This window comes from Antechinus flavipes, chromosome 3 (genome assembly GCF_016432865.1).
Source record: "Antechinus flavipes isolate AdamAnt ecotype Samford, QLD, Australia chromosome 3, AdamAnt_v2, whole genome shotgun sequence".
NCBI classification, from domain to species: domain Eukaryota; kingdom Metazoa; phylum Chordata; class Mammalia; order Dasyuromorphia; family Dasyuridae; genus Antechinus; species Antechinus flavipes.
In genome coordinates, this window is record NC_067400.1 from 20774078 (window position 1) to 20846166 (window position 72089).

A 72089-nucleotide genomic window follows, 5' to 3' on the forward strand; every position below is an offset into this window, starting at 1 on the left:
GAAGTTAAGATCCAAAGCAAAATAGGGTAGATTATGTTGCTTTTAAGCAGCAACTATTGTAGTTCATCCTCCATTCCCAAAGAGGACCAATGAAATCTAGAGGAAGATGTCTTGCCTTGTGAGTAAACTGGATTTAAATGAGGCAAGGCTGTGTAAAGTTATCAGTCCCACTCTCTCCTTCAGTCATTCAAAGTCTGGTGGCAAGAAGCAAGTCAGGAAGATAGTTAATAGTCCTGGATGAGTGGGAGACCTTGATAGCTTAAAGCTAAAATCTTTCCAGGTTTCAGTTTGCCTGAATCAATACCCATTCAGCAATTAAGGTAAAATTTAAAGCAATAGATGGTCTAATTTGCTCTTTCAAAAGAATCAGTGAGGTTGGGGTGGAGAAAGATGAAATCTTCAGGGTTTTGGAATAGAAACGGTTTCTTTTTACACTCTGAGCCATTCAAACCCAAACTAGGTATCCTAGCCAATTTGTGAGACAGAGGCTTTTGGGGTTAAAGTCAAGTATTTCCATTTAAATACCAATGGGCTTGATCAAAACCTGTTTATTTCAGAGCTTCATTTCAAGAAATCATAAATGGAAAACTCCAAAAGACAGAAGAGTTAGCAACAGAAAAGCTTTAAAGAAGGATGGATTTATGGGAAAGATAAGAAGTTCAATTTGGACCTATTGATTTTGAGATTTCTATTGGGTATACTTTTAATCCCCTTTACCTATGTTATTTCGAAAGAGTTAACTTGGTAAGATAGCTTGTAAACCATGAAGAATTATAGCTTTATTCTTAACTCTTTCCTAAATCTGACATATTTTGCATAAACTAATTAGATATATAATTTTTTTTCTTTCTAGCTCAATTGAAATGATTAAATTATTTTATCTTTCTCAATGTTAGATCTTTCTCTAAGTAGGGCTTCTTAAACTTTTTTCTACTTGTGACCCACTTTCACTTGAGAAATTTGTCCATGACCCCAGATTTGTAGGTATATAAAATAGGTATACAAATATATCATTCACTGATAATAAATCATAATTTTGTTACCTTCACATTCAGTTATAAGACCCCTTATGGAACTGTGACCTTCACTTTAAGAAATTGGGGTTTATATCATTGAGCTCTCCACCTTTACTTCCTTGCCATAGGACTAAAAAATTGAGTTAAAAAAAAGAGCCCAGGAAAAACCTTGACCATTTTTACATACCATTGGGCCATAAACTCCAGATGCTTTATCTCAGTCCTTGATAGGATAATTCCTCCTGCTTTTGAGTATTGCCCCTCACTTCGCTCTCTTCTGTCCATGACCTTCTTATCTTGACCCTTATCTTGTCAGGATTAAGTCACGATCCTCCTGGAATTATGGTTTATTCATTCTCCCAGTGACTCCCCCCCCCCCTTTTCTGCTTTTATTTCCCCTATCAAACCCTAGTTAGCTAAAACTCTATATAAGTTCCCTGTCTCAGTTTATCTGGGCCAAATGCTTTGGACAAGAGTTCCATTCAGTCAGCTAGCTTAAACTGCATGTTAATGATTAAAAACCAATTTCTCTCTGCCTCAATTTCTCTGGTATTACATAATTGAAGGCTCCATTGAGATGTGAGAAATTTGAGAGCAAGATTAGAGATTGGAGCACTGCAGGCTTTAGTGGGGAGCTTTGAGATGGCCGGTCCTGGGCTCTTTCAGGTGGGGGGGCAGCTCCTGGTTCTTTCCAGAGCCCCAAGTAGAGATCAGATACAGGCTCACAGTAGACTCACCACCAACGACCTCTATTTGGCCTAAGTAGAGAATCTGGTTTGAAATCCCTACAGGGTAAGTTTTCTGTCTGGTTTGATTGCTAGCAAATCTGGGTCCCCAGAAACAGTTGGTCTGATAAGCCATACAACTCTGGGAAGTGACAAGGGGATGCTGTGTGGCACTACTTGGTCTTGGGGGCCTTCGGCATGAAACTGGGTGCTTTTTAGGCACAACTTGGTCTTGGGTGTTTTGGGGTGCAAATATGGGTGCTTTAAAGACACAATTTGGTCTTAGCTGCCTTTGGGCGCAAATTTGGGTGCGTTTTAGGCCCAAGTTGGTTTGGGCTGCCTTTGGGCACAACTTGGTCTTGGCTGCCTTCGAGTGCAAATCTGGGTGCTTTTTAGGCACAACTTGGTTTTGGCAGCCTTCAGGTGCAAATCTGGATGCTTTTGGGGCACAACTTCGTCTTGGCTGACTTCAGGTGCAAATCTGGGGGCTTTTTTGAGCATAACATGGTTCTGGCCATCTTTTGTGTGTAAAATGCAAGAAAATATATCTGGGTACTTTCTGTGAAGACAGGGAATATGCCTGGTCTGATCCCTCCAGTTTTACTCTGGAGTCTGGAAACCTGATTAATCTTTGAAAATGCTCGGTTTGGATATTTCTGTTTCTGGGAGGAAGAGATTGTCCACCTGAAAAGTCCTCAGATATTAAAACAAAAACAAAAAACTCTGGCAAGGAATAGCCTCCTTTCCATTACCTAGTCAGATTTCTAAGCTTCATCAGATTTCTGAGGGATAGTTTTGTGTGAATTGAAAAATAACCAAATAGTAATTCAGTTTGTCTGCAACATATAATTAGAATTTAGGGAATTTATTTAAGTGGAGTTCATCTTATTGGTTCATCTATTGAATGTTGGGGGCTTAGCATTTATAAATTGGAATTATGATTCTGAAATTCTAGGAAATGATTATTATTGCCTGGTACATGCTAAATCTGTTTATTCTGGGTATAAGATCTTGGGAATTTTTTTGAATATTGAAACATTACTACTGGAAATTTGCAGCAATATTTGATTTGATTTGATTTAAAAATAGCTTGTTAAAACAAAGTTCTGGTAAATTACCTGAAGAGGTTACATATTGTATTCCCTATGAGCTAAGTTTTAAATTTTATCAGCATTTTTGAACATCTGCATAAACAGTGTGAAGTTATTTAGCACCTAATTATATTGTGGATCTTAAAAGTTTTGAAGAAAAAGAAAACAAAGGAAAGGAGAAAAGAGGTGATTTTACATACATGGGATAAGAAAGATTGATTTGCAGAAACAATTGACAGTTTGAATGAAATGTTTATAATATCACATGGAAAAGTATCAATTTTAAAAAATAATTTTAATTGATGTGTATATTAAAATTTGAAATGACTGTGAATTACATGAGGCTCTTATTCATTTTTGGATAGGTTATATTATATTTATGTGGCTATGATATGGAAATTGTGGAATTAATAATTGTCTAGAGGATATTATCAAAGTTGTTAAGGGTTATTGGTTTTGAAACATGCTGGAGGGAAAGAAGGGAAGAGAGAGTATCAGGAAGTTATCTGGAAGAGAGAGAGATGGGATTGTTACGGGGATAGTGTTGGTAATAGGGAGGGATAGAGAGAGAAGGAAAGCATGTTGGAGAAGGGAAGAGAAGTAAGTTGAAAGAAAAAAAAAGGCAATTTCTTTAATGGAAGGAACTTGCCATTTCTTTGGAGAAAGAAATCACTCTGGCTGGCTAAATCCTGAGAAGGACTTGGCACACTAAAAATTAATTATAAGGAGAAATGGTGTGGAGGAAGGAGAAAGGGAAAGATCTTTAGGCTTAGAAGGTGTAGATTTAACTCGTCCTCCTTCCCCCTGGCTGTAGCTGCTTCTAAGAAGTAAATTCAAACTGCAGTTCATTCTCTGCTGGTTGAAACATTAATTGTTTTTATTATTTAAAGGAAAAGCTAATATTTATATGATGTTAATTATAGAATGTTTTTTTTTTCCAAGTTTATAGCCGCTTTAAAGCAAGGTTATTTTTGATGTTGGGTATCATAGATTCTATTGCTTAACAAAGCAAGAAGTGATTATTTCTACCAAGGTATCCATCTGTCTTCAGCAAATTACTTAATGTATATTTAAGCTATAATGGTCTCCTTGTTTAATGAATACAATAACAAATGTGATCTATTGCTTTCTTGAAGTACCTGGAACAGGATTTTAACCTGATCTGATAGTGTATGCACAATTGTTTGTGGTATATTTTTGTTTTATATAGACCTTGTTGTACCTGTTATTTGTATTTCCAAAAGCTTATAGGAAATTCTCAATTGGAGAAAAATGAATTAATGTTTTTTTAGAATGAAGAATTTATTAATGTTAATTCTGAGAATGTTTCTTTATGTGAGATTAAGATATCCTATAAGAGTATTAATTGATTGTATTGAGTCATTTTAAAGTGTACCCATTATTTAATAGGACAGTGAGAAAAAAAGGTTTTACTTTTGTCCCTTTGAATATATTTCCTCTCTAGATGATATGCAACTTAGAATTTTTCTATGTATTAGGCATTTTAAAAGCAAAATGACTTATGTAATGTTGACCTTAAAGACCATCTACTTAGATATGAAAGATAAACTGCGAACTTTCTATGGTGATTCGCTTACTATTATCACTATAAGGTCATAATCAATACCTATTTAGGATATCTGATCCTTGAAGAGCCTTGAGAGCATCTGAAGCTTTGGTTAATGAGATTTGCTATTGAAGATAAAATCTCTTGTGACTGTAACTGATATTATTTGGGAGTTTTACATTCAAGTATGACTGTCTGATAGATCATCAAGCTGGTTCTCCACCTTCTGAAATGAAATGGGACAATTACCTGAAGTAAAACTGAGTTAAGGCTGTTTTATCCTGTGTCATGTATATGCTTTCAGACTATTCTAAAAATCAGTTTTGACTGATTATATTATATTATATTATACTCATGTCTGCCTTTATCCTCCTGTAGAGGATTTCTATGATCAGGACAAATGTGAGACCTCATTGCTATTTTGTTTATTGGGATTAACAGTGGACACATCTTTAACATTTGTCTGTCCTGTGAGACAAACATGTTTCCTTACACAGGAAGATGTTGGCCAATTAATACTGACCTCTCCACATCTTGTAGCAGTCTGTGTGGACTAGTCTTTCTTTCTCAGACTATTCTAACTTTTATTTGTTAGATTTGTTTTTTATTCTAGATTTTGGTCGTTACACCTGTATTGACCAACTTCAGGGACCTGGATCAACCCATTGGATGCTTCAATCAGTTCCAACACCCCACCCCCCAAAAAATTAGGATAAATCAGCTCTCCACCCATTCTTAGCAGGAAGCAGTCAGAAAATTAGACCCTTGCCCCTGCCCCTAATGGACTTTGAGCCCCACTGATTTGGGAGGAACTCGAACTGGTTGATGAATGACTGCCAAATTCTGACTGGGTCCTCTGTTACAACGTATTTAGGATTTAGAATGAAAAATATTGGATTAAAATTTGCATAAATGTTGCCGACAAGGGATGCACTACTAACAATTCAGTTTAGTGCTTGTCAAATTATAGTATGTATCTGCATTATCTAATTGAACACAATGTTCCCTTCAGAACATGTAATTATCTGAGGGATCTTTATATAAGTTCCAGAGTACAAATTCCTTGCTATACTAGTATGTTAGGAGCTTTAATTCACTTTCAGGACTTATATGTGAAATGGCTACTTGACAATTGAAGCTCTGTCTGCTCCCCCTTGGATAATTTCTTTGACAAAATAAAAAAGGGGATAAAAAATAAGGGATAGGAAAGTTGGTCCCTTGAAAGAAGCACTTGAAAGAATGGGAAAACACCTCCATCAGACAATTCACCTAGGGATTAGATTGAAGGGACAGCAGCAAGGAGAGAGGTGAGAAGTGGATTTAATGAATTTCTCTGGCCATCATAGTAATTCTTCCCACAACTCGATCCTGCCTGACCCTGACTACCACTAGTTCCTGTTCACTTTAGAAGTCTTCCCCACAGTCCTTTTTGTCCTTACTCCTTGCTTGGCTTATTACCAAGTGTACAATTATTTTAAAACCCCAGCTGGGCTATGCTGGTTCTGCTTTAACTCTGAACCCCCTTATTTTAATGGACTTGTCTTAAGAGATCCAATTTCTGGGACCACTTTCCAATCTACCTGTTCTTGGGAAGAACCAAGAATCACCCTTGGAAATCTCCAAGGCCTCCATGAGTGTTTCTGACCCATTTCTTCAGTCCTGAAGCCCCAGTCCCTTAATTAATATTTCAGTATCCTCAAAGGGCGCTGCAGTTTAGTGTCAGGCTCCTGAAGTGTAAATACTCTCATACCTTTTCTGTCTATTGGTGTTCCCTCAGCTCTCTATTCTTCAAAACGGGGACAGGTGGAGCCATTTCAGGTCTCACCTTCCTCCCTTGGAATGTCCCCAACAGCGAGGTAGTGCAGCTCCTTCCCTTCCTAGTAGGGTAAGGATTGGCTAGCATACCTGTCTTGAGCAAGGCTGCTTTCTCTATAAGCAGACACTGCGTTAAATGTATAATTGACCTAACTCACCTTCAATTGTCCATCTCAAACTGGACTCCCTGGCTGAGATGGTGCTCCAGAACTGCAGAGGACCTGACGTACTATTCTTGCAATGGGGTGGCCTCTGTGCTGACCTAAACAAAAGATGTTAACAACTTTGGGGTTTTCAACTTTTGTCATAAGTCCTTGCATCTTTTCTAATTTTATTTAAACTTGTCCACTTCAAGGTAAGGTTGGTCAAAATGATAGTGTGCAGTCCCTCCAAGATGATTCAAAGATTTGAATTCTCCCTAGAGAGAGTGGGATATGTTGAGCCCTTAATAAAAAAAAAAAAAAAAAAAATCATAGCCAACCCCTCTCCACCTTCCTTGCCATTAAGACTGGAAAATTAAATTTAAAAAAGAGCCCAGGACAAATCTTGAAGTTCTAACCATTTTTACATACCATTGTGTAAATGACTCCAGATGCTTTATCTCAATTCTTGCTAGGATAATTCTTCCTGCTTTTAAGTGTTGCCCTTTACCTTGCTATCTCCTGTCCACAACCTGACCTTCTTATCTTGACCCTTATCCTGTCAGGATTAAGTTAAGATCCTTTGCTAGATTTATGGCTTGTCCATCCTCCTAATAACTTTGCCCCCTTTATCTGCTTTTGTTTCCCTTTTCCAACACTCTTTAGCTAAAACCTTTTATAAATTCCCTGCCTTGGTTTATCTGGGCTAAATGCATTGGACAAGAGTTCTATTCAGTCAGCTAACCTAAACTCTCACATTAAAGATTAAAAACTAATTTCTGTCTGCCTCACTTCCTCTGACATTACAACATAACTATACTGATCAAGCATTTTCATTTTTGGTGGATTGAAGAACTCTGCTCTATTCAATGACAAATTTGATTTGAGTGATTATGAAACATGCTACAACTTCCAGAATGAGGAGTGATTTCAAGGTGGCTTATATTTTTTGGACACAATATGGAAATTTATTGTGATTGATTACTATGCATGTTTGTTAGGAGGTCTTTTTATTTATTTAAAATTGGAGAGGGGTGAAATGAAGAGAAAACAAGTGCTAGTGTTTCTTGAGAAGTTTCAGTAGTTTTCTCTTGCCTTTGGAGTAAAACATAATATCTTTTTTCATCTAAAGCTCTTTTTAATCTCACTTCAACTTGTTTCCAGGCTGATTAAAATTACCACTAGAATGGTGCTATGTTGAGCCATCATGATGTTCTTATAAATTATTTCCCACTAAGATGAAATTCAACTATCTGTATTTCATATCACTCAATATTATCATGTGCTCAAAGCTATAATTTTGATACTTATAAAGATTTCTTGAGGGTAAAAACCATTGATTTTCAGTTAGAACAAAATTTAATACTTCTTTTTCAGTTCAAAGTTTAAATAATCAGAATTCCCCTCCACCCCATTTCAAATTTGGATTAGTTTGAATCACTCTTATTTCCTGAGTTAAAAATGTCATATTTCACTTTCAGATCTTGAAGAAAATAATTTTATTACCTTTCTAAAAAGACAATGACAGCTTTTTTTAAACCATAAGTCTGATTTGTAAGTTTCTTGCCTTTATAGATTTATAGTTTCCAGAGAGAAAGCAAAGTAGGATTATTGCATTTTCCTCTAGTAACTTGTATCTGAAATACTGAACTGAGTTCTGGACAATGAATTTTAGAAAGGATAGTTGAGCTTGGTACAGATTCAGAGGAGAGCCCAGATGGTGACAGGCCCATTATCTAGGTCATACACAGAAGATTTGAAGGAATCAAAACCAAATTCTATCGAGAGAAGAGATTTAATAGAGACACAGTTAATGCTTTTAGATCTTTAAACAGTTATCATTTGAAAGATAATTAATGGTACAGAAAGCAATGTTGGCCAGTGATAGAACTCTGGAAATGTAGGTAAGAAGAAGTTCTGAGTTCAAAACCTACTTCAGAACTTAGGTGAATCTTGAGGAATCACTTTCTCTCAATTTCCTCATCTGTGAAATGGGTAAAATAAAACATAACTCAGAGTTATTATGAAGATAAAGTTAGATAAAATTTTTAAGTTAAATGTTAAATGATGAAATACAATATAAATGCTAAGGGGGGTGGTGGGGATAATGATGGAAAGAACTGTTGGACTAAGATTTGGGTATGCCTGGGTTTGGTTACTAAATCTACCACAAATTAACCATGTGACCTCAAAAGACTGATGTAGCATCCCAATGCCACAGTTAGTTTTTTCAGCTTTTTCTCTTTAAAAATTTTATTAATATGTTCTAACTTATATTTTATGTCACAGTAACTTCATGAGATATCTTAAAACAATGTAAAAGAACTAAATAGAAATATTAATCTAGTTGAAGAAATATGAAGAAGTATAAATGAAGTACCCCATATGAGAATGGTTCACATTGTGAAGAACTCACATGAGAGATATTCATCACAGCCACAAAGGATGCTATTTATTAGGTGAAACAGTTCACCAACTTAATCAAATATGATTAAATAAGCTGGAATCACATGTGATTAAGCAAACAGTTTCTAGCATCTAGTAGTAGAGTTGTGAAGTCTCAAGAAAGAAAGGGAGGGAAGCAAGAGAACCCTCTAGGGAGTTAAGAAGGAACTGGGGAAGAGTTGGGAAGGAGTTAGGGAGGGGCCATGTGGAGTACAAACTTCCAAGCAGATGTGACAGAGACCAAGTACAAGGTTAAGTTTGCTTTAATATATGCTAATCAAAACAGTCTCTGGAATTGGTCCAACTCTGCGACAATGGAAACTGGATGCGTGAATTAAAGTTCTGATGATGGAAATTAAAGTTCCTGTTCTATATCATAATGACTTCATCTAAATGAACATAACACTAGATATCTGCAGTACTTCTTGATCTCTATTTATTGAAAAATAATAGAAACTTTTTTTGTCTCTCACCCCTCAATCAATTGGAGGGTGGGAAATCTTCTTATATAGATACAGAGATTGATAAAGATAGAGTTATTATGCCCTAACACATTTTAATACTATATGGTATATGCTTTATTAAATTAAGTATATTATATTATATCACACAATACTAAATTTCCCCTACCATATGATATCACATCACATGGTATCATGTATCAAATATATCACATCAGATTGCCTTGCCTCATAATAAATTGTTTTATATTTATATATACCTACAACATTATATTGCATCATTTAACATAATATATTTTATCAGATTATATAGTATTGTTTCATCTCATACTATATTGGGGTAGATTATGTTATAACACAAATGACAGATAAATTATATTCCTTATCAACATAACACAAATAAAGTAAAAATCAAATCCCATACTGTACGTTTTATTATGTAATATTATTAAATTAATATTATCTATATTTTTATTAAATTATATGTAATTTTGAAATAATTTATTATGAAAGCAACTCTATTATAAAATAATTTTATTGTATTATATTGTAAAGATAAATTGTTATGTTTATAAAATAGCATATTATTTTGATATAATATTATACTACACCATATCATATCACAGTTGATCATATAATTTATAACATTATATGGAATATATTATTATTTTAATCCTGTTACAATCAGGAACATTAATTGGAATTGTCAATTCAAATAAAATGATTCTTCATAAAATATAAACTACCCAAATTAAGTAAAACAAGAAATTTAAAAATGAAACTACTCAATCTCAGAAAATGGAAAATGAATATTCAGTAAATGAGCTATCAAAAGTTTCAGGAAGAAGGAAATCAGAGATTTAAAATTTATTTCTACCAGACATTTAAATATAGATTAATGTCTTTACTACAAAAATAATTTTAATGAAGAATTTTTTTAAAATATGAATTTATGTTGATGAAAGAATTAAGTTGCGAATGCCTAACCACAGAGCATGATGCATCTTGGATAATACAGACCTCCTTAGTACCCCCCAATTGTCCCTCCCATATGACTGAAAGGCTAGAGGGCATCTTTTCAATGCAGGTATGATTTTTGTGTGTATTGGTTTTATTGATGTAAATTATTTCCAGTTGAATAAACTCTCTCTTCCTAATACGGATCTGTAATTTCCAGTCAACTTCTAGTCTTAAAGAGTTGCCTTAAGGCACAGAAACAGTATATGCCAGACAGAATATTTGAATCCAGATCTCCCTAAACCTGAGGTCAGCTCTTTAACAACAACCTACATATTGCCTCTCTGAAATGATAAATAGAGCTCATCAACATCATGAGTCTAATTATTTATTATGTTTCTATGAAAAACATATCTCTGAATCTGGTAATATTATATATATATATATGTATGTATATATGTATATCAGCATATTAACTTTGCATAAAATGTTTTGAGTAAAATACATTTTGTAACTTTTTAAAAAGACTACAAATAATTTAAAGAAATTAACCAAATCATTTCCATGTTAAATTTATGAATTCCTCATGGCACAAGATACATCTGCATACATTCCTTATTCTAATTTCAGCAAAATGAACCAAATTAAAATTTTAAATGACCTCTAAAATATTTGTCTACATCTACTCATCTATCTGTCAATGTATTTTAAATTTCCATCATTAATTACTTTAGTAACTAGGAAAAATATTTGGTAACTTCAGAAAGGTGATATCAGAAAGATAGTTGTAATTATATTTAGGAAAACTGCTTAAGTCATTCCTTTTCCTTTTTTATAACAAGGACAAGATACTAGAAATGCATAGGATAAGTAATTAAAATATACTAATTTAATAATTTTGTAAGTATTTAAAAAAATCACATTCTACCATTAAAAAATGTCCATACATGATAGGAACAGGTAGATATACAATGACAAGCAATAATGTGAAGAGATGGATTTCTTTTCTTTCTTCAAATACCTGAATTTACTGCTCACATCTAGCTTCTGCCTAGAGGAACAATAGGTATAATTTATCTTGGGCTCTTTTCTCTTTTCTCTTTCATTGCTCCAAACGGTGTTTTGTTTCACCCCAAGGACTTGTTGTTCCCATGTTTTCTAATAAACAATTGAAAGGTATTTGTCTCATGTTTCATCATTCACTCACCCCAAAGGGCCAATAATGCACTATGATAAATTTATTTAATTCAGGAAACATTGATTTAACTATTACTATATTTCAGACACTGTGATAAGTTATGGAAACTGACAAAAATGAAATAGTCCTTACCCTCAAGGAACTTAGACTCTTTTGACAACTGTAATACACACAGCAATGACTAAATATCAAGTAGAAACAGTTATTTCTCATAGGAAAGATCACGAACAGCATCAGGGGTCATCAGTAAAAGGCTCCCATAAGATGATGTATCTGAAGTATACTTTGATGTATCTGAGCTGGGTGTACTTTGAGGCATAAAATGAGTAGGAGAGAAACAATTTATGAATTAATGTAATAGCTCAGGATATAAATTATAAAATTTTAATGTTCAAAAGAAGCAATGTGGAAAATTTCCAGGTAATCTGTATTTGATGGCACTGGCTATCTACAGGCATTTCAATAGCTATTTTTATCCAATCTATTTATGATTTTGATGTACAACAGATCAGGCCAGCTAAGAGAAAATAATTTGAACAAGGGATATCTGGAATCTTTCAAATCCTATCACCTACAAAACTACATACTCAGGGTAATATTTGTGGTTGAATATGTCAAAAATCCAAGATGATTCCACCTTTGTATTCTTTAGGGGGATATATTATTTCATCTCTGAAAATCTGAGTAAACACCATTATATAAACGATAGGAGAGAGTGAAATTATGGGTAGAAGACCATTCATCTCATTAACATGGTGATGCTCTGGAAGTCTCAATAACTTCTCTACAATTTTGATGTGGATATTGAATAAAATGGTAAAGGAGCCCTTTGGGGAAATTTTGCATAAGGGATGAAAAAGTTGTTTGTAATTTAAGCAGTTTGTTGACATAAAAATTTTAAACAGTAAAATGTCCACATTAGTCATGTTGCACAGTGAGGAAGGGATATTCTATAAAGGAATGAATTGATTTTTATGACATTAAATGGCATTTATACAGCAGAATCACATCTATTCAACTTAGCATGTAGCCAAAAATGTGTATTTCAAACTGCGTTATTTAGTTAGGTCAAGAGCAGCTTGTTCATAATTTTTTTCTCATTTTATTCTATATTCAGTAGACAAATCCTATGATATCCATCCCTTCTTCCCTCTCCCTCATCTTCTCCCTCTCCTTCTCCTTCTCCCCCTTTCTCTCCCTCCTTCCCTCCCTCCTACCCTCTCTGTCCATCCCTTCCTCTCCCTCCCTCCTTCTTTCTCTCTCTCTCTCTCTCTCTCTCTCTCTCTCTCTCTCTCTCTCTCTCTCACACACACACACACACACACACACACACACACACTCTTTAGAAAAACCCTAATAGATTCACTATGCTCATTTCAGAGAATAAAATCTATTTCTGTTTTTCATCATACTTCATGACATGGAATAACATTTGCTTTTGAAATCTCTATTAGGTCTAATGAATGAAATAGAGAGACACACAATGAATTCCAAATTAGGAGGACTTGTCAGCCAGGCTGTTTTCTGACAGGTAAAAACAAAACAAATTGAGCAAGAAGGTCACTAATGTGAATAAACAGAGCAAGAAGTCATCATCTTGATGAAGTGATTTTCTAAAGTTGAACTGGAGTACAATATTCAAAATATAGAAACATTTCTTTCTTTCTGGCTCTGCTTTTATTCTGGAAACACATTTTAAAAGAAACTTTTATGTGAACTGATTCTACAAGTTGTGAGCTGTGATACTTCTACACATACATTTTTTGTGTGTGTTACAGAATTCCAAATCACAACATTTGCCTTCCCAGATAAATTTGATTTATAACTAAGTTTAAAAAATAGACCTCATTTGCTGGTGCCACAAAAGTCTAAATATTTTTCTTAAGATCACTGCTTTCAGAAATACCAATTTTAAAATACTGTATATTTCATAGTTTTCATGATAAGAGATATTACTTTATGACTGATTCAGAAGAATAATTTTTATTTTACTCCTAACTGCATTTCATAGTGTGTGAATTATGAATTTGAAAATGGAATCACACTACCAGCAATAGATAGTATTGTTGAATACACTAATAAGGAACAATCCCATGTTCCAGGAATAACTTTTAAATCCTAAACTAAAATTATTGGTACGGTAGTAATCGCAAATTTGGTTTCTTTTAATACTTTTTTAATCCTGTAAAGAATGTTTTTATAAACATCCTTTTTATTAATTGTTAATCATAACATGAAAAAATGTTGTGTAGTTGCTGTATCCGAAAAGTATTCCAAACTCTACACCCACAGATCATGAAAAATTCTTATAGAATTTTATATTAAGTATACATGTTGGATTAAAGAAATTTTATAATGGTGATGGAGTGCCATGAAATTAATACTTGCAATCCAGATTGCTGTAGTTTACACTTTTCTGTGTGTTTCAAAACAGGTGTGTACCATTTGTACTGAGCACACCACAGAATGAGAATTATCCAAAGTCCATTGATTTTAATATGTGTTTTGGTTTGTAAACAAAATTATAGTAATTTCTTGCACATTTTTGGAAAATAATTGTATAAGAACTTATGTATCTGCTTCTAGATACACTGTGTAAATAAAAGTTTCATTCACAAAATAAAAAAAAAAAAATAGACCTCATGCATATAGTTTATAATAAGCTTTAAAAAATCTTAAATTTCCTTCCCTAATCTATTTTTTAAAAAGTGTCATGTCCATATTTGTCACAAAAAACATCATATAAAAACCATACATATATTTTAAATATGGAATCATCATATGGTAACAGTGCCATAGAATAGCATTGTGGTCCTCTTTTGGAAATGAGAACTTTTATTTTTTTAAATCAAACATATATTTTTGGCTTATTAAACTTTCTTCTTTTGATAGACTATGTAGAGTTCTTTCCTATATGTGCTTTAAATATGCTTGTGGGGGGAGGGAAGGTGTAATGGTGTATGTGTATGCAATGATCTTTCCCACATGAGTTATTCTGTATCACCATGAGGATAGTTAATAAACCTGTGATTTCCTTAGTAAGGACCTTATTAGTCCTTTTTGTTTGTTTGTTTCTATTATAGCTTTTTGTTGATAGAACATATGCATGGGTAATTTTTCAACATTGACACTTGCAATCACTTCTGCTCCAACTTTTTCCTTCCTTCCCTCCATCCCCTCCTTAGATGGCAGGCAGTCTTATACATGCTAAACATATTAAAGTATATCTTACATGCAATATATGTGTACATATCTGTACAGTTCTGTTGCACAAGAAAAATTGGATTTAAAAAGCTAAAATAACCTGGGAAGAAAAACAAAAATGCAAACAGTCCACACATGTTTCCTAGTGTTCTTTCACTGGGTGTAGCTGGTTCTGTTCATTACTGATCAATTGGATCTGAATTGGATCCTCTCGTTGCCAAAGATATCTACTTCCATCAGAATTGATCATCATACAGTATTGTTGTTACCGTGTATAATGATCTCCTGGTTCTGCTCATTTCACTCAGCATCAGTTCATCTAAGTCTCTCCAGGCCTCTCTGTATTCATCCTGCTGGTCATTTCTTTCAGAACAATGATATTCCATAACATTCATATACTACAATTTATTCAGCCATTCTCCAATTGATGGGCATCATTTTCCAGTTTCTAGGCACTACAAACAGGGCTGCCACAAACATTTTGGCACATACAGGTTTCTTTCCCTTCTTTAATATCTCTTTGGGATATAAGCCCAGTAGTAACACTGCTGGATAAGGACCTTATCATTAAGGAAATTCTACTTTTATCATTCTACACCTTCTCTGAGATGAATAGTCTTAAGAGAGTTTCCTGTCACATTGAGGGTTACAGGATCATAGAACCAGCATATATCAGGTAGATATTAAACCTAGGTCTTCCTCACTTTGAATCCAGTTTCGTATTCATTTTTGTCATTTTACAAAATGGTTTACAATAGCATAGCATTATAAATAAGGAATATTCTGTCAAGACATTGTTCTTAGAATTTACATCTGATGGTTTCAAATAAAGATAGATGAAATTATTCTACCTCATTTTCTTTACATGATGACATTGATGGAGAAATCTAAAAGAACTTACAATAGTGAGCACAATCTGTAGTCATGCACAAAAACTAATCAGACACATTATTCTGCATTTTTATTAAAAGATGAAATCTGCTTGTGCTCATTGTATCACCAACCCTATTATTCAAGAGTATGGTTCACTTGTTTAAATCAGAAACAAAATAGATAGAAAGTATATTCCATTCAAACAGTAGACTGGGGGTTATGTTGGTTATTTCTCAAATCCTCCCAGATCAGTTCACTCTTTTATTTTATTTTACGAGGTTTTCCCATAACTGTATGCTTTTTTATATGCTTCACAAATGTTTATTTATTAATGGATTTATGTGTTGAAAGTCAAAAATGTTTGTGGCAGTTCTTTTCGTAATGGCTAGAAACTGGAAATTGAAGGGATGATCACCAATTGGAGAATGGCTGAATAAATTGGGGTATATGAATGTTATGGAATATTATTGTTCTCTAAGAAATGACCAGCAGGATGAATACAGAAAGGTCTGGAGAGACTTACATGAACTGATGCTAAGTGAAATGAGCAGAACCAGGACATCATTATACACAGCAAAAACAATACCACATGATGATCAGTTCTGTTGGATGTGGCTCTCTTCAACAATGAGAGGATCCAAATCAGTTCCAATTGATCTGTAATGAACAGAACCAGCTACACCTAGAGAAAGAACACTGGGAAATGAGTATGGACCACAACATAACATTTCCACTCTTTCTGTTATTGTTTGCTTGCATTTTTGTCTTTTCTTTTCAGGTTATTTTTACCTTCTTTCTAAATCCAATCTTTCTTGTGCAACAAGATAACTGTATAAATATGTATACATATATTGTATTTAACATATATTTTAACATATTTAACATGTATGGGACTACCTACCATCTAGAAGTGGGGGTGGAGGGAAGGAGGGGAAAACTTGAAACAGAAGTTTTTGCAAGGGCCATTGATGAAAAATTACCCATGCATATGTTTTGTATATAAAAAGCTATAATAAAAAAATGAATAGAATACAGTAAGTGGTCAATTCAAACAATTATCAAAACCAAAATAGCTAACACATATTCAAGAATCCAATCCTAATGAAGCATGATTTGGCTCCAGTAGGGAGGATAGAATGATTTGTGTATCAATAATCAATAACCATCTATTCAGGAAAGCTGTATTACTCTTGAGAGGAAAAATAGTAAGCAAGTGTACTTTTTTTTAAAATTTCAGTCACTTATTAAAGATTGGCTTTTACACTGTTTCTTTGTGATTAATTGTTATCTTCTTCCTCTTCCTCCTCCTTTTGTTTCTTTTTTCTCTCTTTTTTCTTCTTTCTTCTAGTTCTTCTTCTCTTAGTTCTTCTTCTAGCTCCTCTCACTCTCCCTCTCTTTTTCCCCCTCCCCCTCTTTCTCCTTCTCCTTCTTCTTTGAGTTCTTCTAGTTCTTCTTTGAGTTCTTCTTAGAGTTATTCTAGTTCTTCTTCAAGTTCTTCTTCTTCTTTGAGTTCTTCTTCTTCTTCGAGTCCTTCTTCTTATTATTATTCAAGTTCTTCTTCTTCTTTGAGTTTTTCTTCTTTGAGTTCTTCTTCTTTTCCTTTTCCACAAAGTTTTTTGTTTTTTTTTTCTTTTCCTTAAAATTCTTGATGTCCTTCCTTATAAAAATCAAAGAAATGGAGTTTCCTTATGAGAGCAAAATAAGATGTTATAACAGGGATGTCAATCATGAGTCTCCTTCCTTTTGACCAAAGGCTATTCCCTAAAAATGATTCTACTTTCATGGACTTGGAAAAGATGGAGCTGGTGACGTCTTCAAATATTTGAAAATTCATTAATAAAAGGAGGAGACCTTTGTAATTCTATGGTACAGTACAACTCTGTGGAAATTCACTCTTTGATTTGGTCTAGGCATTGTAAAGAAAACAAAGATAAAACTGAAAGTAGAAAAATCTTTATTTTTCATTTTCATTCAAACTGCTCTTAGCTATCTTAGAAATTAAGGGAAATAAAGCAAAAATTGAATTATTCAAAGGAGCATAAATAAATATTTTATTTTGAGACAATGCATACAATCCTCCTATGCTGATGAAGTGCAGTAATTCTAGTTATCTGGAGATTCAATGATAAATGGGTTAGAACTTATATTGAGCAATTCATAAGGAAGTACTTTTTATCTTATTCACAAAATTATGGGTTTTCTATGTAAGTGCTACTCAGTGAATTATTTGGGGAATGCAACTCAATACCAAAGTAACAACACTCAAATAATTTGCTTTTTGATATTAATAACCACATTAATTAGGAGGAGAAATGTTGAATAGGGAGCTGACCTCAGTCAGGTAGAACTGCTTCAAGTGTGGCCAATTATACAGAGTCTGGTGACTCCCTTGGCGACCACTTAAATTTTCAGTGTCCCAGACAAGTGTATAAGTTGGAAACTAGATACTCATCTGCTTCAAGAAAGGGAGTTTTTTTTTTCCTTTTTAATAGTTTTTTATTTACAAGTTCTATGCATAGGTAATTTTATAGCATTGACAATTGCCAACCTTTTGTTCCAATCTTTCCCTCCTTCCCCCCACTCCCTCCCCTAGATAGCAGGATAACCAATATATGTTAAATATATTAAAGTATAAATTGAATACAAAATAAGTATACATGTCCAAACTGTTATTTTGCTGTACAAAAAAATCGGACTCTGAAATATTGTACAATTAGCCTGTGGAGGAAATCAAAAAATGCAGGCGGGCAAAAATATAGGGATTGGGAATTCAATGTAATGGTCCTTAGTCATCTCCCAGAGTTCTTTTACTGGGTATAGCTGGTTCAGTTCATTACTGCTCCATTAGAACTGATTTGGTTCATCTTATTGCTGAAGATGGCCAGGTCCATCAGAATTGATCATCATATAGTATTGTTGTTGAAGTATATAATGATCTCCTGGTCCTGCTCATTTCACTGAGCATCAGTTCATGTAAGTCTCTCCAGGCCTTTCTGAAATCCTCCTGCTGGTCATTTCTTACAGAACAATATTATTCCATAATATTCATATATCACAATTTATTCAGCCACTCTCCAATTGATGGGCATCTACTCAGTTTGCAGCAAGAAAGGGAGTTTCTTTAGAGAACTTGAAATAAATGAAATCAGACAAGTCCATTTAAAAATATAGATATCAGCAAAAAACCCAAAACAAAACATATATTTCATGTTTGTAGTGAGGACTTCTTTGCTCCAAAATCCAGAGATATAATGTTGTTAGATTGCTATTTGATATATAAGAAAAATGAAAAATGATTCTTTAGCAAGCATTTATTAAGCATCTACTTTGTAGTACAGTGTTTAATTGTACTAGATAGTGGATAGATTAAGGATCTATTATTTACAGTATAAGTCAAGGTAAATCTATAATTTATATTCTGAAAGTTTTCTGAGGTTTAGGTAGTAGCAGAGACTTACATCATCACAGCATTATAACAATATCACACCCCTACCATGTTTCAGAAACAGAATAGAAAGCCATGTCTTTCTGATTCTAAGACCATCATTCTTTACCCTAAACCATACTAGTTCTTATCTTTGAAAAATATGTTCCCGGAAAAGATAGCCATTATTTTTTGTCAATTTAATCATATTTCAAGTGTATGAAACTTTCTCATTATGTAAAGAATTCCTGTTGTTCTATTTGTTTTATATGTTGCCTGGAATCAAAGATGGCCACAAAAAGGTAGAAACGGAACCAAAATATGTCCAAAAAAAAAATTCTTAAAAAATGAATGTGACAAAATGGAAAAAGAAAACAACTCCTTGAAAAATACAATTAATGAAATGGAGGGAAAAAAATCCATTGAACGACTTTAAAAGTGCAATTTACTCAATGCAAAATAAGGTTAAAAAAAGCTAACTGAAGAAAATAATTCATTAAAAATTATAAATGTACAAATGGAAATGACTCAAAGATCATTCAAACAAAACCAAAAAAGAAAAATTAAAAATTAAAATATAAAATAGCTTACTGGAAAAACAACTAACCTGAAAAATAGATACAAGAGAGACAATCTAAGAATCATTAGGCTACTTGAACATCGTGATGAAAAAATAAAATAAAAAAGTCTGGCCACTTTAAAAAAAAAAATCAAGAAAAACTTTCTTGATATTCTAGAGCCAGACAGTATAATAGTCATTGAGCCTTGGAAAAATACAAGAAAAAATTAATTAAAAAACAAATAATATAATCCTTACAAATGAGTAGGTTAAACAACAAATCATTTGATAATTACATCCAAGAGAATGACAATAATGAAACAACATATCTAAATCTATGGGATGCACAGAAAGGAGTTTACAGGGGAAATTATATCTTTAGATTCTTACATGAATAAAATAAAGAAAGAGAAAATCAATGAATTGTTCCTGCAACTAAAAAAAAAAGTTGGAAAAAAAAACAAATTAAAAGTTGTAGTGAGTTCAAATGTTGGAGTTCTTGTTCTTCTCAAAACACAGCCGGTTTAGCTTAGAGCCCTCCGGATGCCTCCAAATCCAAAGGTTCTGTCCTTCAGTCTCTGCCTCTGCTTTCTTCAGCCTCCAACCAGCACAGAGATGGAATGAATCTCTTGTCTCCTTCCCATGGGGCTCTGCTAGCTTTCTGGTGAGTCTTTCAGACCAGCTTGGTCTCAGTGGGAGGCATGCAGGAGCCCAGCCATCTACCACAGTGGTGTGAGATGAAGATGAATCTGGTTGTCCACTGAACTCTCACTCGTAGCCTTATCCTTTGAAAACTCTTTGCCTGCCACCAGCCAGCCAAGTGGAAAATATTCTGCCTTGCCTCGGAGAGAGGGCTTCTGGCGTAACTCCGCTGAAATCTGACCGAAAGCTTCTGTCTGTTTCTTTTATCCAAGAGGGAGGAATTGTGGGATATGAGAGAGAGGGATTATGGGTTTTCTCCCATAGTGCTCTCTGGCCCAAAGAGCTTCAAGGGAGGTGTGAACTCCCTTGAATTTACAAAGTTTACTTTGTGAAGCTGGCATACTTGTGAACTCCAATGAGTAAAGGTGTAAACACAAGCCTTGTATTAATTAGTCCTACTTAGTACCTTGTTTCAGGTTCTGCCCAAAACATCTTCTTGTAAGATTAGATCAACTCTAATTAGTTAGCAGTTTGTAAGGATTCCAACATCTCCCCCTTTCTTTTGTTTTTGGAACATAGGATGGTCATGACCTCCCTGATTTCTCAAGGTTCTCAATGAGAACCCCACCTAAAAGGTGATCACGCCTTCCCTGACATCTCAGGAAGGGAGATGAAAACACCAAAGGAAATAGGAAATCAAATCAGATTAGTGGGTTTCTGAAGGGGTCCACATCTTGTCACTATGCTCAGCCACATTTTTCCTCTTCGCCTGTCTCCGGTGCAGGCCGTTCTCAGTGGGACTGGTGTGAAGAGACTGTAAACATGATTCTAAGGTGGCTGTACGTGGGTGAGCGTTCGGGTCCCTGCCTGGGGACAGTGTTGAGGTAGTTTTGACAAATGCTCCAAAGTTGTTCTCCATGGAAGAGGATGTGGGGCTGGCGCTGTTGACTGAGGAGTAGCCCGAGGTCACTTCTGTTTTGGTCTCCCTCCTGTCCTGAAAAAGGAGCCACTGTTTCTCAGCGTGCATGTGGTCTGATGGCGGCAGCACATTCTGCTTAGAATGGTCCTCTAGTCAACTGTCTTCATCACTGGACTCCTGACAGCAGTGCTGTTCTGGATCCAGATACACCACAGTTACATCGAGGACCCCGCTGGGAGATGTGACATCTCCCTCTTTTTCCCCTTCACTTTCCTGGTCTCCCTCATAGCCAGAGCAGTAGTCCAAGCTCCAGTCCAGGAAGTTGCCCAGGAGAGTTTCCTCTTGGCTGGATAACTCGGCAGTAGGTGTTGTCACAAAACTGCCTCTATCTTCCTGAAGGCTGTTTTCCCTTCCTCTTTTGGTTCTCTTCCCAGAGGGTGAGTTGAGGAAGGTTTGAGTTTCAGCCACACTGAGGGAGGAAGAAGGTTCTTTGTCCTCTTGCTTCACTCCCAATAACTTACATAATTGGCCATAACCCATTACCTTTTCTTGACCTATTCCTTCATAACGTTTATCCTCAAAACGTTGTTTCACAGCTGTCAAGGAAACTTGTCTATAATCCTTTGGGGCATCATCATGGAAGCATTTTTTGTGAAGGCTCAAAACGCAGGGTATTAGGTCTTCATAGAAGAATCCAGTGCATTCCCACGATTGACTTGTCCAGGGATGTGCTTGCCCGTGCATCAACTTGGCCAGCAACAAGGCTGCAGCAGCCAGATGTGCTGGGGAGTACACAGAGAGGCTGGTATACAACAAAGAAAGTTCACAGATCAAGCTGTACAGGTGAAGAGTTCTTCTCTCTGTTGGGACTACATTCATTAGCACTTCTTTGTAATCTACAATAGTAGGAATTCGAATCTTTCCTTCCAGAGCAGAAATGATCTCTCCCATCATTCTTACTAGATCTTCATATTTATAAGTATTATCTGTGAGCCAAACTGCTTCACGAATTGTCAAGATCTCTTTGCTAATGAAACGGGTACAGATAACCATGCAAGCAATTCCCAGAAGCTGTAGCTTGGCTCGAGGTACCACTCTCAGTTTCAGGTAACGATCCACACATTCCACTGTCATGTGAAGGCACAGACTTGTAAAATCCTTCATGGTGGCAACTTCCACTAGCCAGTCAATCAAGATGTACCTCATTGTATCATCCATTTCTTTCTGCACAGTGAAGATACTCTCTTTACTGACAGGGTGAGAGGCCCGAAAGAGCTGTAGCACCATTTCATTGGAAGATTTTGCTTCTAACCCAAGCCGGTTTCCATTTCCACAAGCTTTAGCTAAAGATATCTGTGCTTCCCAGCAGCCCTTGGTTGCATAGTCCCTGAGTTTTCGGAGGCTCTGGAGATACCTTCCAGGATCTGACATAGCAGTCCTCTGACTACTTTCCCAAAGGAGGTAAGAACTATGCAAACATCCCTGATTTGATGAAGCCTCGAACATTTCAAGTGCTTCTTTTTTTTTCTCTTCATCCTCAAAAAGGCTTAAAACTTTACCCAAACAATATAATATAGATCCTTTATGAACTTTTTGAAACTGACATTCTGCTTTGAGGCTTTCAAAGACTACGGCTTTACAGCAGCTTCCAGAATACCACGGAGGGCGAATAAATAGCCAGACAAATGGAGCAGCATTAACATTCAGGCGTTCGGTTAAGCTGAAGAAACGTGATGCCTTTAATCCATTCACTTCTGCCCGACCCTCCTCAGAAATAGACGAGCCTTCATTGTAGAGGTAGGCAATCGCTAGCTTCACAGCAGCTTCAAAATTACCGCTTTCGGCAGCCCTTTCAAAAAGCTTTAGATTATCTGTTGAAGGCCACGTCTCCCGGAAGCTTGCACGTGCCCAAACACTGGCATGATTATCTACAAGACACTTGAGATGCGGGTGTACAGCTCGGACGGCTAGGAGATCCTCCGCAGGAAGCCACTTCAGTATGTGGAAGAGGGCATCTTCAGGGAGACTCAATAAAGTTAAGACTCGGGGCCTCTTTTTTATTCTTCGTTTTGAAGGAAGACAAAAACACTTGGAGCATCTGCAATGAATCACCCGGCCGGGGACCCTCATAGCTACTGCCGCTGTTGCTCTTGCCGCCGCGGCCGCCGCCGCTGCCGCCTCCAAGCGCTCTCGGCCAGTCGGCTCCTGGTAAGAGCCCTGCGAGCCGCCCTCTCCAACCCCTCTAAAATCGGAGGGTCCAGGGTCCAAGTCCCCTTTGGGACCAGCTTGGTCTCAGTGGGGGAAGTGCAGGAGCCCAGCCACCGACTCCTCTCCAACGCAGCTGAACTCTCCTCTGCGACCAGCCAGCCAAGTGGAAAATGTATTCTCTCTTGCCTCGCCTCGGAGAGAGAGCTTCTAGCGTAATTCCGCTGAAATGTGACCGAGAGCCTCTGTCTGTTTCTTTTATCCAAGAGGGAGGAATTGTGGGATACGAGAGAGAGGGATTGTGGGTTTTCTCCCTGGCCCAAAGAGCTTCAAGGGAGGTGTCAACTCATAAAGGTGCAAAGTTTACTTTGTGAAGCTGGCAAACTTGTGAACTCCAATGAGTAAAGGTGTAAACACAAGTTAATTAGTCCTACTTAGTACCTTGTTTCCGGTTCTGCCCAAAACATCTTCTTCTAAGATTAGATCAACTCTAATTAGTTAGCAGTTTGTAAGGATTCCAACAACTATAAGAAATTTGAACAACAAGGGATAGTTTATCTCTCAGATCTGAGTTTACTTCAAAAGGGAAGAATTTATGACCAAATAAGAACTAGAGGACACTAGGAAATGCAAAATGAATAATTTCCTTACTTTAAATTAAAAAGATTTTGTACAAACAAAACAAGGTAGCCAAGATTAGAAGGGGAAAAATTTTTTACATCCAGTTTTTCCGAAAAAGGCCTTATTTATAAAATATATATAGAATTGATTCAAATTTATGAGAATGCAAATCATTCCCCAATTGATAAATGATCAAAGCATATGAACAATTTTCAGATGAAGAAATTAAAGCCATTTATTATCTAATTAATCTTCATCTACTAATTTATCATTATCTTTTCCTGTCATCTTAACCAATCTGAGAGGTGTGATGTAGTACCTCAGAGTTATTTTAATTTATATTTCTTTAATTAATAGTGATTTAAAGTATTTTTATATAATTATAGATGGCTTTAATTTTGTGATCTGAAAATTGTCTGTTCATATCCCTTGAATACTTATCAATTGAGGAATGACTTGTTGTAATGGGCTGAGGCTTGAGTTGATGCACTGAGGTCCCAAACACATGAGGCTAAATAGTAATTGGACCATACTCTATTAATATATAAGCTTGGAGAAAGAATGGCCCCCGCCCACTCTTTGTGCAAGTCCTGATGTGTTGTATAGAAAATGACGATTTTGGTGGGTGGAGGCAGGGGAGTGGAAAAGGAAGGGGAAAGAGAGACTTATTGCATTGCCATTGCAACGGTTTGCTCAGCTCAGATCTCTCTCTGTTAGCTGGCTTCCCGTTGCAGCTGCCCATATTGCTATTGCAAGCTTTCTTACCTATATTTGCTATCACAATCCTTATTCATCTCTTCACTTCAATAAATATTGAAGATTTTTCCCTTAACCTGAATTCCTGACTCCAGCTGATTTTAAATGCGCGATCATTACAACTTGTATTCTTATAAATTTGACACAATTCTTCATATATTTTAGAAATGAAATCTTTACCAGAAATATTGTCAGTAAAGATTTTTTTCCCAGTTTTGTGCTTCTCTATTAATCTCTTTTAGTTCTTTTATATTCATAAATTTCTTCCTTCTCCAAAGATCTGATAGGTAAATATCCTTTGCTCTCCTAATTTGTTTATGGCATCATCCTTTATACCCAAATCATGTATCCATTTTGAACTTATTTTGGTATGGGCTGTGAGATGTAGGTCTAAGCCAAGTTTCTGACATATTTTCCATTTTTCCCAGCAATTTTTGTCAAATAATGAGTTCTTGTTCCAGAAGCTGGGGCTATTTCTTAGCCAGTACCAAATGGTATTGATGACTACTGCTTTATAATACAGTTTTAGTTTTGGTACTATTTTTTTCATTAATTCTCTTGATACTCTTGATATTTTGTTCTTCCAGATGAATTTTATTAATTTTCTAGTTCTATAAAATAATGTTTTGACAGTTTTGTTGAAATGGCACTGAAAAAGTAGACCAGTTTAAGAAGAATTGTCATTTAATTATATTAGCTCAACCTTGCCATGAACTGTTTAGATCTGACTTTATCTGTGTGTGAAGTGTTTTTTTTTTAAACATATAGTTTAATATCATATCATTCTTGTATCTTGTATATGATAATATCATATCATATAGTTCTTGAGTTTGTCTTGGGAGGTAAAACCCCAAGTATTTTATTTTGTCTACAGTAATTTCAAATGGAATTTCTTTTTCTATCTCTTGCTGATGGGCTCTGTCAGTAATATATAAAAATACTGACAATTTGTGTGGATTTGTTTTATGTCCTGTTATTTTGTTAAAGCTGTGAATTGTTTCCAGTAGTTTTGGGATAATTTTCTAGGATTCTCTAAACATATTATCATAACATCTGCAAAGAATGATAGTTTTATTTCCTCTTTGACTATTCTAATTCTTTTAATTTCTTTTTCTTTTCTTATTGCTAAAGCCAAAATTTCTAATATAATGTTAAATAATAATGGTGATAATGGGCATCCGTATTTCACCTTGATGTTATTGTCAATGCATTCAGCTTCTCTCCATTACAAATAATCCTTGCTGTAAGTTTTACATAGAATAGATTATTATTTTAAGGAAAGTTCCTTTTATCCTCATGGTCTCTTTTGTTTTTACTAAGCATGGGTACTGTATTTTGTCAAAAGCTTTTTCTACATCTATTGAGATTATCATATTATTGCTGTTGCTTTTCTTATTGATATTGCCAATTATGGTGATAGTTTTCCTGATATTAAACTATCCCTGCATGCCTGGTATAAATCCTATTTGGTTACAGTATATTATCCTGCTTATAAGTTCGTCTAATCTCTTTGCTAATATTTTGTTTAAAATTTTTTGCATCAATATTCATTAGGGAGAATGGTCTGTAATTTTCTTTCTCTGTTTGGTCCTTCCTGGTTTAGGTATCAGTGCCATATTTGCATCATAAAAGAAATTGGGCAGTACTCTTTCTTTACCTATTTTTCCAAATAGTTTACATAGTAGTGAAATTAATTGTTCTTTGAATGTTTGGTAGAATTCACTTGAGAATCCATCTGGACTGGAGATATTATCTTAGGGAGTTCATTAATGACTTGTTAAATAGTCCTGTTTTAGAAAAAAAATTGAAGTGTTTTATTTACTTCTATTAATCTGGGCAATTTTTTTTTTTGTAAATATTCATCCATTTTGATTGACTTGCTGCCAAAACTATTCTCAGTAAAATCAAGAGTGAAACAAGATTGCCCACTTTCACTATTACTATTCAATATTGTATTAGAAATGCTAGCTTTGGCAATAAGAGATGAAAAAGAAATTAAAGGAATTAGAGTAGGTAGCAAGGAAACCAAATTATCACTCTTTAAAGACATTATGATGGCATATTTAGAAAACCCCAGAGATTCTACTAAAAAGCTATTAGAAATAATTCACAACTTTAGCAAAGTTGCAGGATACAAAATAAATCCACATAAATCATCAGCATTTTTATACATCACTAACAAAATCCAACAGCAAGAGATACAAAGAGAAACTCTATTTAAAATAACTGTTGATAGTATAAAATATTTGGGGATCTATCTGCCAAGGGAAAGTCAGAAACTATATGAGCAAAACTCCAAAACACTTTCCACACAAATAAAGTCAGATCTAAACAACTGGAAAAATGTGCTCTTGGATAAACCGAGTGAATATAATAAAGATGACAATACTACCTAAGCTAATCTATTTATTTAGTGCTATACCAATCAGACTTCCAAGAAACTATTTTAATAACCTAGAAAAATAATAACAAAATTCATCTGGAAGAACAAAAGATCAAGAATTTCAAGGGAACTAATGAAAAAAAAATCAAATGAAGGTGGCCTAGTTGTACCAAATTTAAAACTATGTTATCAAGCAGTGATCACCAAAACCATTTAGTATTGGCTAAGAAATAGACTAGTTGATCAGAGGAATAGGTTATGTTCACAGGACAAAACAGTCAATAACTATAGCAATCTAGTGTTTGACAAACTGAGAGACCCCAGCTTTTGGGATAAGAATTTATTTTTTGACAATAATTACTGGGAAAATTGGAAATTAGTGTTGTAGAAACTAGGCTTTGACCCATACTTAAGACCATATACCAAGATAAGGTCAAAATGGTCTATGATCTAGGCATAAAAAATGAGATTATAAATAAATTAGAAGAACATAGGCTCATTTACCTCTCAGACCTGTGGAGGAAAAAGGAATTTATGACCAGAGAAGAACTAGAGGTTATTATTGATCACAAAATAGAACATTTCAATTATATTGTTAAAAAGTTTTCGTACAAATAAAATTAATGCAGACAGGATTAGATGGGAAACAATAAACTGGGAAAACATTTTTACAGCTAAAGGTTCTGATAAAGGCCTCATCTCCAAAATATATAGAGAACTGACTCTAATTTATAAGAAATTAAGTCATCCTCCAATTGACAAATGGTCAAAGGATATGAACAGACAATTTTTGAATGAAGAAATGAAAACTATTTCTAGTCATATGAAAAGGTGTTCCAAATCATTGTTGATCAGAAAAATGCGAATTAAAACAACTCTGAGATACCACTACACACCTGTCAAATAGGCTAAGATGACAGGAAAAGATAATGACGAATGTTGGAGATGTGGGAAAACTGGGACACTGATGCATTGTTGGTGGAGTTGTGAATGGATCCAATCATTCTGGAAAGCAATTTGGAACTATACTCAAAAAGTTATCAAATTGTGCATACCCTTTGATCCAACAATATTCCTACTGGGCATAATCCCAAAGAAATATTAAAGAAGAAAAAGGGACCTATATGTGCAAAAATGTTTGTGGTGGCCCTGTTTGTAGTGGCTAGAAACTGGAAATCGAAGGATGACCACCAATTGGAGAACGGTTGAACAAACTGTGGCATATGAATATTATGGAATATTATTGTTCTATAAGAAATCATTAGCAGGATTAATACAGTGAGGCTTGGAGAGACATACATGAACTGATGCTAAGTGAAATGAGCAGAACCAACAGAACTATTATATACTTCAATAGTACTACATGATGATCAATTTTGATGGACGTGGCTCTCTTCAACAATGAGAAGATCCAGATCAGTTCCAACTGATCTATAATGAATAGAACTAGTTACATCCAGAGAAAGAACACAGGGAAATGAGTGTAGACCATAACATAACATTTCCACTCTTTATATTATTGTTTGATTTTTTCTTCTCAGGTTATTTTTACCTTCTTTATAAATCTGATCTTTCTTGTGCAACAAGATAATTGTATAAATATGTATACATATATTATATTTAACATATACTTTAACATATTCAACATGTATGCTCTTCCACTTGATATATGCATATTTAATATCATTTAATATAATTACTACTTCATTATTTATTGTACCCTTAAGATGTATTTTCCCTCCTTATCTCTTTTAATAAGAACTATTTTTTTTTACTTTTGCTTTATCTGAGATCAGAATTGCTACCCCTATTTTTCTTTTACTTCAGTTGAAGCATAATAAATCATGTTCCAGCCTTTTACCTTTAATCTGTATGTATCTCTCTGTGTCAAATGTATTTCTTTTAAACAGCATTTTGTAGGAATCTGTTTTTTAATCCACTCTGTTATTTGCTTCTCCTTTATGGAAGAGTTCATTCCATTCACATTAACAGTTATGAAAACCAACTCTATATTCCCTCCATCCTATTTTCTCCACTGTATACACTTTTGTTCTCCCAATCTACCCTGTTCTTTTCTGCCCACGCCACCCACTCCCTTATCTCCTGTCATCCTTATGAAAGTAAAGTGAGATATTTATAAAGTATTTTGTAAACTTTTAAGCACTATTTATAAATGTTGTTATTGATGTTATTGATATTGCTGCTTTTATTATTCATTGCTATTATTCTTAAATAATAGAAAGAAAGAAAATAATAGAAAAGAAAACACTGTGAAAGTATAACATGTATCTAGATGATTAATGACTGACATGATAATGGGTCTGAAAGCAAGGTAATTCAGGCCAGTTCCAATGATCTTGTGGTGGAGAGAGTCATTTATACCCAAAGAGAGGACTGTGGGGACTGAGTATGAATCACAACATAGCTTGTTTGCATTTTATTTTCTTTGTCATTTTTTTCCTTTTTGATCTGATTTTTTTGGGTAGCATGATAATTGTGGAAATATGTATAGAGGAATTGCATGTATTTTACATATATTAGATTACTTGCCACCTAAGGGAGGGGATGAGGTGAAGGCTGGGGGGAATTTGTAACACAAGACTTTGCAAGGGTCAATGTTGAAAATTATCTATGTCTATATTTTAGGGAAAAAAAAGGTTTAACAAAAAGGAAGGAAGGAAAGAAAGAAATAAGGAAGGAAGGAAGGAAGGAAAGAAGGAAGGAAGGAAGGAGGGAAGGAAGGAAGGAAGGAAGGAAGGAAGGAAAGAAGGAAGGAAGGAAGAAAAAAAGAGTCTGAAAATCATGCCATATAAAAAATAATTAAAGGATCTGACGCTGTTAAGCTTGTAATAGAGTAAACTTGTATGACAAATGAAGCAAAGAGGGGATAATTATACCAGTCTTCTAATAGCTGAAGTTCTTTTAGACAGATGAGGCAATCTTATACATGGAGAAAAGTAATGGATTTGGAGTCAGGTAATCTGGGTTCAAACCTTTGCTCTGTTAATTAGCACCCATTAGCTCTTTGGCAACTTATTTCACTTCTCTGAGCCTTAATTTCCTCATCAATTAAATGAAAAGGTTGAACTAAATGCTTCCAGATCTCATTTTGATGTCTGACATTCAGCGATTTTAACTAACAAAGAAGCAAATGTTAGCTCAATATAGAAAGCACATAACAGCTAGATTTGTTCCAAAAATAGAATAAGCTCTGTTGTAAGAAGGTGATCACTATTTGATTAGAAATGTTCAATCAAAAGGTATATGATCATTTGTCATGGAAGATGTAAAGATGATTGTAACTATCCAAAAAGTAGGAGTGAATGAGCATGACATCAATGTGCCCTTTCAACTAAATAAAAGGTCTATGAGTCTTAACTTCAATCAATTTTTTTAGGTTGGTATTATAACATTTGTTAAAATAAAGCTATGTGTAAATTAAAATTGCAAGAGCCAAAGAATTAAAATGCAAACTATGTAAAATCCCAACTAAAATCCAAATGTGTCTAATGTATTCATTCAATAGCTAACTAAAAGCCCAAGAAAGGCAATACTCTCAACATAATAACATTTTGCAAAATAATTGGCAATTTTCAATTATCAAAATTGTAGGGTTTGTGTTTTGTATCCTTTTCTCAAACAGGAAAAAAATTATCTTCAAGAAATTTATTGTGATCTTGAAATATGTACTACAATAAATAGTATTATTGATGAAAGCTTTAGCATGAAACCAAATAGAACAGATGATTCAGCTCTCTTTAGAACACTGGAAGGTTAAATGTTTGTTCTGTACTTTAGAAAGTAAGTATTACAAAGAAACAGGTATAATTGTAAGGAAGATTATTGCTGTGATATCATATGAATAGCATTCTCTTCTATTTTCTAAAATTAATGATACTTTATTGTGAAATTATCTCAATATCAATAGAAAAATATGGATGACAAAAGAAATATATTAAGGATTTCTATGAACTAAATGAAGCAAAATTGGTTTTCTTCAGAAAGTAGTATTATTTTACTTATGTGACATTTGTAATATATGAATGGATTCAAATAGAACTTGCATACATGTCTATTTCTATCTACATTCATATCTGTATCTATCTATCTTTGCATAAGGTATATAGGTGGTAGTGCATAAAGTGTTGGTACTGGAGTCAAGAACAGAGTTCAAATCTGACTTCAGATACTTACTAATTATATGACCCTAGGCAAATCACTTCAGTTTTCTCATCGGTAAAATGAGTTGGAGAAGGAAATTGCAAAATACTTTAGTGTCTTTGCTAAGAAAACCCCAAATAGGGTTATAAAGAATTAGACATGAAGGTAACCTCTATAAATGACAACAAAGACTTTGTGACAGGAATAATCAGGGAAGGATTGATACAAGTGCCATATTTTAATTACCAACTGGATATTGGGAGAGAAAGCCCTTCCTTCCATTCAACTTATTTTAATATATCTCAGTCAGTTGTAGGATATAAGGGCTCTGTTTGGGTCCGTAAAACTACACAAAGCATTTGGAGGAAAGAACAATAAAGTTTTTGCTAATATAGACACAGTAGGAATAAAGACTTTGGCAAAAATAATGCAGGTGTGTATGATGGGCTAAGAAATTAAGGGAAGAGTCAGATTGAAGAAGTTCAATTAAGAAATATGAAGGAAGACTATTTACTCTCATTCTTGAATGGAACCAGGTAGAGCTAAAAGGAATAGTTTCACCCAAAAAAAGAATAAGAAAAAAATCCTAAATGAAAAAGAAAAATAAGGTTTAATGGAGAATTTTAGTGAAAATGTGTTTTGCTAAAATCTATATATGTGACTGCTATTTTATTACCTAAAATGTAATGTTCCTTCTTCAGAGTAAGGGATGTTTTGATTTTGTCTTTGTTTCCTCAGGTCCTGGCATATAAGTAGGCACTGAATAAGTATTTAATTTACAATTGACTTATTGTTTTATCATATATTTACATGAGGATAATAATGATGATGATATATTTATGTATATACACATGTGTAATATTCTCTTTAAAATGTAATGTTCTCTTGTTGGGGTTTTCTTGGGCTCTCTGGGAGCAGCCTTCATTTCAGTTCAGTAATCACCTCAAATGCAACCAGGTGTTAAAGTCCAAATCTTTTATTGTTGTCTTCAAAGTCTTGCCTCCTTTCCTGGAGCCCGATTAGTTTTCTTATAGTCCAGATCCTTTATTATCTCCTTCCTGGGGCCGGGCAGCTTTCTGGAGAGCCTTTCAGTCTGGCCTTGGTTCCAAGAGCTTGAGCTCCCACCTGCATTCTCTGGCTTCTGAATTTCCCCTACTGAATCCTGGCTGAGGCTCCTAGCTTATATATGCTCTCTTAAAGGTGTGAATCTTGCAGAACTATAGTAAGTACTAAGTGCATTTTCTGAAGTAGAGAACTGTTAAGTACCATGCTAAATCACGTAACTATTGTTGCTATCAATTCCACTGATTTAGCATCTTGTTTCAAGTTCTGGCCTATAACACACATATAGACATATATATATATGGAATCATGATATATTTGTATGATTATGTCCTTTATAAAAAGTCTTCTCAGGATTTCACTGGTAATATATTGCAACATGTTCATGCCCATCATGACCTTCCTCATTGTTTTTTGGTTATCCCTTTACTTCATTTCTTTCAGAATGATGACACCCAGCAATTTTCTCTGCCAAAATAGGGAAAAATATTATTTTTGTTATTTGAATTTTTATTCAACATTAATAAAGTTATAGGACTCTTGCACGTGAGTTCAATTTTCTGAATTTCTTACTCCATTTGGGATTAAATTCTTTCTTTCATTCTCTCAGTTCTATTGTCAAGATATATAGTTCTCTAGCCAGTGGAGAAGGAAAGCATGAGCTCAATACTTTAGCACACCACATGAAGAGTTTTCTCAAAGTTGTCAAAATAATGTATCAACTCTAGCCTCAAAGGACTTGGGTTAGCAAGAAGAGTTTAGTCTAAATGGCAAAGTTTTATAGCTGAGACTACAAAGTAAGTTGCTTAATGGGACCTTGGTGGCTTGAGAGGTTTCGGTTGCTCCAAAGGTGTCTAACTTAAAATCATTCTGGGTAAAGGGAGGAGATGATACAAACAGAGATTTTCTGTTGCCTTAAATGCTCCTGGTTCTCAAGGGCAACTTCTAACTTTATTTTTCTAAAGGTGGTGGGATGGGGTGAATGTTAAGTTCCTACAGGTCTTCTATGGTCAAGTAACTGTTACAAGGAATTAAAAATATGAAACATTGTGTTATTTGAGTTCTGGAGTTTTTGGTGAATTAAAAAAAAAAGATATTCATAGCCAGAAGACTAGACAAATTATCCCTAAGTCATAGTTTCATAGATTTAGTGTTTAAAAGAAACTTAGAAGTTATTAAATGCCACGCTTTCATTTACTAGATAAGAAAAACTAAGGCTAAAGAATTATGATGATTTGCTAGATTCATGAAAAAAAATGAAATTTTGAATTTAAATAAACTATTCCAACTCAGTTGTTTAGTTAATGAACATTCATTAAGGTGATTCACTTAAAGGTGAGTATAAGGAAAAGTAAAGGCAGGTACCTGCCATCAAGGAGCTAATAATCTAATGGAGGAAAATAATTCATAAAAAGTAGAGATGGGGGTGGGCTGGGAATGTGAATGATCACAACCTTAAAGTACTCCTCCCAACTGAGTCTCTAATTATTAACTTCAACCAATTTAATGCAATGCTTAAAATGTATTACAAAGAGTAATAATATTTGATGAAAAATATTCTATTAAGTCAAAGAGAAAAGATGGTGGGATAATCTATTGAGGGTAGGGAAGAGAAGAATAAGTATACCCAGCAAAGTGGGGCATGAGGAAGTCCAAAGTACTATAGCTATGTGGGAAATGAGAAAAAAAATATATTGGATATCCTCTTTAAATGACAGATGGCTTTCAAAGTTCTTTCAACACTTCCAATATTCTTTCTTTTAAAACAAGCTACAGGCGGTATAGTATAGAGACAAGTACTCCTATCTTTTACTCAAGTGTTTGGGTCATTTCCATAAATTACCTACTTGTTGATCAATTTGCTTAATTTTCCTGAGCCTCAATTTACCCATATATAAAAAGGATTTGATAATATGTCTATAGGAATTATAGATGATCATGTAATTAGCATTGCAGTCTGAAACTCCATGTTCAAGCTATGCTTCTTACAAATTCTAGTTGTGTGATCATGGGCAAGTCACTCAATATTTCAGAGACACATAGGTTGTCCCTTAAAATTATATGTTGGAGAAATGTTGCAGATCTGAATTAATAGAGGAAATAACACCAGGAATTTGCAGTAATTATGAAAATTTACTTCTACTATCTCCCTCCACTCTACATCTGAAAAAACAAAACAAATAAGCCTTTCAGTGTTATGCTGATTGAATGAGATAATTCATGTAAAGAAATCTTCAGAGTAAATGATTCCTGATAGCAAGCATGAAGAATTAGGAATTACCTCTGTTTTGAGGAGGAAATCACATATTACTAAAGAGGAAAGGGAATTTCTACCAAAAATCACTACTAAATTATGTTCTTGAAAAAATAGAGCCTTCCAGTCCTAGTAGTTCCCTTAAGAGCTTGAGAAGTCAGGCATTCCTAAGTGGCTGCTCACAGTTGGTCCAGTGAGAAATGCTTCCTTCAGCTATTCCCTTACTCAGAGACTACTCATCAACATCACAAAGATGCAACAACTGAAAGATCTAAGGTAATAATAAAGTTATTTGTCCAGAAATCTTTTGATTAGAGGTCAGGTAAGAATGTGAACTACATTTAATGGTTCTACAAAATGCCTTTAACTTTAAGTGAAATATAAGAAATGTAATGGATCATTCATTCTGTTATTTGTCTTCATTAATGAGCATTCATTTTTAAATTTTTTGCTATTTTTAAAATTTAATTTAAAGTGGAGGAAATAAATAGTCATGGAATGATTATAAAACAACAAACACTGTTTTTGTTTTTATTTACTTGCTTTTTTTCCTTCATTCTCAGAGGACCCAAAATAGCATCACTCTTTTTGGGGTCAAGATACAGTGTATCTGACTATGGCTGATCATTATAGTCTTGGAAGGCTCTCTGACAGATCAGACACAATAGTTCACTTGAACTTTTGGAGGGAATAGATCTCTAAATTTGTACACCTCGCATTTCTTTTGAGCTGTGGTAATTCAGAACACAGCATCTTCTTTGATATGGGCATGGCATGCTGGGCAGTTCTTTGCAAGTGCTTTCCATATCACACAAGAGATTCCGAAGTTCCTTGGAGAGACTTTGAGAGTGTCGGATCACTTCTTCTGACTTTCATGTCAGCGCTTGATTTTTGTGAGTTCTCTGTAAAGTAGTCCTTTAGATAAATGTACATTTGGCATTTAAATGATGTGACCAGCCCATGGGAGTTGCACTTTCTGCCATAGAGTTCTAATTCTTGGTTGTTTGCCTTGAGAAAGAGCCTTGATGACCGATACTTTATCTTGCCAGGTGATCTTTAGAATTTTCCTATGAAGTCAGAAAAATGGTTCTGTAGAGCCATTCAGTTTGGTTAGCAGTCATGAGAACTCTTCTTTCCCACACTTTCATTTGGAACCTCCTAAACATTGAACTAGCTCTTGTTGCAATCTTTACAAACTGCTAACTAATTAGAGTTGATCTAATCTTACAAGAAGATGTTTTGGGCAGAACCTGAAACAAGGTACTAAGTAGAACTAATTAATACAAGGCTTGTGTTCACACCTTTACTCATTGGAGTTCACAAGTATGCCAGCTTCACAAAGTAAACTTTCTAACTTCAAGGGAGTTCACACCTCCCTTAAAGCTCTTTGGGCCAGAGAGCACTATGGGAGAAAACCCATAATCCCATTCTCTCAGAAGATTCAGATATAAGGCCAATGAGGAGAGAATGCTATTACAGAATACATTTTTTCCTCTTGGCTGGCTGGTTGCAGAGGAGAGTTCAGCTGGACTCGAGAGGAGTGACTCTGGTGCAGAGAGCACTTTGACGGATTTCAGTGGAATTACGCCAGAAGCCCTCTATCCGAGGCAAGGCAGAATATATTCCACTTGGCTGGCTGGTGGCAGAAGAAGAGTTTTCAAAGGATAAAGCTACGAGTGGAGAGTTCAGTGGACAACCAGATTCATCTTCATCTCACACCACTGTAGTTGGTGGCTGGGCTCCTGCACGCCCCCCACTGAGACCAAGCTGGTCTGAAAGACTCACCAGAAAGCTAGCTGAGCCCCAAGTGAAGGAGACAAGAGATTCATTCCATCTCTGTGTTGGTCAGAGGCTGAAGAAAGCAGAGGCAGAGGCTGAAGGACAGAACCTTTGGATTTGGAGTCATCCGGAGGGCTCTAAGCTAAATCAGCTGTGTTTTGAGAAGAACAAGAACTCCAACATTTGAACTCATAACAAGCTCTAGCAATGCATGTCTCAATCTCAACATTTATGTGTAAATCCCTGGAAAGTTATTGCCAAAGTAAGTGAACTTATTCACAGGATTCAAAACTTCTTCATTTGCTGTCACTGATGGTTCTGCATGTGGATGGTATCTTGTTGACTGGTGGGGAATCTGTGTTTTCTTGGTATTAACTGTTAAGCTAAAATTGACATAAGCAATAAAGAATCAATCTATACTTTTTTACACCTCAACTTCAGAACATTGAGTGCTCAATCATATGCTAATTATCATGTACTAATTATCATCATGTACCAACTCTCCCTTCACTTTAGTCTTGACTCTTCAAGTTAAATTATTTGCCATAATATGATAGCTGATTATGTTTTTATCCTCCTTGAAGATGTCTGACTACATCATGGTAAAAGCCATGAAAGCAAACATACAACCCTACTTCACTCCACTGGTGACTGGTAAAATGCAGGAGTTTCATCCATTAGCTTGAACCTGTAGAAGCATCTGTCGTGAAATGGATACACAAGACTGATGAACTTCTCCAGACAACCAAATTTTGTCGTAATTTTCTGCAAGCCACACGATTAACATTATCAAAAGCCTTGGTCAGGTCAATGAAAGTTATGAACAGTTCTCTGCTCAGCTCCTGGCATTTTTCCTGGATTTGTTAAAAAGAAAATACCATATTGACCATTCCTCAGCCCTTTTGGAAGAATTGCTTACTCTCGGGTAGATGACCATTTTCCAGGAGAAAGATCAACCTATTATAACATTGCTTGATAACAATGACTAAGAGAGAGACACCCTATCCTTATCCCCTGTGATTGTCACAGGACAAGCTGTTTCATTTTCCAAAATAAAATTTACAGTCCTTAAAAAGGTTCTGTATAAATGACAACTAATACTGGCTCTTAGTATAGATTGGAATGAAAATCTATTTCATATAACTTTATTTTCCATCTTTCTTTTCTTTTGTTCTTTTTCTTTTAATTTTCCATTAATTTATTTAAATCAAAAAGTAAATAAAATTTGATTCCTATTTTCAATTCTGGTCTTTTGCTTTTTTTATCTCCTTATTCCTACATTTCTTCATCTAATTATAATATATTTATGCATTAATTATGCCCAGGCCCTCAATATTGAAACTACATAGTGGCAAGGGAGAGAAAGTGATTGAGAAGAAGAGAGGTTCAGCAAGACATGTCTCCTGACTCTATTTAGAATAATAAAAAAGGCATTCAGGTAAATTTAAAGGCTATGAGAAATATAAAAGACTGCAAAATGACAATAGCAAACCCCAAAATAAACATAATTATATCTGATGAAGATCTTATATCAATCATAAATGGGCAAACATTCCAAATGTATAAGAACAATTCTCTGATACATATGTGATAAAAGTATATGAAAGAAAAAATTTCAAAAGAAGAAACCCAAACTACCAAAAAGTATTTGAAAAAGGTTACAAATCTGTAATATCACAAGATAATCTAATCAAACAGCTAATTAATCTTACTTTATTTTCATATCATTGTAAAAGATGACCAAGGAATTATAAAAGCTGAAAGAATGGAGACAGGTTCAAAAGTCATTACGAGTAGAACTGGGACCTACCTTAATAATTCTGGAAAACACATTGAACTCATATCATCCAAATTATTAACTTTTAGGCTCTTCAACCAAACTATACCATTATTGTTATTAAGGAGGTTAACAGAAAAAAAAATATTTGTAGCAGCACTTTTTGTGGTAACAAAGCCAAATGGGGGAACATAAGTTTTTGAATGTCTTTTTAAAATCTTGTTATATAAGCATAATTAAATATTGTTGCATTGTTAAAAAATAGCAAATATTGCTAATTCAAAGAAACTTAGTGGAATGATGCTGAGTGAAATAAACAAAAGCAGTAAAAATTATTTACATAGACATGCTATCTTAATTTTAGAAGATGGTTGGTGACATCAAGATGCTTCCTTCTCCTGGCAGAAAAAGGGATAGTAATATGTATAAAATAAGTTATATATTATCATACATTTGTGGTACATTGATTTTTTTTGCTCAGTTAAAGTTCTTTATTAAAAGTAAGACCTTTTTAATAGCAAGATAACTGAAAGAAAGTTTTTATTGTTCCAATATGGGAAAAAAAAAAGGAAAATGTCCAATTTCTATATTGACCAACTAGGAGATACTTTATTGCACATGAAGAAATGAAAAAATACAGAATCTTGAGGGATACCAGATTTTTTTGTTTGTTTGTCAGATGCAGTTAGAAGCTTTACAAATCTGGAGGTCCCCAGAAATCCCTAAACTACAGGGAAGGATAAGAGAGTCAATCTTTTGTGAACATATTTATTTGGGAATATAGTAGATAAATTTCTGGAGTTGCTTTAAGAGTATCTGGGTATAATTCTTACCTTGAACACTTAGTAGCTGTCTTACCCTGGGCAAAACATTTAACATCTTTCAACTTCAGTTTCTTCATATATAAAAGGGTGAGATGAATAATACTGGCACCTGAAGATTTTTTGTGAAAATCAAATAAGGAAGTATAAGTAAAGCATTTTATAAACTTTCAAATGTTGCTCAAATGTTAGTTAATTTCATCAGTCTATAACAGGGAATTATAATACCCCTGGGTGAAATGAAAGTGTTTCAGAACTCTCAATATATCATGAGCTCCAAGAAAGAATATTATGTCCTTCAACTTGATTTAGCTAACAAATGTTTAATCTTATGTAGACTTATGTAGAACGTTGTAAAAGAGAAAACAAAGTGATTTCCTTTCTCCTTAAAAATAGTGGAATGTTACGCAGAAGTTTCTGGAAAGCACCAATTATATTCTTAGGCTGTATTTTTGGTTATTCTACAAGATCAAGATGGCTGTCTTCTTCCTCTCCCAACTCCCTCCTTCAATAACCTTTCTGATGAAAGAAAAAAAGATCCATTGACAACTTTCAAAAACAACAAATAGTCAAAAGTAGAGTAGAATTGATGGAAGCATTTTAAGATTTAGAAAATACTTACAAATAGATTATATTATTCCTAACTTATAGATAAAGATACTGAATTTTAGAAAGGTTTTATGACTAATCTGTGGCCAAATCACTTGCTAATGTTGGAGACTCCAAACCTTTTTCTTGATTCCAAAGTAGACTGAAAGTTATGTTGACCCGATAACTTGCCTGTCAATTAGTGTTGGGAAACATGACACCATGTATGCAAATTTTTTCTTTACGTTCTCTTTGGCGCCAGTCCCCTATCTGTGTACTTTGTACCCCTTCCTGCAAATTATCATGTTTTTTTTTTACTTTGGAGATCAACTGAGATGCAAAGATCCAGCCTCTTGTTCAAGTGGACTTATCTAAATTGTGTTAAAGTTATTTATAAAAGTTGGCACCACCTTGAAGTCATTGATGACCCTCACTGATCAATTCATCAATATGTTGCTTCCTTGATGTACTTATAACAAACTCTTTTGAATCCTCTTTTTTCCTGAGCTTTTCCTTGTTGATCAGGACAAAAGTCTAAATGAAGAACATTACTTTCCACAGGTACTCAATCCATTATACATCATTTAGTGTATCTATGTGTAAGAGGTGATGGATCAATGATCTAACCCAAGCTTCAGTTCACATGTAAGTATTTAAAATGATATGCAGAATATAGGCAAGAAATTTGTTAGTTTTCCATCCTGGAGGGCAGGATTATGCATTAGACCTTCTTTTGAAAGAAACTATTGGGGAATTCCACCACCCTCCCCATCCCTGACTGGACACACCATGGTGAATCATATTTGTGTCACATGGAAATCAAAGAGCTAAATAATAAATTTGCAGGCAGCAAGAATTAGAAATGATGTTTACTAGACAGCCCCCAGTGTTTAATAAAAGTTGGCTGCTTGATGAGCTCTCTACAAAACTAGACTCAACAAAGGAAACAGTAGGTAGAAATTTTGCCCTCCAGGAAACAATCTGTTGAGTGACAAAGCCTGGATACTTGAGAAGACTATCATTCAGAAAGCAACCGTTCCAAAAATGCCAATCAGTAGAGTCCAAAGTGAGCTCTCCTAGTGCATAAATACTGAGAGAAAACAGAATGAGAAAGTGATCAAAGATATATGAGCATAGTCAGAGAAAGGTTGTTAGCAAGACTTAGATCCACGTTTGGAAAAGAAAAATGAAAAGAAAAGACAATGATGATGATGATGATGAGGAGGTCGAGGAAGATAACCTCAATAACCTAGACCATACTTAGTACTCCACATCATCATTACTCTCCTTCTCTGATTAGTGGGTGAAGGCATGAGCTCTAAAATCTCATTTTAAGGAAGGGTGTCTGTTCAAACATTTCATTTCTTATTTGCCTGTACTACTCTTATACCTCAGACTTCCATTTCCTATTCACAATCTCCTCCTGTCTGGACCATCAGTCTTCTTACCTTTTTAATCTTTTGTATATTGTCTTCTTTCATTAATGAATTTAGTTTAGCGACTGATGGACTAACTTGGAAATAGTCACCTTCTTTTATAATATTTTTATATCATTTGGGGACATGAAATAAAATAAACTGATTGTGAAAATAAATGATATTTTGTTGGTTTTCAATCATTTTGGTCATGTCCTACTTTTCATAAGCCCTTTAGGTTTTTTCTTGGCAGATATACCTCAGTGCTTTGTCATTTTCTTTGCTAGTTCATTTAATAGTTGAGAAACTGGGCTAAGTGACTTTCTCAGAGTCACACAGCTAGTAAGTGTCTGAGACCAAATCAGAATTCAGGAAGATATGTCTTCTTATCTTCCAAATAAGACCTGACATTCTAACCACTGTGCCATCTAGCTACCCAAGTGGTATTCTAGAGATTCTGTTTCTTGTTTGGGAAACCAAAAACATGAGCACATCTAAATAAGAGAATCTAGAGCAAATCCCTCTTTTTATAGATAAGAAAACAGACCCAGAAAATGAAGTATCTTGTCTACAAAAAATAAGAAGCAGAGATGGGATTGGATATCATTGTAAATGTGCATTCCAGAGGCATCTGCAACATGTTAGCACTGACCACAGAAGTAAATGGAAAGAGAGACAGGCAGAAAGATAAGAACAGACTCTTTTGAAAAATACATTGAGAGAGAGAGTTAAGCCAGGAGTTAAGACAGAAAGAATTGGATAGGATGGAGAGACAGCAATGACTGAATACATTTTATGTAATAGCTGACATTTGTATGGGATAAGTTTTCCCAATTCCAAGGTTTCTGTATTCTCATTCTTTTTTTCGATCCTTTGTTTTTTGACTTTTTAGAAGCAGGGCTGGAAATGTAGACAATAAAAATGCAGAGTTGGTAAGTGTCATGAAAGCAATGGAGAGAGTTGCAGAGCACATGGGAGTATAATAAATTATCACAAGGAAGCATGGCATGTGTTGACTTTAGATTCCAGAATGGGAGTGAGGTTGGCATTAGGATGAATCTGAAAAGATTAAATGGATCTTGCTCTTAGATATTTCTCAACTTTAGATAAGAACAAGATTTAAATTAAATTCAGCACTACGTCTCACTGTGAGTTCTACAGTGTCTCCATTGAAAAATCTTAACATCCTTTTATATAAATGGTAGAACTAAATGATAATTATATTTATTTAAATTAAGAAAAATTGCTTGTTTTGACAACTAAATGAATAACTTTCATATTTCCAAAAGAGTAAGATTTAGAGTGCAAGGAACCACCAATAATTCTATATTTGGTTAAATGCTAACATTATTTTAAGCAAATCATCTATTAATTAGATGAATAACATATTCAAAATGTATATGTCTGAAGCATTTATTCTCATAATTAGGCTAACCAGCACTAACCATCTACGTTTAAGAAAGAAAAGTAGCTGGGATTATTTTCATACAATATTTTTATTCAATTTTTCCTTATGTCACACTGATTATGTATTATGCATGTAATGATTGTATCAGTATGATATAGTTAGCTCACAACTCATTTCATTAATGCCTTTATACTTTTTTAAATGTTACTTAATTATGAACTCTGGCTTTTTCATTGAAAATGCAAAATATATATGCTTATAAATAATTTTCCTAAAAACAAAATTATTAGAAAGATACTTATTTTCATATAGCTGGTTATCAAATTAATTGATGATACTGATATTTATGGCATATTGTCACAATCTTAGTAATGATCATTAAAACTAGGATGCCATTTGCTTTTAAGTTTTTAAATTTAATATTGAAGCTTTTTATTTTCAAAGCATAGATAATTTTCAATATGCATCTCTGCAAAACTTTTTGCTCCAAAAATTTCCCTCACTTCTTCCACTCCCTCCCATAAACAAGTAATCCAAAATATGTTAAACATGAGCAATATTTCTATACATATTTCAACAATTATGATGCCTTTTTCTAATAAATAATAATAAATGGAATTACAAAGTTCTGCATAAATAAAACATCAATAATCATGAACTATTACTTATACATCTGTGACCTACCCCTACCACACACTTTTGTACATTTTTCCTTTACTGGTTTGGTATACAATATCTCTTCCATGTCATTTTTTTTCTCATGCTTTTCATGTCCATCTTGCCATTGTTACTCCAAACAAGGTGAACCAAAAGACATTGAGATGTTTTCAACTTCTTTTAATACTTTGAGGATAACAGTACTTTATTTGGGTAATGGTTATTGGAGTTTAATTATGAAATAGAGACAATCCTGTAATTTCATTGCTCCCAGAATCTTCCTATCAATCTATTAGTCAACAAACATTTAATAAGTGTCTTCACTATGCCAGGAACTGTGCTAATCTCTATTTATATAAGGCAAAAGACAGTTCCTGTCCTCAAGGAGCTTGCATTCTTATCAAGGAGACATTATACAAATATACACAAAGCTAGCTATATATGAAATAAACAGGGGATAAATAGGAAGGTGCAAGAGTTAAGAAGGGTTGTGAAAACTTCCAGTGAAAGATGAGATTTTAGTTTGCAAAGAAAGACAGGGAAAATAAACAGAAGGGAGATTGGAGAATATTCCAGGCATGAGAGATAGCTAGAGAAAATGTCTGGAATTGGGAAATGGAGAATTCTTTACTCATGGAACAGAGAAGAGGCCAGTGTTACTGATCAGAGAGAATGGTGCAGAGTGTAAAATGTAAGAAGACTGGAAAAATAGAAGACCGCAGATTTCTTTACCAAGCAAGAAGTTCTATCAGATTCTGTAAAATGGACATCAGCTAGGGCCTTTGTTGCATTATTTATGCTCCTCTGTGTCCTTTAAAAGTAACATGTATTGTGGAGAGGTAGTAGAGCTAAGAAAAACAAGATATGTGTTTCCTAGAGATTCTGAGTTTATCAGAGAGCTTCCTATATCTGAGAAATGGTACAGATAAGCAGTTCCATGGTAGGACTTTAATTATGTATTGTGTAACCACTTTTATTACTCCTCTGATAAATAAGGGCTCATATACCCTTAATTATATTCTTTCTTTTCCTGTAGGAAGTTGTCTGTATTGTGCCATGGTTACATAATGGGCTCAATGAAAAACAGATGTTTAGAGAATAGAAGATGAGATTTACCAGGTGAATGGGGAAACAATGACTATTCTGAATTGGTTAAAACCCCACTAACCATGATCTTTTGACTGTAGAAAAAGCATGAATACCTAGAGAGAGGTGGAGTTGGAGGATAAAATCCCAATCATTCTTTTGGGAACTAGAGAGGGCATGACGCTACCATGGGATGTCTAATAATGCAGTATAGTATGATATTTCCCATTAAAAAAGTGGGAAATCAGCATGTATGAGCTTTCCTATGGAAGGATATCTTGTTATTGGTCAACAGTGGTATATTGTAATTAAAATTACATCTCAGTTAACAAACTTTAAGAAGGTTTTTTTCTTCATCAAATGTAACATAAAGCTGTGTAGGATGTAGATACTGTAAAATTATATTTGCAAAAATCTTGCCTATCCTCTATTTCTGGTTCTACGAAATAAATACTATATCTATATCTATCTATACACACAAACATGTATATGTATATAGATTTAATGCATCTAAATATACATATGTGTATATATGTCATGCATTTCTTTCATGAAAATAGGAAAAATAGGATAAGGACACACATATAAATATATGAGAGAGATTATTCTTTATTGTATGCTGATGAGAAAACAGATACATGGATCAGAAGTGTCTTAAGTACATATTTTCTCCTCTAACCTCCAATAACTTTGTGGATTAATATAATATTGGAAGCAAAAATACATATATATATATATATATATATATATAATTTTTTGTGAAAATTATTTCTTCATTTTCAATGTATATATATATATATATACATATATATATATATATATATATTTGTTGAAGCAATTGGGATTAAGTGACTTGCCTAGGGTCACACAGCTAGGAAGCATCAAATGTCTGAGACCAGATTTGAACTCAGATCCTCCCGACTTCAGAGCTGGTGCTCTATTTATTGCACCACCTAGATGCCCTTTAAAGTATAAAGTATATTTTTAACTCTGAAGTTATGAGATAACTTTTTCTACCCTAAAGAAAAACATGTATCAACATATATCATGTATGCATTTTAGCTTTTTAAAAGGAATATTTCAGCATGGAAAAATATCTTTTATACCAAAATATTGCTAAATCAATAATAATAATAAAAAAAAAACTTTTGGCGTCATTTGCTTCTGTTTCTGCTATTAGAAGAAATCACAGAATTTCAGATCTATTTCTCATATACTTAAGCACGCTCTAAACTAATTGAATAAGTTCATTATTTTTTTCCTGTATCCAGTTGGTTTATACTCAGTTTCACAAGAAAATAGTGCTGATGAAAGGACAAGGCTTACAATCAGAATCTTGTTACTGTTTGAGACTTGGGAATGACCATGCTCACTTACTTTATCCTGGACCATCCTAGGCCATTCTGGGCCAGTCATCTTGACGTCATTGGATTTTGATGACTTTGGAGGAAAGAGTAAGGCTAATGACCTTTAGAAAGATGATTACCCTCTATATCCTTCCCAACATCAGTCTCTTGACCTTTATCTTGCATATAGATTTTAGTGATTTTGGAGGAGAGAGTAAAGCTAAGGATTTTAAGCAATTCTCCTTCAGTTGAATCCAATTCATTTGCAAATTGAGTCATTAGTTTCTTGATATCATTGGACCTTTTCAAGAACAAGGATGAACCACAACAATTACAACTGGCCCATTGAATTTGAAGAGAAACGCAATTAAGCACAATGGAAAAGACACTGGATTTTAAATTCCAAGACCAAGTTTAACTCCAAACTATAGAAAACTATAGAAAAAAATCACTTTCTCTGAACCTCAGTTTCCTTATCTGTAAAATGTATGGTTGGATTATTTGACCTATACATTTTCTCCAAGATGAGATTCTGTGATTCAATCAGCTACATGTTTCAGCATTTGTGCCTTCCAATTCTAGCTATCTTTCCCATCCATTTTTCTCTTCTTTTTCCCCCTTCATTCCTTTCCTCTTTTTTTTTTTTTTTTTTTTTGGTTTTACCCCAAGGTCTCCTTCATACTATCAGGGATTTTAAAGGATTCAGATCTCCCTGAATTATTTCTTTCATAAAAGAATTTTTGTACTGGATTTCATTTCATCATAAATTTTAGGTGTTTTTTTTTTTTCTATGATGGTGTGTGCAAGACTGCCTTGTGCATATTGATCAGTTGCTCAAATTTACATAAGCTTAAAAACCCATGTTTTGGAATTCTAGGCTACTGTTTCATTTTCTTGAAGTATAATTCAACTCCTAAATTTATTAGGAGTACATTCCTAAAATGTCTCTAAGTATATTTTTAAAAAAACAGAATTAATCTGAGAATTTTGACAAAATACGTCAGGTCTTATTCAATTTATTCATAGGAAGAGGAGAAGATAAAGAAAGCTCTATTCCCTGAATCCTATACCAGGGTTTTTACAGGCTTTTCTTTTACATAGTGTAATATCATGGTTGTCAGAGATCCACGTATTTTCAGGAATTCCTAGAGGGCGTCTTATAAACTATTACTCTTTCTCCTATAGTAATAGAAATTTAACAGATAGTCTGACAACCAGGGATAACTGTATCCCTAGCAATTAGCACAATCTCAAGCACATAAGTGCTTAGTAATTGCTTGACTTGAATGAATGTAATAGTTGTATTGAGAACCAATAAGTCACAAGCTTTGAATGATCTAGTATTTCTTAATAGTCTCTGAAATTTGGAAATGTATTAGAACACAGATATTCCACCTTAAAAATACTAAAAATGACCCTTCCCTTTTACTGTATTGGCAACAACGTGCTACTATCCTGTAGGTTCCTATGACTCCTTCCACCAGATGAAGCAGTTGTGATGTAACAACTGGGTCACCGTCTTAACAGCTTTATTATACTGTTGTTCATGTGTTGTGCTTTCTTTTTTTTTTCCCTTCCTTGTTGACAGATTTAGAGCACTTCATGAAAGCAATAATTGGTCTGGGAGTAAAGCTGGCAGTCTTCCCCGGTAACGCGCGAGAATCAGGTTGCTGTGGGCCTTTTAACTGTTCAGAAGCAAACAGAGCAGCCAGCGTAATGTAGTTTCATTAGAAAAGCACTGACCCAGTCATCACAGCCCATTACAACCCTTTTGGCCCTCCAAGAGTGGAGTTCTCTTTATCATTCCTCTAGGTATAAGTGTAGAGACACAATGGAAACAAGACTTGGCTTACCTGGGTGGCAGAGATGCTGGGAGAACAAAACATTCTGCTATAAGTAGGATGACCTGGAGTCTGATTTTAGACATTGAGAGAGGACAGGGAGCAAAGGTAAAAGTAGTCAACCTTCATAAAAAGGAATCAAAAAGTGAAATTGAACTTGAGAACATGAATTTATTCTCCCCTCCACTCCCCTCCCACCAACAGGAGTAAATTCTGTTAACACCATCAGGAGGGAAATACCCTACATTAATTTTAAAAATAGACATAATTTGTAGTGGTTGATATGCTATTTTTTCAAGAATAATAGAATAGGCTTCCCCATCCAACACCAACACCAAGAAAGATCCCCCTCACCTTTTCCCCTCCAAAAACTCCTCTATTCCTCAAATTGTTTTAATAGATTTTTTTTTCCTGAAAAGACAACAAAACCTGGTGATATTTATTAATTCAAAAATGTTTTATTTTATTAAGCACTCTTCTAGATAACAGTGGATAAAAAGATTTATTTTTTAGAATTCCCCTGTTCTCAAGTAGGGCAAAAAAATAAACAAATACGTTGTTAGTCATTTTCAATCATGTCTAACTAACTCTTTTATGAACTTATTTGAGGGTTTTTTATTAAAGATACTGGAATAATTTGCTATTTCCTTCTCTAACTCATTTTATAGATGAGGAAACTGGGGCAAATAGTGTTGGAATCCTTACAAACTTCTAACTAATTAGAGTTGATCTAATCTTACAAGAAGATTTTGGCCAGAACCTGAAACAAGGTACTAAGTAGAACTAATTAATACAAGGCTTGTGTTCACACCTTTACTCATTGGAGTTCAATGAGTTCACACCTCAGGGGGAGATGTTGGAATCCTTACTAACTGCTAACTAATTAGAGTTGATCTAATCTTACAAGAAGATTTTGGCCAGAACCTGAAACAAGGTACTAAGTAGAACTAATTAATACAAGGCTTGTGTTCACACCTTTACTCATTGGAGTTCACAAGTATGCCAGCTTCACAAAGTAAACTTTCTAACTTCAAGGGAGTTCACACCTCCCATAGTGCTCTCTGGCCCAAAGAGCTTTAAGGGAGGTGTGAACTCATTGAACTCCAATGAGTAAAGGTGCTTTAAGGGAGGTGTGAACTCATTGAACTCCAATGAGTAAAGGTGCTTTAAGGGAGGTGTGAACTCATTGAACTCCAATGAGTAAAGGTGCTTTAAGGGAGGTGTGAACTCATTGAACTCCCATGAGTAAAGGTGTGAGCTCTTTGGGCCAGAGAGCACTATGGGAGGTGTGGACTCCCTTGAAGTTAGAAAGTTTACTTTGTGAAGCTGGCATACTTGTGAACTCCAATGAGTAAAGGTGTGAACACAAGCCTTGTATTAATTAGTTCTACTTAGTATCTTGTTTCAGGTTCTGGCCAAAATCTTCTTGTAAGATTAGATCAACTCTAATTAGTTAGCAGTTAGTAAGGATTCCAACAAAATAGGATTAAGTGACTTACTCAAAATCACACAACTGTCAAGTGTCTGAGGGCAAAATCTAACCTGAGCTCAAACTTGACACTCCATCCATTCTGCCATATAGTTGCCCAATACACAAATTTTGGTTAAAAAAATTATATATATATATATATACACACACACACATACATACACACACATACACACAAAGAGAATGTAATTTCAGGGAAAAGGTATCAACAACTTGGAGAATCAGAAAATGTTTTACACAAAAGGGTGGACTTGGCCTAAGTCTTAGATGAAGCTTGTGCTGCTAATAGTTAAAGTTGAGGGGAAAATGCATTTCAGTCAGGGAGGACATTCCATCTAAAAAGCACAGGGATGGGAAGTGGAATGTGCTTTATCAAGATAAAAAAAATAGACTATGAGTATTTAAGTATCAATGTTTCTGGAAGCCATAATCCAGGTTGATAATGACTGATTTTATAAGCAATTTTTGAGGAGGGATTTGTAGAAAGGAGTGGGTACAGGACACTGGAAAGACAGAAGCACCATCAAGCAAGGAAAAAGTGCCAAGGAACAGATAAGCACCAATTTAGACAAACATTTTATCATTTATATGACAGATATTGTCATTTCTAAATTAGAATTCTAGTCTTTTGATGGCAAGTGATATTTTTATTTTTATTTTCTATCTTTGTTACCCTATCACCTAACAAAGACAACCATAGTGTTTAATAAATGTGTGAGAAAGATTATACTATAATCAATTCTGATGGGCGTGGCTTTTTTAAATAATGGGATGATTCAGGCCACTTCCAATGGTCATGTGATGAAGTGAGCCATTGGTACTCAGAAAGAGAACTGTGGCAACTGAATGTGGGTCACAATATAGTATTTTCACTTTTTTTGTTGTTGTTTGCTTGCATTATGTTTTCTTTCTCATTTTTTTCCTTTTTTGATCTGATTTTTCTGGTGCAGCATGATAATTGTGGAAACATATAGAAGAATTGCACATATTTAATATATATTGGATTACTTACCATCTAGGGGAGGGGTTAGGGGAAGGAAGGGAGAAAAATTTGAAACACAAAGTTTTTCAAGGGTAAATATTGAGAAGATCTGTGTATATATTTTGAAAATAAAAATCTTTCATATTAAAAATAAAAAATAAAGAATATGTACATGTTAAATTGAATTGAATTGTGATTAAACAACATTTAATTTTTCTCTATTGATTCACAGGCAAAATTGTGAAATAGGATAAAACAGATTTAGACAGTGTGCTCTGTTAAACTATTTGCTAGAAAACAGGAAGACTTGGATTTATATTCTATCTCTAATATTAACTAGCTGTATTACTATGGAAAATCAACCTAAACCCATTCCTCAGTTTTATTTATTGGAAAAATAGAGATAATATCATTCATAGGACCTGCCTTACATGATTTTCATAGAACTCAAATGAGATGTTTGTAAAAATCTTAGAAAGATTAAAATACTATAAAAATGGCATTTTAATACTTCAGCAGAATAACTTTTGAGAGCAAGTATTGTTTTATTTTAAAATTTGTTTCCTTAGTACCCAACAAAAGGTCTTGACCTTGGGTCCAAACACTATGAGATGCTCCACAAATATGTATTTAGTTCTCTGAAATGATTTTTGATAAGCATTATACATCTTTATTGCTGTAAAAGTTAAAACAAAAAGAAATTTATTTCACCAGCCTGAAAATAATGTGATCAAACCAGTTGTTCATCAAAGTTTACTTGATATAAATCATTATTCTCCCTGGATTAGAGAGTATATTCACCAGACTTAGTAAAAAATCGCATGATCTGAGATATTTTTGATTGTTTTACTCCTGTAGAAATAGAATTATGAGATAATATATAAAAGAGAGAAAACTCCAGGAGAAATCAAAGACCTTCACTCATTTTCATTTCCCTCCAGGGCTCACTCCCAGCACTATGTTATCTAACATGAGGCGCTCCACAGATAACACTTCTCATGTAACTTTCAGCCAACTAAAGTGAAGACCACAGGAGCTCCAGTCCAACTGTGCCACTTGGTTTGAAGATAAGGCAAGAGGGGTGATTCCTTGAATAAAGAGTGAGTCTCCTTTTTTTCTAGAGAAGAGAAGCACTTATCACTGGGAAAAGAGCCTTCACTCTTAAAAAAATAAAAGGACATTTTTCATCTCACATGAGAAGCACAGTTCCCTCTTGTAACATTAAAAGCACAACCTCTGAAACTCATTAGGATGAAACTGAGAAGGGAAAAAAATAAGAAGCCAACATTTATTTATTGCCTCCAGTCCTTGCTTTGCAACCAGAAAGACAATTTTTATGAATAAAAAGAAGAAACACAGGAAGCAAAATTTTAAGTACTATGGAAAGGAGAAAGAATAATGTTACAGGTTGGAAAAATATGGGCTTTTTAGAATGTTTCATTTGGCTGGATTCAACAGTCCATTTACATTTTAAAATTGTTTCTTCCCGTGACTTTCACTAGCATGATATAAAGATTGTTTACAATAACATGAGTAATGGAATTGTCAAAAAATCAAAATTCAATTACATATTATATAGAATATGAAGTTGTAGACATAGAGAATCTCTAAATTTCTTAACATTTCTAGCTCTCTATTTTTATAATCTTATTACTGGTGACATCTAAACTTTAGTTACATGTGTGAAGTTTACAGAGATTTCCTGTTTCTCTACGTCTCTCTTGAATAATCTCTGGAAACATTCATGTTTGTCAAGAACTTTGGGCATTAAATCTGAGCCTTCCTCAATTACCAGTCTTGTCTGAGTATCTTCTTTTTTTTTAAATTTATTTATTTTTAATACACATTGCTTTATGAATCACATTGGGAAAGATGGTCTTTGATTCCAAGAATATTGCTTATTTTCATATTTCACAATTGAAACAATGGAAAGATGGGATGGAATGGGATTGCAGTTATAAGTAATTTTGGTCAAGAATAAATTTGCTGCCTCATGTAAGAAAGAGGGAAATAGTGGCAGAAAGCATCTGAGTGATGGGAGAAGAGGGAAGAAGAGGGGGATCATGGTGAAACATCTCAACTTTTTTCTGAAGGATATCAAACAAGAGGCTAGGCAGAGGAAAATCATAGGCAATTTAGGGAGAGTTGGAAAAACCCCTTTTTTTTTCTCAGCAGGGAACCTAAATCTATTTCTTTCCAGTCCTTCTTAATTCTAATTCCTTTCCTCTGGAAATTATTTTCTAGTCATCCTATATATTGCTTGCTTTGCATATGTTGGTTATCATGCTATCTATCCCATTGGATTGTAAGAACAAGGACTGTCTTTTACTTCTTGTTTGTATTTCCAGCACTTAAGTCAATGCCTTACACACCAAAAGCACTTAATGAATGTATGTTGATTTATGTTGATTCACATATACACACACACACACACACACACACAGAAAGACAGAGACCCACACATAGACACAGAGACACATAGAGAGATTTTCCAAAGTCCACAGATACATTTCTGAGATACATAGACATACTTAAATCTGGAAAGGCTTCCCACACCTTATTTTCTTGCCCTATAACCAATAGGGCTTCCCCCATGGAAATCAGAAATCATCTCATTTTTCTCATACCAAGTTTATCTCTGGAAATATCAAAATACAGATCATGTTTCTCTGTGTGTGTGTGTGCATACATGCATGTAATCTCATTATTTGCATGAGAATCTCTGTCATCTACAACCAGCTCTGTCTCAAATACAAAAATTAGTTGAGCTGGTGGAGAATGAGGATCATAGAGACAGCTTCACCCAGGAGAAAGCAGAGCCCAATACTGTGGATCTTTGCACCTTTACTATATGAGTTTATACATTTTAAGAGGTCAATAGATCTTTGATTTCAATGGTTTGGCCAATAAAAATAATAGATCCTTTCTCTTTATATACATCCTTTCTCATTTATATACATTTTATATTAATCCTCAATCTTGTGAATTAGAATTAGAATTCTACTTAAAAAAAAAAAACTCTAGAATTTCCTTAGACAATTAATTTTACTATATGTTTGTGAATGCAGGATGCTTTGCATAACTACAGTATGGAAAACTGGAATGCATTTTACTTCCTCCAAGGGAGTGCTGTTCCATCTTTATCATTTCAACTCAGAGATACAATGAAATTTACTTGTTGGGGAAAATGCTCAGAGTAATTGCTGTGTCTCAGTTTCCCTAATATTTCAGCATGCATGCTGCGTACCAAAATCTTAAAGAACTCACTGGTTTTTCCTGTATGCCTAAATGAGAGATTCTGCAATGATCAAATGAATATGACACTTAATTTTTATGGTTTTCTTACAAAGTCATGAACCATTTGATTTTTTTGATTATGAACGTGTCTTTGAATATTTCAATTTCTTCTACAAGAAGGTGAGGGTGATAGAAGATAAAGAATATATTTAGCAGAGTAGTCAGCAAAGTTGTCTATCATCATCCGGGATCAATTAATTGCAGTCATCAGGGACAACAATTTAAACCTGAAACCTGAATCACTCCATTGGGAAATATATGAAAAAAAAAAAAAAAAGATTAGTATTCCTTTTGGATTCATGTTGATCTATGTGAAGAAACATCCCATTAGAGCTCTCAGATACAATCATAAAATAATTGAGACTGTATCACGAGAACTCTCAACTTACAGTTGTTACTTTCTAATTCAATGCTTAGAATGGGAGAAAAATGAGGGGAAAATAGCTACTTTATTCCTAACTTTCTAAACTTTTTTTTTTATCCCATGCTTAGTTACCATGGAAAATATTATTGGTTTATTTTCCCAACTTAATTTTATATTTGCCACCAGTAACAAAATTACATCTAAGAGAATGTAGTATGACAAGCTAATTGTAAAAGGAGGAAAGAGGTTTTTGTGATTTCTGATTCAATAACCAATTCTGGTGAACTTTGGGCACAATTTCTATATCTGTCTAGCTAGCCTCTACTTGTCATGAACTAAAAGTATGCTCATGTCTTTGCTCAATCTGTTCATTTTGCCTTTGGATTCTTGGAATATATCTTGAATTTATCAATTGATAATCCTTGGAATTGAACCCTCACCTAGTCTGTTCTCTGTGATGATTCTTTATTATCATACTATTTGGTCTCCTATTTTTTTTTATCTGTATCTCTGATTTGTTTTGTCATAGAAGCCTCTTCATCCTTAAAACTAATTTCCTCTTTCCCCTTCTTTTAAGGAGGAGGCGTAGGATATGTACTTGTTTATTCCTCTGCAATCTTGACATATCAAGAAAGGACTTTGTCAATCATGATCCTAACTGGTCAGCTTCACCACCTGTATTTCAGCTTCATTTTATATGATGTCTTCCCCTATTTGAATGTAAGTTCCTTGAGAACAGGGACTGTCTTATAGTCGCTTTTCCCCTTCTACTTTTATTTGTAATGTCAGAACTTGGCACAATTTTTGGAAAATAGTAAATGCTTAGTAAATGTATCCTGTTAGTTTTCATGAAGAGCTTTCTCCTCTCTGTGGTAGTGTTTGGGCTAATAGACAGGTGACAGCTCCCATGCTCCCTCTTATGGTAAAGCACCAGAACCTCAGCTGAGGACTCCATCTGAAGCTATGTGTGTAGCAGCATTGAGAAGGGCTCTTGAATTAGAGAAGTGAGGGGCAGCAGAAATATATTTCTTGTTTCCAGACTTAATTTTTTAAGTCATAAAATAGAGAAAGTTAAATTAATCTCTTATCATTTCTGGATCTCATCTGAATCCAGAATACTATATACATGCCATAGCTAATTAATATAATGAGGGTCAGGACATAAAATGAAATCTAAACCTTGAATATTTCATTGATTCTATAAATTCTTTATGTCCAATTCCCAATTGTGATTGTTGAATGTATACACACATATTGTAGACATGTAAATTTAAATTGTGTGTATTTGTGTGTGTGTGTGTGTGTGTGTGTGTGTGTGTGTGTGTGTAAATTTTGTTGTTCAATTGTTTGGCATCTCTGATCCTTTGTGACCCTATTTGGGATTTTCTTGGCAAAAATACTGGAATTGTTTCCCGTTTCCTTCTCCAGCTCATTTAACAGATGAGCAAGGTAAACAGGATTAAATAATTTGCCCAGAATCATATAGGTAGGAAATGATTGAGGCCAGATTTGAACAAGAAGATTCATCTTCTTGACCCCAGGGATAGTACTCTATTTATTGTACCATCTAGTTACTCAGCATAAAATAGATGTTTAACAAATGCTAGATATTCGGGTCAGGGAATCCTTAGTGTTCAAATTCAATTCAAACACCACCAAGTGAAAACCAAGCATCTAAAGAATTGTTGCATGATACATTTCAATATAACTCAGTAAGTATCTTTCAAAAGTCTATTCTGTGGAAACATTTTGTTAGAAACAGAAGGAGAAAAAAATGATAAAATAAGAAATAGCCCAAATGGACAGATTTCAGAAAAGGCAATTTTCAGAAAAAAAGAAATCCAAGCTATCAGTACCACATAAAATGCTGCAGATCATTAATAATTAGGAAAAAAATATTAAAGCGACTTTGTGGTTTTGCCTCACATCCATTAGAATGTAGGACTATGAATTGGTCCAGCCATTTTAAAGCACTATGGAACTATTTTCAAAAACCTGCCCCTTGACCCTGGGTAATAGGAGCACATAGTTCAAGTGATTTCATGAGGAGAACCTGTAGGACACATATTCTACTTTGGAAAGAATTGAGCCTTTGAAGTGTAATCCAATTGTCTGAAGTATAAACAGTAAGCTTCCTTGTTATAGCACTATTCCACTTGAAGAGTAGAATTCATTTTCTTCTTGATCTGGGCATGGTGTGTACAGCAAAGATGTGATGCTTCAGGGAATGAGATAAAAAACTAGTTCCCCCAGTCAAAAGTGGCCTGGTTGCAGTGTTTGTGATGTAAAAGGAAAAAAAATAACATATAACTGAGAGTAATCATGAACACACACAAAAAAAATGAAGAGACAGGGTGGAAATGGTGATCAGTCAGATTATAAGCTTAAAAATCATTAATTTTATATTAATGAATTAATAAAAATTGTTTTAATTTGTCAAATTTTCAACTATCACTTCAAAAGTTATTATATCTATATTTTATAGAATTTATCAATTTTGATGTTTGTTGATAAACCTTTATTATTGTAAAAAAGAAATAATAACAACAAAGCTCAACAAAACTGAAAATTCTAAATACAATGGGTGAATGACTTCCTTTCCATTTCTATTTTTGTTTTTCCTTTTTTTCAAGAGCCTCATGGGTAAAAAGGGGGAAAAAATACAATGGAAAATAATGGTGAGATCCCAGCAACAACAAAAATAATGCATTTGAAATATTTTAAAGAGTCAGGAAATACCTTTGAATGGTAAAGTAAGACTCATCTAACAAATGAATAAATTGAGTCCCAGAAATATGTCCCAGCTATAAATCAAATCCAAATTATCTGGCTCAAATTCAGTGCTTTTTCTACTATAAAACGTGAAGGACTATGTTTAGAGCAATAGAAATGTCACAAATACTGCTTACACAAGGGATGAATTTGAAAGGAACAACACTTTTGGGGAAGAATATATTCATGTATGTTTGTTGGAAAACATCCCTCCCATTTCATATAGTCACATTTTATCCATGGACCGCATGCACCAACAATGCCATCCAACGATGTCATCTTCACAACTGTAACTTGACAAATTTTCTTATCAACTCTCAGGCAAATGTAATTACTGCCATTCTTCAATATAGAATTAAGATATTTGTGCTAAGTAAATTCTTGCACTCTCACAAATTAGGATTTCATTGAGCAGCATGAAGCCTCTGGTACTATCTGTCCAAATCCAAGAATTTTCTAGGATATGCATTTGGTCCTAGCAGCTAAACCTTGTTATTTGACTATAAGAATTGAAGAGCAGTATACAACTGGAATTTAAGATTATATTATCCTTTCTTTGAAAAAAAAATACACTTTAATATTACAATAAAAATGTAGAAGCAAAGCATACCAGGGAAGTACAGATAAGAATTTGGAAAGTGTTTGATTTATTCTACTAGAGTGCTTTTCATTTGTTGGAATGACTTGACATTTAAAAATGAGTCAATAATAAACTACATGTGTGACTATGAACCCCACCAGGTGAGACTTTGGATGATAGAAACTGTTTAAATAGAAGATAGGAAGACTCCATTCATCTTTTGCTGATATATTAACCCAGTGTCAACATAAATCTTTTTCATCCAGGACATTTTCTGATTTAGAATTCTCAAGGTCACCATGGAAATTTTCCAGATGTATTTCCAAACAATGAACATCTTCATAATTGGCTATTGTCCTTGATACTTATTACCACAAATAATTCTTCAAAGCAAGAAGTAAATACACAATTGTAATCATTCAGCATTTCTTCAAAAATTAAGATATTGTTATATTATCTCAAGGGATTTTACCTGTAATTTTATCTGCTTACAGAAATTCCAGTGTGTAGTCCCAGTGTTAAAAACACCTTCTTCCATTGGAACCTATTCACTCATGTAAAACTTTAATAATAATAATAACTAGTATTTGTATGGTGCTTTATGATTTGAAAAGCATTATATTCCTCCATCAGTTTTTGAGGTCAAAAATATTTATCACCTTGGTGGACAAAAATTGGAGAGTGTTAATTATTTCATACCAAATTCCCTACAGCTTTGTAGAATCTGACAGAAGTCTTGCTCTACTGGCATGATCTTTGATAAGTCAGGATCACTTCATATTTTAGTGAGGAAAAAGAGTAAATCTTTAGAGAAAATGTCATAATGATGATGACTGTCATGGTGGTGGTGATGATGACTCAGCAACTGATATTTTATGATATTTATATTTTATGGCATATAAGATAATATATTTGATAGATGGATGAATGGATAGATGGATAGATAGATAGATAGATAATTTACCATTTGTTACTTAGGTGCCTGAAAATGTGTTAAGTATTGGAGATATAAATATTAGCGAATAAAATAGTTTCTACCTTCACACATTTCAACTGTGCCCAACTCTTCATGATCTTATTTGGAGTTCTCTTGACAAAGATATTGAAGCAGTTTACCATTTGTTTTTCCACATCTCATTTTACAGATGAAGAATTTAGGCAAACAGGGTTAGGTGACTTGTACAAGGTCATTTAGATAGTAAGTATATGAGGCCAGATTTTAACTCAGGATGATGAGTCTTCCTTACTTCAGGTCCACATTCTATCCACTGTGCCACTTAGCTGCCCTTCAAGAAGGTTAGGGATCTTGAAATGGGCTGGGATCAGGCCTTAGGAAGGAAAAGTTTCAAATAAGGCAAGACTTTTAATAGTGGTATCAAACAATCTGGAAATAAATCTAATCAAGAGTGCAATGAACATGGTTGGGTCACCTCATAATGTTTAACTGGAGATAAATATTTGCTAGAAGTTGCTAGGAAGTAAAAGGAAAAAAGAAATAACCAAAAAGTGTGACATGATTTCTCATAATGAGCTCTCCTCGGCCCTTTTCTGTGCTAGTAAGGAGTTTTGTGAAAAGAAAGAATGGAAATGAGCCCCATCACTAACATTAATTGCCTGTTCCCTCTGCAGTGGAGTGTAGCCCAGAATAGGCCAGGATGGTTCTACCAAAGCAATTCAAACTACTGAATCAAAGAAATATCAAGAGCACCCTCAATGTGACCCTCAACTAGAGAAGGCTAATTTTATCACAAGATTGACATTAGTAATGAATTATAGAAAAATTAGCTAATGATATTACTGAGCTAGATAAAATGTTATCTATCACAGGAGAAATGCTGTATACATGCTGTTATATGGGCAACTGTCCTTTTGACCATCAAGAACTGTCTACACATTCCTTGCATTTGGGAAAAAAAACACATCATTCCAATGATCATAATTGAGTATATTTCCAAAATATCAGTTTAACAATGATCCATGTTTTTTTTTTCATGTTTCTCTGTTCCTTCTTTTTCTTTCCCTCATACAGATACACTGAGATAGCCATATTTTTGCTATCTTACATTCCTTAAATGAACTCTCTTTACTTCTGCCTCTTATATTCACTATCCCCACTGAAACCTTAATTCAAATGTCACTTTCTATTCAAATCCATATTCTGAATCTCCATTTCTTAACATCCCATAAAATAACATTGTATTTACATATTTATGTACATTTTACTTTCACCCAAGAGATTGCAAACTTCTTAATTGCGCAGGAACTATTTTCACGCTTGCCATTGCATGTCGAATGAATTAATGAATGTATTAATGAATGAAAAAAATTAAAGCATTATTAAATTCTTACCATGTTTCTCCTCTTGGTCTTTTTGTATAGTAGATGCTTTATAAATGCTTGTTGGATTAAAGTGAAATGAATTTTGATTTCTTGTCTAAGAAGAAAAAAGTTTTATCTTAGATTCTAGTGTGATGAGAATGAGAATCTTTTGGCTTCCTCAACTGTAGGACACCTTGCAGAGAGTCTGTTCTTTCATCTTTTCGTTCCTAAAACTGTAGTTGATAAGTTATAGGTTTTTATTTAGAAACTCTTTCACTAAATATTTCATATGTTGACATTATGACATTATATAATTCGATTTTAAATTTATGAAATCTTTGTGGGGAAACTTCCTTCTGATACAAAGAGTTCAAGTATAATCTAGAGAGTCTGTACTCTAGTTATAAAGCTCTGCAGTAATTATTTGAAAAGTTCAATGTCTGATGCTCAACATGACATGAGGAGTAGTTGCCAGAAACCCTTACAAGAACAAATATGAAAAAATTTATTTAGAAGCTGAGGGAAAAAATAAAACCAATCAGCTAACTATATCAACAACTAGGACTTATACCTTAGCCCACTGAAAATTCCAATGTCCATCAGTGAAAAATTATATACTGAGACTTGTATAGTCAAAGCTGCTTAAAGTCTTGCCCTAAGTAGCACCCCAAGAGGGGTTATTTCCTTTTTAGAAGTGACTTTTAAGTGTTATGATTTCCCTTTATACCTCCTTTATTGGTGTGCTGATTATTGCAGGTATACTGCTGATACCTTTCAGCATCATGCTTCTAATATACAGAGTCCCATCTTATTTATCACTCTTCTTGTATTTTTCCTTAGTCCAAAACAGGGTATCAGTCTACTTTACTTGGGGACAAGATTTCCAGCATAGTCGCCAGAAAAAGAGTACTATGTTCACAAAATGTTAAAACATTTATTCTAACCAGGTTGATTCTATGTTTTTTTTTTTTTTTGGTCCATCTTGTGTAGTCTGGTTTCTGTAAACAACAGAATTAACTGAAATTGGAGGGAACAATTCCCCATTCTCTTCCAATCCTCTCCATTCCAGTTACACGTGACTCTCCTTCACTGCCTTTGACTCCTGTCTTCTCCTCTGTCTTCTTCTCTCCTGTCCTCTCCTCTTCTCTATTCCTCTTTTCTCTTCCTTTTCTTTTCTCCTTTCTCCTTTCCTCTTTTAGTCTCTTATCTTTCTGACAGTCTGTCTCTCTGTTTCTCTGCCTGTCTCTCTGTGTCTGTATCTGCGTCTCTTTCTCTCTGTCTGCGTCTTTCTGGGTCTGTGTCTGCCTGTTTTTCTGTCTCTCACCTTCTTCCCTCCTCTCTTTCTCTACCTTCTCCAATTTCCTCTTGTCTTTTTCCCTTTCCCATTTTGATTAATATTAGTAATGACTTGTCATAAGTTGCACTCAATTACTCTTTGTTGCTTAGACTATGTAGATTGAGGCAGGTATGGGAAAACCAAGAAGAATTATTCAATTTGCCTTAGATTGTTTTCAAAAAAGGAATAGGAAAAAGAGGGGCTGTAATATTTCCCAGAAAATCCATGTGCTTTTCTTGAAGAGATTTTGAAATCTTTCTATACAATATATGATCACCATGAAGCAATGCTAGCAGCAAACCTTAGTTGAATCCCACCAATCTATTAGACCATTAAATTAAATCAGAATCTTCCAATTTCCCTGTGAAGACTCTTCTATAAATTATATTCCAGTAACAGAAAAGGCCATTAAAGAATAAGCATCTTTGCATTTTTTGTTTTCCTTCTCAGTTTTTTTCTTTCTTTCTAGATGTGATTTTTCTTGTGCAGCAAGATAACTGTATAAATATGTGTATGTATGTATTATATATATGTATATATGTATATATATATATATATATATATATATATATATATATATATAATATATATATATATATTGGATCTAACATACTTAGCATGTATTGGACTACCTGCCATATAGGGGAGGAGGTGGGGGAAGGGAGGGAAAAATTTGAAACAGAAAGTTTTGAAAGGGTCAATGTTGAAAAATTAACCATACATATGTTTTATAAATAAAATGCTTTGATTAAAAAAAGAATAAGCATCTAAATTGAACTGAATAAATCAGAAAAATTTTCAGTCTTTCTTTAAGAGAAGAAAGAAAATGACACTCAATTGCTATTGGACAAGCTTTTGCTTCTCCAAAGAGGTTAATGCAAAGTTTTTCTCAGTGTACTACCTTACATATCTGTTGGGTCATGTTACAATTTCTAGTTTGATAATATGAAATAATCTAATAATTAGTCATCAGTGAAAAGGGTTACTTCAGAAAATAATGGATTCTTCCCTATGAAATTCCTTCAAGCTGAGGCTGTGGCCACTTATTTTCCCCAAATTATACTTTTTCTTTCCCCTCTTCACTCCTCACCAGTCTTTTGCTTCTGACCATGGCTTCTCTCAATCTTCCTCCCTTTTTATATTCCCTCCCCCTTTCTTATAGTTTTTCCTTTCTACTTCTGTTCTTCCTTCTATTACCCCCTTCTGCTTTTTCCTTTCTCTTCCTACTTCCTTATAGGATTAGATAAGTTTCTATATTAAACTAAATATGTCTGATAATCTCTCTTTGAACAAAATCTGATGAGATTAAGGTTTCACACAATACTCCTCTCCCCCCTTCTTTCCCTCAATTATAATAAGCATTTTTTTTTTTTTTGGTTCTTCATGTGATGCAATTTACTCCATTTTATCTCTCCTTCTCTATTCTTACAGTGCTATCCCTTTTACAATCTTAGTTCATTTTTTATACCATCACAATAAAGTCAAATTATGCCTACACCCTCAAAGTATACCCCTAACAAAGATACAGTTTTCAGGAGTTAAACATATCATCTTCCCATATAGAAATTTTAAAATAGTGTTTTTTTTTTTCCTCATTCCATTTTACATTTTATGCTTCTCTTGAGTTCTATATTTGAAGGTCAGATTTTCTGTTCATTTCTGGTCTGTCAAAAATAATGAAATTCCTCTATTTCAATGAAAGTCCATCTTTTCTCCTGAAAGATAATACTTAATTTTGCTGGATAGTTGATTCCTGGCTGCAGTAAAAACTCATTTGCCCTCTACAATATCATATTCTAGGACCTTTAATTCTTTAAAGTGGAAACTGGTAGATCTTGGGTAATCCTGATTGTGACTCCTTGCTACTTGAATTATTTCTTTCTGGCTACTTTACAGTATTTTCTCCTTGATCTGAAAATTCTGTACTTTCATTATAATATTCCTTGGATTTTTTTATTTGGGGATCTCTTTCAGGGGGTTATTGATGGATTCTTTTGATAGTTATTTTACCTTCTGATTCTAGGACATCAAGGCAATTTTCTTTGATGATTTATTGAAAGATGTTATCTAGACTCTTTTTTTTCATCATGGTTTTCACGAAATCCAATAATTCTTAGATGGTCTCTCCTGCATCTATTTTCCTGGTCAGTTATTTTTTCCTGTGAGGTATTTTTGTTCCATTCTATTTTTTCATTTTTAAAATTTTTGTTTGACTGATTCTTGTTGTCTCATTGAATCATTCACTTTAATTCTAATTCTTTAATTCTAATTTCTAATGAATTATTTTCTTCAGTTAGCTTTTTTACCTCCTTTTACATTTGGCCAATTGAAATTTAAAATTAAGTTGTTTTATTTTTTGTATTTTTTCCATTTCACCAATTCTATTTTTAGAGAGTTTTACTCCTTTTCCATTTTGCCAATTATGTTTTTCAAGGACTTGTTTTCTTCCCTCCTGGTGGGCATGGCCAAATTCTGCTTGTTATGCTGGGACTCACTTCTGTAATTGTGTTAGAGGTCTCACAACTAGTCTGCTGATCCATTGGCTTCTGAAACAGGACAGAATAATTGTAGTTGCTGTATTTTGGCTAAGAGCCTCCAAGTAGATTCCCCTGATTCATGGAAGCTTGGTCTCTGCACTGAGCCTATGCTGATTTGCTTCCCACCCCTGCTCAATTGATACTGACTTTTCCTGAAGTTCTTCCAAAATATCTACTGCTAGAAATTTGTTACACTCCAAGTATTGTGGGTTCTGTGACTCTAAAACTTATTCAAAAGCTTGATCTGATGTTGTTCTGAGAGAAGCCAAGAAGAGCTCAAAAACCTGTCTACTCTCTGCCATCTTGGCTCCCCTCTTTTAAATACAAATAGAAAGGAGGAAAAGAGAAAGCTATGAAAAGAAACAAGCAAGTCCAAGGCAGTTAGAGGGAACACTAAGTAGATCAGCCTGTTGAGAGCAAGAGGCAGGGAAAAAGTGTGGCTTGCTGGTAGGGTGGAGGTCTTTGAAAACTGAGATGATGTAATGGTGAGTATATTGAATTTAGAGACAAGGACAGCTGGATTTGTGTCTTATCTATTAGGCTTACTAGATATGGGACACTCTAGTCACTTACTCAGTGGAATTAATGACATTTGCAGTACCTACTTTACAGGATTGTGAGACTCAAATGAAATAATTTAGATAAAGAACATGGACCAGCCCTCTAATGTCCCTTGATGAGAAAGTGTTCTCTCATCATTGAATAACATTCTCTTCTAAATTTGCAGTCTTAAATAGCTGCCTAGATTAGCTAACTGAGAAAAATAATGATAGCAATAATAATGATGAATAGAAAGATTTGAGGTTTTAAATTAAATGATCAAAAAGTTTTCTGATAAAAAGTTCTCTTTTCCATGGTAATATGCAAACAAAAACTTCAAAGAAATATCATATATATATATATATAGCAATAGTGGCTGATAACATCAATGTTTTTCCTATCAAATGAGGTTGTTAGGTTTTTTTTTTTTACACTGAGAATTGAATTTAAGAAATGGCATATGAAACAAGAAACAATTCTGATGTCTGGAAGATATTTATTTGGAAAGAAAGTTCTTTATTTAAAAAAGCATCTTATTTTCTATGGAATTGAATATATTCTTCAAAATGTATATGAACAAAAACTTTCAAAATGCCATTTCAATTCTTAGGATTTATATTATTTCTTTTGTATGAATGTTTCAGTCCAGATGATAGTATTTATTCTATTGTAATTTCATTAATTTTGGATCTCTCTGATGAATGTTATCTATTATATTTTCTGAATGTGTGATTTTTATTATATATTTTCATATTCCCCACGATTTAAATGACCTCTATTATTTTTTCATAGCTTCTCATTGTAGTTTCTTTTTTTTTCATGTAGTATAATAGTATTTTGCTTTTTCCCCCGATACACATTAGGAAATTTTTTTAGTATTCATTTTTACAAGATTTTGAGTTTCAATTTTTCTCTTTTCCTTTCCTCCCCTTTTCTGAAGAAGATAACACATACACAAAATAGATTAAAATACCTATCCCATTCACATATTATTTTTATAATATTTGTATGTTAGTTACAGTTGTGAAAGAAAAAACATATCAAAAAGAAAAAAATGAGAAAAGGTAAGGTAAGTTAAAAAAATGCTTTGATTTGCATTCTAAATTCATTAGCTCTTTATCTTTTTTTTTTAATGTAGCATTTCCCTTTATGAGTCCTTTGCACTTGTCTTAGATCATTGTAATGATGAGAAGAGCTGAGTCAATCATAGGTGATAATCACACAACGTTACTGATACTATACACAATGTTTTCCTGGTTCTGCTCATTTCACTTTGTATCACTTCATTCTACTCTTTTCAAGCTTTCCTGAAATATGCCTGTTCATCATTCCTTACTATGTAATAGTATTCCATTACATTCTATACCATAGCTTATTTAATCATTCCTCAATTGATAATCATCCATCAATTTCCAATTTTCTTTTTTTACCATGAAAAGGCTGCTGTAAATTTTTGTGCATGGATATCCTTTTCCCTTTTTTATGATCTCTTCCAGATATAAATGTAATAGTGACATTGCTGGATAAAAGGATATTTACAGTTTGGTTATTCTTTGGGCATAGTTGCAAAATGCTCTCTAGAATGGTTGGATTAGTTTAACTCCACCAACACTGCAGTTAGTGTCATAACTCTCACATTCTCTCCATCATTTATCAATATCACTCAGAGATGTGAAATGGTATCACAGGGCTGTTTTAATTTAAATTTCTCTAATGAAAAGTAATTTTAAAGCACTTCTTCATTGCCTACAGATAATTTCGATTTCTTCATCTGAAAATTGTCTGTCCATAGCCTTTAAACATTTTGGGGGGAATGGCTTGCATTCTTAAAATTTTGTCTTAGTTTTCTATATATTTGAAAAATGAGTATTTTATCAGAGACACTTGGTCATAGGCCTTTTGGTCCTTTGCCTTCCAGAATATTATAACCTAAGATGTGCAGTCCTTTAATACAGCAGCTGTTAGGTCCTATGTAATCCTGATTATGGCTCCTTGATATTTAAATTGTTTCTTTTTGGCCATTTGTATTTTCCTCGACCTGATAATTTTGAAATTTGGCCATTTTTTATGTTCGTTGGGGTTTTTCTTTTAAAGCCTCTTTCCTGAGATGATCATGGGACTTTTTTTCAATGACTATTTTGCCCTTTGGATTGAGGACATCAGGGAAGTTTTCCTTGATAATTTCTTGAAAGATATTGTCCAGATCCTTCTTTTCATTATAGCTTTCAGGTAGTACTGATTTTTAGCTTTTAAGGTATTTTTTCCTAAATTAATTTTTGCATTTTCTTTTCCATTTGGCCAACTGAACTTTTTAAAGAGTTGTTTTCTGTAATATTCTTCTCTAAAATGTTATTTTCTCTTGTTGGGGTTTCCTTGGGGTCTTTGGAGGGAGCTTTTTTAGTTCAGTAATCACCCCAACTGCAGCCAGGTATTAAAGTCCAAATCCTTTATTGTCTCCTTCAAAGTCTTGTCTCCTTCACTTGGGGCTCAGCTAGTTTTTCTGGAGGACTTTCGGATCTTGGTTTCAGTGTTTTCCATAGGACAGCCTGTCACTACTTCTCTGTCTTCTTTAGTTCTGTCCGACTGCCTTCTCTGGCTTCTGAATCTCCCCGACTCCAAAGGTTTCTGCTTCAGCCTCCAGCCACCACAGAGGTAGAAGATGGAATGAATCTGTCTCAGCCTCTAAGAGCTTCTAGTGCACTTGCCTTCTTGGCCCTGACAGCTCCTCCTTATATGTTCCACACTGAGTATACACCCATCACTAGGAAACCATTATTTGTTGTAGGATTAAATCAATGCTAAACTTGATTTAATCACTGTCTCTTCAATTCCACTTACTTAGCACCTTGTAATAATCTTAGCAGGTTTCTTCAGTTGATTTTTTAATTTACTTTTCCATTTGGTCAATTTTACTTTTTAAACAATTTTCCAAGCTGTTCACTCTTTTTAAAAATAATTCTTGCAATATTTCTTATATCTCTCTTATATGGTTTTTAAGCACCTTTTTGAACTCTCCCATGAGTTGTTTTTTTTTGTTTTTTTTTTTTTATGGTTTTGAGACCACTTTATGTTATCTTTGGGGTTTTGCTCACAAGTATTTTGATATTGTTGTCCTCTTCTATGTTTGGTCTTGGTCTTCTCTGTCATCTCTCTGTATCTGTATGTGTGTATGTGTCTGTCTTACTGTCTCTCTTTGTCTCTTTGTACATATATATTACATATATTATATATCCATACATATACATATATATACACATATATAATATATCTGTTTATGTATGTATATATATATCTGCATGTTTGTGGATATGCATGCTTATGTATACATATATGTACACATATACATATATATATGGTATGACAGAGAAAGAGAAAGAGACAGAGATATTTCTTATCTGTATGCAGCAAGATAATAAAATGACAGACTCTCTCCATATTTAATTTTCTGTTCTATTCTCATTTTTCTTGGTAGTTTGATTTTTTTTGTTGAATGTTTATATTAGGAAATATACTTGAAAATATATAATAAATTTGGCTCTCATTTCATAATCTAATCTTCCCCTTATCCTAAACATATTATATCCCCCACAATTATATATTCAGGGACTCGTGTCACAGCTTGGAAAACTCTTGTTTAAATAAAGTAACAGCTTCACAGCAACATAGGTTAGAGAAAACCAATGCACAATTATAAAGTTATATACAAATTTAAACATTTATTTTCAACCAGGGAACATAAATAAAGTATCTGGGGAAAACTCTGCACTAGACACAATAAATACAAAGACAAAATCAAAAATAACCTATTCCCTCAAACTTGAAAATTTAGTGAAACCTAAGAACTACTTCTCTTTAAGTTTTTAATACATCTAAACTACACAGAATCAAAAATGTAACCAATTATATATTTTTTATATATCTTATATCTTATATATAGGTTATATATATATAGATATAGATATAGATAGATAGATTATATATAGGTTTATATCTTATATATAGGTTAGCAACTTCTGCACCAGGGCAAGTAGAATAAAGATTCCTTTTTTGAAGCCTGGCTCAGCACCATGTCACTGCAGTCAAATACCCCATGTTCTTATATTCAGCAAAGATCAAAGAAGTTCTCAAAAACTGTCACCAAAAGCAGCAATCATCTTGGAGACAGGAAGTATCATCATCTTAATACAGTCTTCACTATCATTAGATCAAGAAGGAAAGCAAGATAAGTCGCATCATGGGAAGCAGGAAGGCTTATTGCCAAACAGAAGATGGGAAGCTTTATATTTAAGATAACAAATACACTGAACCCTCCTGAAGCCCACAAATATCATTTAAATATTCCTGAACTCTTGCCACGAAAGGCCTGGAATTCTGCCTTACCTCTTGGCTTTATGGTATTCTTGAAACTTTTCCAATGTTTACTGACCTCCTAGCCTTGAATGTGTGCCAGCTCTGCATATATCTGCCAAGGTTTTTCAACTGGTTTTTTTCCAACACTTGGATCAGCCATAATCAATAGCTTTCCATGACCTAGCCCTGATATACTCACACCAGCCCCAAGGCTGAGCCATTCTCAAACTGAATTCCATGATCATAAAATACATCATATCTCTGATTACCATTTTCCTCTTTTTATTTTTTAAAGTATCCACCTTCTTATCTTTTGCATATCTGTTTCCCTCCTTTACTATACTTCTTTCTCCTTTTCTTCCATCATTTTCACCACCATTTTATATCATTCTCCTCTGATTTTCTGCAATTTTTGGGTTTTCCCTACATTTTTTATCCCAATTGGGAAAAAAAATTATTTTTTTTCATTTAAGATTGCTCAAGGATATTGTTTGCCAAGTCTGAGATAGTATTGAAGCATAAGAGGAAAACCAAGTAAAAGTTATGCATACTTCTACATTTTCTAAGTCATGAGCAAAGTAAGAGCATTTATAATCTACAGATCGTTTTTATTTATTTTCAGTTATCTATTTATTTATTTATTTTTACAATTAATGGTCCCTTTTGAAGGCTTTCTTGGCAATGATGCTGAAATTTCTTGCTATTCCATTTTAAAATTAATTTTATAGTTAAGAAATCTGAGGCACACAGGGTTGTGCCTTGCCCAGGGTCACAAACCTAGTAAATGTATGAGGCCAGATTTAAACTCAGATTTTCCTGATTTCAGGCCCTTTCTATCCACTATGCCACCTATATGCTTGCCGATGGAAAGGAAGAAAAGATTTTCAGCAAAAGTCTCTTAGAATTCAATCATATCTTGAAAGTACATTGAGTAAAATTTGAGAAAATATATATCTAACACTGCAAAATCAAATAAGTATTATCACTAAGAATGGAGTGGGCAGATGCATCTTACTATTGTGAGGTCCCATGATAGACAGTGTTAATAACCTCCTAAAGCAACTATCAAGATCTATTACCCACTTAAAGGGTTTATTCCTTCTAAGTAAAATAAAGTCAAAATTTATGATATCTATGCATCAAACAATTTCATGAGACTTTTGGAAAACTTCACTTTGTCTGTAAATTAATATTAAATTGCTTAATTCAGTTCAAATTTCAAATTCAACTATGTTTCAATTCTTGTTGAATCTCTCTTGACAAGATCTTTCACATCCATTTTGTCTATTCCCTTCTCTGCTCTTACATTTCACCCAGCCTAGATTGGGACCTTATTGCCTGTGACCTGCACTACAGTTATTCCTTCCAAATCATGACTTTTCCCATTGTGGTTTCAATATATCATGGGTTGGCATAAGAAATTAAAGGGGAATTTTTTGGTAGTTTTATGAAAGCCACATATGATACATCAAAGCAATGAGAAAATATAGAAAAAGTTTAGAAACTCAAAAATGCATACAATATAAGCATAGTATTATATAACAGACTCAAATATCTTTTAATACCATAAACAAGCATAATTTCTTTTTTAAGGTTAAAATGAGTAAAAAGTTAGAAATTGAGAAAAGAATATGAAAGCCAGCAGATCATACACAAAAGGCTATATATATATTCTTATAGCCTGTGATCAGTTAACCCAAATTTTGCAATACAGTACTTTAAACATTCCTTAAAAGAATATATTTCTTCTTTGATATGAAAGGAGGGCCAAAATTTTTATGCAAATTTCCCAAATAATCACACCCCTAACCAAAACAATGTAGAAGAGATTATCTACATTTTGGACTTCCTGTCTCATGTCTTTTTCCCTTCAATTAATATGTCACACATTTGCCAAAATATTATTCATTAAACAAAGACATGAATGTCACTCACTTACTTATCAATCACTCATCCCTCCCTAATCAATCTGTAATCTTTTAAAATAGCCTTAAGTGCTCCATAATCTTTAGCAATTGTTACTAATCATGATAATCAAATTAATTTCATACATGTCACAAACTAGCTTTTCCAAAGGGATTTATAATAAAGTGATAGTTTTCTTAAAATAAAATAGGACAACTTGACTGATTGATACTTTTTAGAGTGTCCAAAGTTATGGTGAAGGTAGATGGGGCCATTAGAAGATTTTTGCTTTCATAATGCCTTTTCCTTTCTAAATAAATATGATTAAAAAACATAGGACTTTCAGCAATATAAAAAATTAAAATAAAAGAATCACTAAGAAAAAAAGATGTAAGGGACTTCAGAGACCATGTAATCCAAAATAGCTAATTCTCCATGCAAATACTAACCAGAGCAAACCTAAGCAACTCCAAAAAAAATTAACTCTATGATGATTTGGTCAACAACCTGAGATAACCTTAAAGGGACAGGCCCAAAACATTTTGAAGCAGAAATGAACTCAGGAACAATAAGTCCAAGACATATGCCACATATATCAACCTATGATAAAAGAACTGTTAAAACAAAACTCAAAGAAACAATATTCAAAATCTCATTTAACTTTTTTTTTTAATTTACTAGTATTTGTTGTTAATTTCTTCCCTAACTAAGGCTACAATGCCTATCTCTCTCTTAATTTTTTGTGGATATATATGTATATATATAATATAATATATATATATATATATATAATTTTATTTAGATACATCTAGAAATCATTTGCTATTTGAATCATCCCTAGGCTATCCTTGAACTTAATAGTACTATATCGGATTGCTTCTAGGTGTTATTTAGAGAAAGATCCAGGCTTTAGTTCTTCTACTGGCTTATCAGAAAAGGATTTTTCTTCCTGCTGCTAACTGTAATCACCAGATTTATTTCTCTGTCCTGAGTTAACTCAGGGATGTACTTAAATATTGTGTGAGAGAATACCTTTTTTCCACAGTGCCTCATGGTTTGTCTATACCTACCTCTAATGTCCTGCTTATATTCTGTCCTGATGGAAAAGGCCTTAATTATCATGCAAACAGAAATTATGTTATATTTTTCATTTTGGATGAATTTTACAACCAATTATGATTAAAGTTTACCTTAATTGTCACAACAACCAGATCCTTCACATTTACTCTTATATCTGTACTCTTATCAATGAATCATTTATATTGAACTAGGAAGTTTTTATTTTTTGAACAAAAGTAACGTCACATCCCTAGCACTACTACCATCACCATTATTGACTTGAATTCCTTCAGGACCTCAGCTGTCATCTAGGATAATCTTCTTTTTAAAGATCACACTATTAAGATCCAAAAATATTGAGTAACTTAAGTATATAAAACATAGGAAGCAAAAGTGTGGAATTTCACCTAATTTAAAAGGAAGGCTTCATAATGGTGATCAATCTTCTATCTCTTCTGAACTGCAATATACGTATACCCACTTATTTTTAAAAAATGGGGACAACAAAGAATGGTGATGGTGGGGGTGCTAGGGATGTGATGTTACTTTTGTTCATAAAAATAAAATAAAATCTTTCTAGTTCCTTTAAAAGTTATATAATATGATGATCAAAATAAAGAGCTCATAAATGTAAATGATTTGTTGATAAGAGTGATAGTAAAGCTAAACTTTAATTTCTTCCTCCTCCATTTTCTCTCTTTTATCCTCTTTTTTCTTTTGCTTCCTCCTATTTTCCCTCTCTCTTCTCATTTCTGATAAAAAATACAGGACATACATTTATGAATACATTTAATGCAAGAATATTTTGTTTGACTGTATGTTTTGCTTATTTTTCTTTTGTTTCTCATTCTTTAATTGAAGTGAATAGGAGTGGAAAGAAGATGGGAAAAATGATGGGGTTAGACTCAATTGGACCCAAGACATCTTTTCCAGTACTTAATTTATGATCTAGGATGCCATGATTATTTGACCTTTAACAATATAGCTCAAGTTCTTTCCATGTATTATTGCATAATCTTTTTTTTAATTATTATTGCTAACCCTTTCTGGCCATCCATGTCCTTGTCACAATCTTTAATATTTGAAATGTCATTATCTTTAGAAAATACTTTTCTGAGGGTGGAACCAAGATGGTGGAGAGCAGACAGGATTCTCGGTGACCTCCTCTGACCTTCTCTCAAACCAATAGCAGATTGAACTCTAATCTGGTTGTGGAGCCACAGAACAAATAGGAGCACAACACATTCCCAGAAGAAGATACCTTGGAAGAACTTCAGATCAGATCAGGGCAGGGGGACAGTCTGCAGGCCCAGAACATAGCACAGGGACCCGGGGCAAGGAGCTGGGGCAGGAGTCAGAGTGT

The 72089-nt window shown here is 34.0% G+C and overlaps 1 pseudogene; it reads right to left on the bottom strand.

Moving 5' to 3' along the window:
* Positions 1 to 20823: 20823 nt before the first annotated feature.
* Positions 20824 to 23166, bottom strand: LOC127556975 (cyclin-F-like; annotated as a pseudogene).
* Between the last annotated feature and the right edge of the window lie 48923 nt (positions 23167 to 72089).